At 37.8% G+C, this 72,089-nt stretch overlaps 1 protein-coding gene across 2 annotated transcripts; it reads right to left on the bottom strand.

Moving 5' to 3' along the window:
• Positions 1 to 50,618: 50,618 nt before the first annotated feature.
• LOC132616873 (amino acid transporter AVT1J-like) lies at positions 50,619 to 61,939 on the bottom strand. Of its 2 annotated transcripts, XM_060331628.1 has the most exons (4): positions 61,509 to 61,617; positions 53,354 to 53,385; positions 51,956 to 52,566; positions 50,619 to 51,244 (listed from the first exon to the last, which is right to left on the bottom strand). In XM_060331628.1, the coding sequence occupies exons 3-4, from the start codon at positions 52,448 to 52,450 to the stop codon at positions 50,729 to 50,731; spliced, it is 1,011 nt and encodes a 336-aa protein (XP_060187611.1). In that variant the 5' UTR covers positions 52,451 to 52,566; positions 53,354 to 53,385; positions 61,509 to 61,617; the 3' UTR covers positions 50,619 to 50,728. The 2 variants fall into 2 exon arrangements, with proteins under 2 accessions (XP_060187611.1, XP_060187610.1); XM_060331627.1 differs by lacking the exon at positions 53,354 to 53,385 and having other exon boundaries at positions 61,509 to 61,939.
• Positions 61,940 to 72,089: the final 10,150 nt, after the last annotated feature.

The following is a 72,089-nucleotide window of genomic DNA, read 5'->3' as shown; positions in this document are numbered from 1 at the left end:
CACGGTCGTATGAGAGAGGTATTATCATTTTAGTACAAATTAATGTTGCAAATTTTCTGGTGTGACAATTTCGAAAATACTGGTTATGTCCCTAATTTTGTCCATAAATTTCAAACTTCATTTAAAACTTCAAAACACCATATCTCTCTATTCTTAAGGAAAAATTGGGTGATTCAAAGGGCTATCTTGGGTGGAATCTCGCCAGGATTATGTTAGACTTGTTAAAGGTGAGTTTCGTGATCATCTACCATTTGTTTCGGTCTAGGACTGCTGCTGAATTTTGCGCTTTGTTCCAGGATTTAGTCATTTTTTCTTACAAGTTTGGGAGGTTGGATTGAGACGATTGCAAAGGCATTCTTCTCGTATTTTCTTGGGGATAAGAATCTAAATCTTATTTCATGGTACTTCATTGATTTCTTATATTATTTAGAGTTGTCATGGTTGGATGTTGGAAAAGGGGGAGGGGCAGGTTTACCATAGGTTGGATTCTTGGGAAAATACAAAATTGTAGGCCAAGTTGGAGTCTTTTAAATTTGGCTAGGTTAAGTCCCTCGAATTGAGGGCAAATTATTTTGAAAAGAAAATTCTGATTTGGTCGCCGGAGTTCATGCTCATTTTTTAGGGTTGGATTTCAACCCGAATTATTATATTCGAATATGGTTTTCTATGGACTCCTATGCTAACGTAGACCACATTCTTGATAGATCAATTTATCAAGCACTCACCATGGCAAAAGAGTTATCCATTAGAGCATCCACCGCTACATTATTTGCCACTAACCTGTTCACTGAGTCAAGTAACTGATAGAAAGTTTTGAGCAAGACATTATCACTCAACTCATGGTTTTGGAATTGTTTGAGCTTTGTCTTGAATCGAAGCCATGCTTCGTGTAGGGCCTCTTCCGAAAGTTGACAAAAATGCAAAACAAATTCTCAAAGGTGTAACACTCGAGCGGGAGGGAAGAACCTCTCGAGGAATGCTTCTACTAGCTCGACCCCTTTAGTGATGGACTCGGCCGGTAGATCGTCCAACCATATTCTTGCCTCCCCTATTAGAGAAAGGGGAATAGCCTTAGCTTGACCGCTTCTTCTGATACGTTGGATTTACGATAAGCATAGCAAACCTCCTTGAAATTCCTTAAATGCCTGTTCGTATCATCTGAACTCGATCCCCCAAACAAGCCTTTGTTGCTCAACATCTGGATCATAGTTGACGTGACGTGGAAACTTGCATTCCTCGTAATTTGAGGTGGGCAAATAACATTGGCAAAGTCTACTACGCGATATTTCCCTCATCATCTGATTCCGCCATGGTTCCTAAAGCAATACAAACAAAAAATTCACGTAATATGAGAAACAAAGAGTTAGCAAAGCTTTCACACTACAAATAGGAAATTTCAAAACCTATTCTCCGGCAACGCACCGAAATTTGATGTTGCCCAAATTACACCTTTTAATTGGCGTAAACTTGTCGTCGTCAATTATATAACCCAACTAGGTTCGGATCGAATCCCACAAGGAATACGATCAGAAACCTACCAAATTGGTTTATGTAATTACTTTACTATGGTCTCTATTACTAAGGTAACAAAGATTTCGGTTTTAAGATTTGATTGAAAATTGTGATTACTACCAATTAAGTATAATGATTAAGTTGAAAAGTATTTGATTTAAGAGTTAGGATTGTGGGGGTTATTCAGTGGGTCTTGCAACGGGTTAGTTAACTAAAGTAGGTGTTGGGAGGTGTGACGTAGGTAGTGGATGCTCATTTACAAGTAGGGATTTCTTAATACACCCACTTGATTTCACAAATCGGTTTTTTCAAGCCTAAAGTGTTGAATTCTTAATTGCCCACTAATACTCTTAGTTTTTTCAAGCCTAAAGTGTTGAATTCTTAATTGCCCACTAATACCCTTTTAAATATCTTTCATTTCTAGTTGGGATTTATTAAATGAGGTTTAAAGACTCAATTCCTAATTAATATATCCCTTTTCTAGACTCTATTTTCCTTTTTCAAGTTCAATTAGAGACAATAGAGATAAAAAGGGTGTTTGCAACCACCACTTAACAATAATAATGAGGGGTAATTAAATACCCACACCTACTACACCATCTTCACATTTTAAGACTTGACCCATACACAAATACACTATTAAAACCCACAACCCCAACTTTTAATTTAGATACTCAAAATAAATCAAAGACAAGACATGAAAATAAATAAGGTCATGGACTCTTACGATGATTGTATTCAAAAAGAGAAGATTCTTCAATTTCTATACTTGTAAATATCTTAAGGTCAAAAGCAAAAAAATCTTGACAGGACAACACAAGTGACTAAATGAACATTTTTTGACTTCCCCCTTTACATCAAACCCTAGAGAATACATTTATAGTGTCCCAAAATCGAGGAACAACCTATTACAAAAATGCCACCGCGTCCCACTCTACGACCACAAAAGGACCACAGTCCAGGTCTGTGGTCCGCACAAGGGACCTAGGGTTCACAAAGTAGGTATTCTATTTTCAGATCTGACTTTCTGTTCAGAAGTGCGGTTTAAAGTTGGATAGCAGAACAGGTCTGCGGTTCACTAAAGGTATTTAGTGCTCCACAGTTTCTATTGAAACTTGACTTGAATAGATCATTTTAGACTGGTATGCTGTCCACAAAACTGGAATGTAAACCGCAGTTGATCGGCGCATTTTTAGTCCCAAATTCTTGTTCTGTTGTCAACTTATGCGTTCTTCAGTCCCCATTTGTAGCCCACTGTCTTCTTTTCCGATGTGTGTAGCGGTTCGATATTTTTTTCAATTCGTATTTGCACTTGCCTTATTTAAAAGAAAAGTGTCCCGGAGAAGTATGGTTATCAATCGTACCGGAAAAAAGGAAAAATATACCTCTACGTGATGGTGCTGTAAATAGACTTTATTTTTAGAGTCACCACCTAATTTTTAGGAAATTAGGAAAAATCAATTCGAAAAGGGGTTCATTTAAAATGGCTAAATTTTAAAAGAAACCTAATCTGACCAAAGTATGGGTAAGAGTTCTGGTGATCCCCCGGGGAAGGTGTTAGGCGCCCCGGTATTAAAGATCCGTAAAATATTGTTGACCTACGGGTTCTAATAGTATGCCTTTGTAGATATAAATTGTTTATAGTGAAAAAATTGTTTCAGCTTATATTTCCACAACGAAAAAATTTGGTCATTCATGGGAGATATATCATGTTTCAAGAAATGAAAGTGGTAAAATTTTGCGCAAAATTAGGCGTTTAGGTGTCGGACTAGAACACTTAGGCTAATACCCAAAGGCTCTTAACCTAAGTAGGACTCTACGTAAGTCCACCAAAAATATTTTTTAAAGTACAGAAAATAAATTTTAGGAAAATAGTTTTAGGCATACTATTATAGTCCGTATATTAATCGTTTTATTTTAATATTATATATTTTTTAGTCCTTTTAGTCTAATATTTGTCCAAAGTCATTTTGAGTCCATTTGTCCAAATTGTCCATAGGTACGGTCCCAATTCGTCTCAATGTCCATAAATGACCAAGTCCTTTTAGTCCAAAAAATTATATTTTTGAGTTTGAGAAAATGTCCATTTTTTGCCCACAAGTCCGTTTCTGTCTCAAGAATCACTTTTACACGCCAATTATTTATCAAAAATCAATTTTTTTACTTCGACATGATTTTTAGCAACTCCAAATTTGTGACAATTATTAAAGGGTTCCAATAAGCATATAACAAATAGACAATTCAAAGTAAGGAGTTGGGTCTACCAAGCCCAACAGAGAAATAAAACAACACGATTGACTTAATCTGCTCCAAGTTATGCTCCAATGCATATGCTAATCCATGATTGAGGTTGACTCGATCTAAATGAGTTGGTGGGTCTCATTAGACCCACCAAAGGATAGGGAGGTTTACAAATAAAAGGTATACAATACATTAGTACTTAATCTTAGGGACATAAATTAAATTACAAAACAATTGGGCCAGGCCCATAATTACTAACTATCTAGGGAAGGGGACATTTATTCAAAAAGGGACAAATTTTAAAATGAATATCAGCTGAACCGGTGCCCCGGCCCAAACTGTGAAGCAAACATGAATTTTTTCTAAGTGTAGGACAGTGATATTCAAGATATACTAGGTGATATACCTATATATGGAGAGCAAAACCCCTTAGGGGGGGGGGGGGCATACCCTCCATATACACTATATGTTCCCCATATTTCTCCTTCAAAACAATTCATCAAAACTACTTATAAACAACATCAAACACCCAGAAAATACTCAAAACCCAGCAATAGAACAAACTAACAGGTAAGCATGTTTACCTTCTCAAATGACAAGTTTTAGGCAAGTAAATCAAGCAATATTTCAGTAAAACAAATAGCAAAAGATCTATAGTTTAAGCTAAGCAAATCAGCATCCAAAATTCAATACATCAAGCAGTTTTTTAAGTCAAGAAGGTCATGATTAACCTAGTCTAAAATGAGAGCAACTCTTAGTCAAATAGAGATTTTCAAAATTCCAGTTTGAGGGGATTAATACATAATTTTCATGAGCACAATTGCAAACAATATTTTCAGTTTACCTTGGCTTAATTCGAAAAATTTAGAGATGACAAGCACACAAGTCTTTATAATTTCAAACTAGATATTCCAACTTGTTTTCAAAGTTCAAATATGCATAGCCTCTTATTGTAAACTCATGCAAGTCAATTTTACCAATTAAGGCAGTTTTGCACAAATGTTATGTAGGAAAATTAACAACAACCCTTAGTTATGATGAATGCCCTACCAGTATAAAACAAAGAAAGAAACAGAGATATATTTGTGTTCTGCAGGTTTTCCTCCAACATGATCATGTCAAGTTCAAATAGAGTCTAAGAAATCCATAAGATCAAAAAGAGGCTCAAAACTAGCTGATCACACTAGGTAGAATGAGGTAGTGCCAAGCTAATTAACAAGACAAAGAAACAGTTTCTTATCTTCAAAATTTACAGTTTACCTTTTCAAAATTTCTAGTTCAAATACCAAGTCTTCATTCTTAGTTGTTTTGATCACAATGCAGGTTTTCAAACTCAAATGTGGCAAAGACATCCAAGTAGAAGTAATGACAAGCAGCACATAGACAGTTTAAGTAACTCATATGCACAAAATTCCTTTTTCTTTTTCCTAAAGGTCATGTTTGGCAAATAATAGGTTCAAATTTTAAGGACAAGTTCAAGGAAATGCCAAACTGCAAACTGGAATGAATAGCAACATCCAAGAGCAAGTTCTAAATTAAAGTGGATCATCATGACCCCCTATAACACTCAAGCAAGCAGTTTGGTTCAAATAATGAATTTCAAGGTAAATTTTCCATTTTAAATCACATAGTCACACAGTTCTTACAAGAAACTAATGCTAGTTTTCAGCAAATCTCAAGGAATGAAATTCAAGGGTACATGATCCCTATTCTAAGTCATAGAAACACACTAGGAGGTAAACACAAATAGGAGACTGTACCAAAATAGATTTGACAAGTTCATATTTTTTGGATCATTTTTAGGTAAAAAGGACACAGAATTGACTTTCAATAAAACTCCACACCGTTTGAAACCATTTTCTTATTCTTAAAAGTTCAACTAGATAGATTCAGAGAAAAGGAAACAAGTCATTTTTTGAAACAAGTGGTTAACTAAGTAGCTTTAAGACTAAATTATGGAAATAAAACAGATTGTTCACTCAAATCACACATAGGAAAGAAAGTCATCTTTTGAAAATTCTGAGATTGTATAATAATTATAATACTCAACCTAGCCTGTGTTGCTTATTTTCTATAAACTGGTTCATTTTAACCCTTACATGACTTAAGTGGTTCAAAAACTGGAGTAAGTGTCAAAATGAATGAACATTTTACTCTGTTTTACTACTTCAAACCCAAAAATTTCAAATACCACACATAAGCATATAAAGCTACGTTGACTCCATTATTTATAAAAAAAAATGATCTCAATATACTCATTAACTTCATATTGACAACTTTGATTTCAACATCCTTCAAACTATATATTAGAGCATTTACTGAACCACTTAGTCAAGTTTACAAGTTATAAAACTCATTTAGTTTCTACTTTTAAAAACAGTGATGATACTTAAGCAACTTTCAGAGCTTTACACTACAAATCCATTTCTAAGTATGACTTAAGACCATCTTCACACAAAATGTAAACATACCAGTCATAAACCAAGTTATAGAAGACACTTAGCAAGTTTCAGGTCATATTTTAACAGTTTAAATAGCAACAAGATGTTAAACTCTAAGTCTCAGACCCAAATATATTCAAGATATTAGACAGTGTTCACAAGAAATTCATTTAACCTTAACAAATAATTTCAGCATTCATTTTGAAGGCAAAATCTCATTAAGCTGAGATAGTTTTCACACATGGAGCAAATATATCACTAAAATGAATCAAGATGGTTAATAAATATCACATTTGGCTAAGTTAAGGCCAAGTGAAGTCCAATATCACAAAATCAATTTCATGGTATTAAAAATAACTTCAATCTAACTAAAATAGTTACTATTTGGTACTGTTTCATTGAAAAAGGTCTCAAACATCCGAATTTCAAAAAATACAACACATAACTGAGACTATACCCCCCTTTAAACCTATTTCTTCTCATTTTTAAACCTAACAAGTTACAACACCTATTTAGTTATAATAATCTCACTTTTAGTTCCTTCCTTGTATCTTAAATAATCAAAACATGGACAGAATCATCATTGTAAGTAAAAGATTGACAGTTTATAAAACTTTATATAATAAATAAGCTAGAATAGTAAATATTCAAAAAACTGAAAATAAAAGTAAAGGTTTAGAAAAGGATTTACCTTTTGTAGGAGCAACCTAAAGGTCAAAATAGGGATTGAGTCTTCAAACTTCAAACACCAACCACCAAGTACCCTTAAACAGCCCTAACTCTTAAATGTTTTCAAAAAAATAGTAGTATTTTTTGTATGGTTTTGTAGTATATTGATATGATTGTAGTATATATTAAGTTCTATTATATTTGTATAGGTATTTAGGGGGTAGTATAGGTGAAGCTAGTGTAGAAACTCAATGAGAATTTCAAACTTAGCCGTGAGAGGAGAAACAAATTGGAATCCTTTTTTCAGTCATGAACACTCTCCATTTATAGGACAGTAGTGTGAACCCTAAAGATCAAAATAGAAAGTTCTAGGTGCTCCCCCAAACAGATTTTCCCCCCAATTCCAAAAATATCCCAAATAATTTCAACATCGGATAGGACAAAGGAAATTTTCAAAAATTGTACCCGTTCGTACTATTTTCAATCACAATTTCAGATAAATCCCCTAATACAACTAAGAATCCAAATAATTATACCCAAAAAATTCCAATAAAATCAGAAAAATCTAAGGTAGTACACCTTGTCACAAATAAAACAAATTCACCTCATCCAAACGGTATAATAGTACCAAAATCGTACAAAACAAGTTAGAATCCCTAATGCATGGTACTCAAATTATGGGAAATTACCCTAGGTCCCTCATTTAGTGCACATAACGCACAAGTTGGCTAAGGGCCCGAGGCCCCACCCATGACAACTATGCACAATGAAAACCCAAGCAACATAAATATTAATTTGAGACCAACAAATGGAAAAATTACATGAATTGAACCTGGCAGTCATGATAAATCACGATTGGGCATGAATGCCCCATCAAATCTCGCCAAAAATGGCCTTAAATCACCGTGAAACACCACCAGGGGAGGCAAAACCCTAGCCCTAACAAAATCATCATTGACGAAGAGAGAAACGGGGTAAAACAAATGAAAAGGTGGGGGGGAAGGGGGTAAAGTTTATTTTATTAAACTTCCCCTCCCCTTTTTAACAACACCCCCCCCCCCCCCTTCAAGTTTTTAAAGCATTTAAATTGCCCTCTTCCCCAATTTAAAATAAATAAAGACTAAATATTATAAATACACATATAACTAAATAAAATAGTTATTTAGGCTAATTAAAATTTAGAACCCATAAATTTAAAATATTAGCTTCAAAACAAGCCTAATATTGATATAGTTCCGGGGAATATTTAAAAATGTGAAAATATTCGGTCAAAATGAGCCGTAATTTGATATGCTATCTTAATTAATATTTTTTTGAGTTAAGCGGAGCGGGATGTTTATTTCCTCTTGAATTATATTTATAAAAGTAAATAATTCGTAATTTTCTTGCAATTGTCAATTTTTACAAAAAAATAATAATTAAATGTCAATTTTTGCAATTTTCTCGGGATTTTGAAATTTTAATTTTTTGAGGGTGCATCCTTGCTCCGTCTTTGACTCGGGAATTTTGAAAATTAAAATACGCATCTTATGAGGTGAAAATTAGGTTTTAACAATTTCCTCTTCGGAGTTCGAGGATGGCAGGGCCATCCTTGAGCTACGAATTTTGACAAACCTAATTTTTATCGAATAATAGAAATTATGGCTCTCTTTACGCAAAATTTCGAAAGTATGGTCAGACCCCGGTTTATGAGCTTCCTACATATCTCAGGTTACATGAGAATTTAGGCCGTTTATAGTTCTGACTCTATGAGGACTATAAAGTAAGGAATTTTCATTAAGCTACCTCGAGGTATCCCGATATATTTATCGGAATATGGTCGATCCTCGAAACTTGAGTAACCTACATATCACTAGCTTTGGGAATCAGGCCAATAATAGTTTGACTCGATAGCCCGAAAAGGAATATCCTTTTATGTGGGAATCCCTTTGGCTATTTCCGGTTGAAAAATCCAAACCGGAGGCTTTTTTTTTTTGGAAGGATTTACTAGTGTTGATGCTTGAAGTGATCTTCAATCCCTGGTATAGAAATCTTGACTCTCGTACACAGTTTCTGACCGGTTGCCCAAGAAAGAGTTCCACATATGTTCCGCATTTTTTGAATCCGGATTTTGCTTCCATCTTCGGTAGCTTCTAGCTCGTTTCCAAATGCTGAGTGTTGTGTGTTAGTCTTGTTGAAAATTTAATTTTAATGTAGTCATACCTGAGTGGCATTTTTCCATTTTGTTGACATTGAAGTCATCCTCCGATATTTCATCAGTCTTTTCGCAAATGCTTGTCCGTTTTCTTTCTTTTCTCCTGTAAGTGTGTGGTTTTCGTGTAATTTTTGAAAAAAATGATCTTCTCCGGATAATAATCACGATACTTTGGCCGGCTCTTTTTCTTCATTTTCAGATGTTTTTATTATTCAATGGTAACTTCCGTTGGGATCTGGGTCGGGCTATACCGCATTTTTGCGAAACCTACACACCCCAGTCTGGTTGTCGTTTTTGTAAGCAAGATGCTACTAATGAAAACCATGTTATCAAGTGCCAGGTAATTTTTGTTTCTTATGACATCTGGCGCCCCTGAAAATTTGGACTCACATCATTTTCACATATTGTGGCGACTGTCGTAAATCTGGTGTCGACTGCATTGTTATCCTCATACGAAGTCTACGGTATACCAGTTCGGGACTACATCACTTATAGTCAAAAATACCCAATTGTAAACTGCACATCAGAGTGCAGTATCATATTCCTTTCATGATGTCTACTAACCTCTGTGTCCAGAATTACAACATTTAGTCAGGATATTCAAGTTAACTACTGCATATTCAAGTGCGGAGCCTTTTCTCATGACTACCACTATCCCTGAACCATGATTACGTTAACTTGAAATAAACTACAGTTGCGATCTCAAATCTTGATGTAGGAATCACATTCGTATTTCAACGATTGTGGACATCAACCTCGGAATTATGCTACCTATTTTTGGCTATATATATGGATGACGACTCAACCCCTTCGGTACGTAGTCATTTAATCCATATTGTCATCTTGAGGAATGAAGCTTACCTCGGTGTCAAGACTGATACCTTCCTTTTTTTACTCCGGGGAAGAATACCCGCCCGTCGACAGGGTTCACATCTTCCGAAAGGACTAGACTCAATTGTGAATATGGCCTTTCAATACCGATATCAACACATCGTCTACAAATTTAGATTTTTAAGACGTCTAATCAGTCAATGTATCAAGGCAAGTCATGCGACGTCTAGGCCGGGGTCTTAATACCTTGACACAATACTATTTAGTGGAGACCAAGCTTTCGGTAAACCGTGATTATATCTTTCAGTAGTCTTAAAATTTTCTTTTGTAAAAATCTTTGTGCTCTGCAAAACGAACAAACTTATCAACGTAAATCCAACTTTGCTTAGGGAGGACGTCGTTACCCTTTCATATACTCTTCTGTGCCACTATTCCTTGAAGCTTCCTCTTCCCTTGGCCTGTTTTCGTTATCATGTTTTAACATCTTAGCAAACAAGTTAATGTAAAACATCCATGCTTGCTTGTTCCTGCATCCACAGAAAAATTTGTCAGTTTCCTATATGGTCGACCGCTCTCCCTGCACATGGACTTCTTCCGTTCACAATTCGGTAGGAAAGGATGCTTATTTTTGGGCGATGATTTTGGAAAACACATGTATTTTTTAGTATATTATACATGTTTCGAAAATGATATATTTTATAGGTGCCCTTTTAATGTCATGACATTAGTTACTCAATAAAGGTCTCCCATCTCTTCTTTTTCTTCTTAATCTCGACTTGTGAACCCCAGTTTGTATACATCTTTATACCAACTCGAATTTCGTTATGTCGAAGGAATTTTTGAGAGGGTCTTAAAAATTCTGCCCTAGTGTAAGTGTGTACTTGTCGATTCTGAATTTTTACTGTGCTCGAGGAATTTTTGAGATCCTTTAAAAAATTTGTCCCCAGAGTAGAAGTTTTAATCAGTTCGTTCCTTTGAACTGATATATTTAAAGAATTTTTGAGATCTTCTCAAAAATTCTGCCCAATTTCCTTGTGGGGTTACCTTTATCTCTCTCTTGCTAAAGCATATCTGAGGTTTCCTAAGGTTATTGGGGATTTTGTTTGGAATGACCAAGCTCGGGAGAGCACCTACATATCCTGTTTTGGGAATTAGGTCGAAATGTAGTTCGGGGTAAATATATTGGAATTTTTCTAGTAAGACCGGACTCAAAAGAGTGCCTACGTATCCCAATATGGGGATCAGCTCATAGCGTAGTTTAAAATACATAATTTTGGATTTTTGGATTAAAGCGACTGAGCTGGGAAAAGTGCCTACGTATCCCCTTATAAGTATAGGGAATCAGGTCCTCGCATAGTTCGTACATATTTTTGGATTTCTTTTTTTCTAAGAAAAATGCAAAATTACAAGCAAAGGAAAGGCAATTAAAGTAACATAAACTATAAAAACTCTAAATCTTCGTAGTCATTTTCTTCTTCATATGTAGTATCTCTTGATGGCATCTGAATCGATTGCCCTTGGCCACTCTTGACCATCGATCTCAGCAAGTACCACAGCTCCTCCTGATAGTACTTTTCACACCATATAGGTCCCCTACCAGTTTGGTGCAAATTTTCCTTTGTATTATTCTTCATTTAGGAATATCCGTTTGAGCACCAATTGCCCAATTTGAAACACCCTGGTTCTCACATGCTTGTTGAAAGCTCGCGCCATACTTTGTTGGTATAGTTGATAATGGCAAACAGCAATCATCCTCTTTTCATCTATCAGAGCCATTTGCTCATACCTCTTGCGGATCCATTCTGCATCGTCCAACTCAGCTTTTGGTATTATTCGAAGTGAAGGGATTTCTACTTCGGCTGGAATTACTGCTTCGTGCCATACACCAATAGGTACGGGGTGGCTCCGATTGAAGTCCTAGCAGTAGCGTGATATCCCAGTAATGCATAAAGCAGTTGTTCATGCCAGTCTTTGTAGTTATCAATCATCTTTTTGAGGATCTTCTTGATTTTTTTTTGGCGGCTTCCACAGTTCCGTTCATTTGTGGCCGGTATGCAGTTGAATTCCGCTAAGTGATTTAAAACTGCACACACATTTCTTTCATCAAGTGGCTGTTCAAATTACCCCATTGTCTATTATGATTGATTCTGGGATGCCAAATCAGCATATAATGTTGTTGCGCACAAAATCCGTGACTACTTTCTTTGTTACCGATGCATAAGATGCTGCTTCCACCCACTTGGTGAATTGGCTATGGCGACCAAAATGAAACGGTGTTTATTTGATGCAGTTGGATCAATTGGTCCTACGACATCCATGCCCCATACGGCGAATGGCCAAGGCCACGTCATAGCTTTCAGTTCTGTCGGAGGGACCTTTATCAAGTCTCCATGAATTTGACACTTGTGGCATTTCTGGACGAATTTGCTACAATCGTTCTCCATGGTCATCCAGTAATAACCTATTCTTAAGATTTTCTTCGCTAGCAAGAACTCATTCATGTGAGGCCCGCAGGTTCCAGCATGCACTTCTTCAATCAATCTTGTAGCTTAGACAGGGTCAACACGTCTAAGCAATCCCAAATCGGGGTTCTTTTGTATAGGACATTTTTGTTGAGGAAGAAACCATTCGCCAACTTCTTGATAGTCTTTTTCTGATTTAAGGTGATTCCTTCTAAATATTCTCCTTTCTCCAAGTACATTTTAATGTCAACGTACCAAGGTTTTCCATCGGTCTCTGTCTTTACAAAAGCATAGTGAGCCAGTCGATCTCTGATTTCAACTTTGACAGGATCAATGTATCTACTGTCAGGATGCTGAATCATCGATGCTATTGTTTCCAATGCATCAGCAAACTCATTCTGGGTTCTTGGTATATGCTTGAACTTGACTTTTTGGAACCGATCTGCCAATCTTTGCACAAGTCCGACATACGGTATGATCTTTTCATTTTTGGTGGCCCACTCTCCTCGAACTTGATGAATCAACAAATCCGAATCACCAATTACTTGAAGGTTTTGCATATCCATGTCAAGGGCTAAACGTAGACCCAAAATACATGCTCCGTATTCAACCATGTTGGTGGTGCGACTGAAGCTCAACTTGGCTGCCACTGGATAATATTGTCCAGAGTCTGAGACCAAAACGGCTCCGATTCCTAGTCTTTTAAAATTGACCGCTCCATCAAAGTATACTTTCCATCCTAATTGATCTTCATTTTCTTCGCCCTCAATTGTCATTATTTATTTATCCGGGAAGTAAGTCCACAAAGGTACGGGACTGTCATCTACCGGGCTTCCTACCAGTAGATCTGTCAATGCTTGCCCTTTAACTGCTTTCTGTACGACGTACTGAATGTCGAACTCGCTTAATAGCATTTGCCATTTGGCCAATTTCCCGATCGGCATAGGCTGGCGAAAGATGTACCTTAGGGGGTCCATTCTTGAGATCAGATGAGTTGTACATGCAGCCATCTAATGTCTTAATTTCTGAGACACCCAGGTTAGAGCACGTCTTTTCCACCAAGAAATATCTGGATTCACAGGGTGTGAACTTATTACTGATGTAATAGATGGCTCTCTGTTTCTTGCCTGTTTCGTCATTTTGTGCCAACACGCACCCAAAAGAACTTTTTGATACTGACATGTACAGCAGCAAAAGACTTCCCGGCCTTGGCAGGACTAAAACGGGAGGATTTGACAGGTATCTTTTAATTGTGTCAAAGGCTTTCTGACAGTCTTTCATCCATTTAGTTGGAGCATCTTTCTTGAGGAGTTCGAGAATTGGTTCTATGATTACTGTGGACTAGGAGATAAAGCGTCCAATATAATTCAACTTTCCTAAGAAACCCATGACCTTTTTCTTTGTTCTTGGCGGTGGGAGTTCTTGAATTGCTTTGATCGTTGTGGGATCTAACTCAATACCACTACGACTGACTACAAATCCTAGTAATTTTCCGGCAGGCACTCCAAATGCGTATTTTGCAGGATTCAACTTCAAATCGTACTTGCGGAGTCTGTCAAAGAATCTTCTTAAGTGCTCAAGATGATCATCACCCACTCGAGACTTGATGACGACGTCGTCCATATACACCTCAATCTCTCTATGCATTATATCATGAAAAATGGCGGTCATCGCCCTCATGTAAGTAGCGCCGGCATTCTTGAGCCCAAAAGGCATTACCCGATAATGATATACTTCCCATGGTGTGATGAATGCCGTCTTCTAAGCATCTTCTTCATCCATTAGTATCTGATGATAGCCTGCGTAACAATCCACAACAGATTGCACCTCATGCTTGGCTAAATTATCCTTCGGGCTAGCGCCGTTAAGATCACGGTAGTCCACACAGATCCTTATTTTCTCATCCTTCTTTGGTACCGGGACTATATTCGCCAACCATGTCGGGTAGGGTGTTACCTCTACAACTCCCAACTGAATCTGTTTTTCTACTTCTTCTTTAATTCAGATGCTGACATCAGGCTTTGGCTGCCTAATATTTTGTTTTACCGGGGCAAATCCTTCAAGTATCAGCAACCTATGGGCAACAATTTTCGTACTCAAACCCGACATAACTGTCACGACCCAACCGGAGGGCCTCGACGGGCACCCGATGCTAACCCACCGGGGCACCTCTAATCATACTTTCACATTTACATCTAGGTGAGCCATATAGCTAAATCATACTTTCTATCCATCAATCATACTAATCCCATTGCGCAACAATACATTTATGTCATCATTAGCAACTATGCCCATATCAGTGTACATAAGCCGACGAGGCTAACAAAATGATATCCAAAATATAGGCCGACAAGGCCAAATACATCTAACCATATACACATGTCTACGAGCCTCTAAGGAGAGTATGTCATATCATATAGGCGGGACAGGACCCCTCCATGCCCATAAATATATACACAAAAGAATAAGTACCAAAAGTTGTAACTCTGAATGAAATGGAGCTCCGCTATGTAGTCCCTGAGTAATAAACCTATGGATCAAGTCTGTCTCCCTAGCCACCTGCGGGCATGACGCAGCGTTCACAAATAAAAGGATGTCAGTACGAAGAATGTACTGAGTATGTAAAGCATGATCAACATCATTATGAAAGCATAATAGACAGCATAAGAAATAGCATAGGATGGGAGATAGTAGAATCATCGTCATCAATACTTACTCGCTTTTCATAGGGACTTTCCATTTCTAATGCGTGATTGTGTACACACATCCATATCTGTATCCATATCCGTATTCATATTCGTACTCATTACATTCGTATCCATTTTCGTATTCATAGCATATTCGTATTCATATACATATTCATATTCATATACATATCATTTACATAGCATACCCGACCACGAAGGTTCACTGTTTCGCATACCCGACCATGGCTAGGCTCGGTGATCATACATACCTAGCCCTACCAAGGCTTAGGGTTACAAATACCTGGCCCTACCAAGGCTCAGGGTTATCCGTACCCAACTGCAGTGGTGCGCGTGCAATACATATATATATTCTACCCGGCCATATAAGCTCGGGATTTCATAATAGTAATACATAGACATATATACATAAAAGCTCATAAACATCTTTAGCATCATTACTATCATCGTTCATTACATCTATCCTTAGAGGATTACTCGTCATATGAGGAATTTAGTACAATCGTAACATATCGAGAATCATGAGCTTATAGCTTTTGAAGATAGCATCATTTAGAGGACATCATAGGCTCATAGAAGATTAGATATTTGGCCAAAGAATCATGCCTTATGAAAGAAGGGTTAGCCTTACATACCTTTCCATTCAACTATTCTATCACTTACACATTCTCCTTCAATGTTCACGTTTCTACCTTCATTAGAGTTATACTATCATTAGAAAATCGATAGCTAGCATACATGACTAAAGCTAGAGAAAATTGGACAGCATCTCATTTATTTATACGACTTCCTCCATATCATATATCAAATCCCAAACATCAATAATAACATTCACAATGTCATAACAATACTCTTTATTCACATACATTATCCATATTTCTCAATTCACTTCCAATCATCCATATCCATGGTCATAGCACACGATTAAATTCATTCATATAAAATGTATATCCAATGTTCTTAACATCATTTATAACATAACCATAATCACAACACATCAAGAATCATGACTCAATCCAAGCTACTACTCAAAAATGACACTAATCCACGTTCATGACCCATTTTCTATTTCCTTCTACAATCCAAGTGTTTCAACTTTTCAATACCTTAAAAAACAATGGAAATACCATAAAACTTACCTTAGATGTTGTAGGAATGAACCTTGGGTGATAACACTTCACTTGAGCAAAACCCTAGTTTCACCTTCACTTGGATTCCTTGTCATGGATGAACTTTAATGGGTTTCTTATACTTGATTCACTTAGTTTGATGTTGTTGATTACTAATATCCCTTGAATTCTTGTGGGAGAAGTGTAAAGAGATGTTCTAGAGAGAAGGGGAGTGAAGGGAAATGAAATGAAATGAAATAAGACTTGGACCCTTATTAATAATACTCAAATCTGTCCCGACCCATTTCTACGGACCAACATACGGTCCGTATAAATTATACTGACCGTATGTCTGGTCGCAGATTTGGTCCAGAGAGGCTGGCCATCTGGGCTGATTATACGGCCAAACACACGGCCAGGATAATTTATACGGCCAGTATGTTGGGCCGTATAATGCCCAGTTCTTCCGAACTCATTCTCGTCGACTCGTTTGATCTCCAATCCTTATGGAACCTTCTTAACACTTGTTTATCACCTCATTAACAATCTAAGGGACGTTATAACTCTTCTCCAAAGCATCATTAAATCATCATTAACTTGTTACTCGTAATTCCTTTCCGATACCTATCGTATACCTTTCCTTCTCTTGGCAAACTTTCTTCCCTTACCTCGAATGTCTTTGAAATCTTAATTAGGGTCATCCAATGTCATTCCTTACTTATTGAAATATCGTATACTCATTCCCTTCTTTAGTCTATTCACTGTGCATCAACGGGGAATTTTCCGAGGTGTAACAATAACGGCATATGACCAAGCGAAAAACATCTTCATATTCTTTCAACAAGTTCCGATACCCTTCTTTCTCAGTTTCTGTCAGATGCACACTTATTCGAGTTTTCCAGACCAACTCCTTATTTCTTAGATTAACTGCCTCTATTTCCTCTAGGTTTGGGGTTGGTCTATTCTCGTATTCTTCTTCGACATCTATCAACCCCTCTGGTTCAGTTATCTTCTACTTGATCGTTGTTTTGTTCGTCGTCATTTTTACTTGTTTCATAACATGTCATGACATTATTTGTAGCCTCTGTATTATTACTGTAAAACAAAATAACACGGTTATTAATCATGTAAAAGCAATTTTAATTATGTGTATATATATAGTAAAACGATTTCGTCTTATTGTAAACTTTAAGGCGTTTTCATTGAAATTTTAAAAGTCGCGATACAAACCGTGGTCCTGACTCAGAATGGAACATCGAGCCATTTCCGTTATTAAACAACACATAATAAGAAAACATGAAAAGGCAACAAGCCGGGCCACAAAGCTGACTTTTGCCATTTTTTCTGAAAATTAGCATTCTTTCTCCCGAAGAGTGAACATTGGGATATAAGTCCATCCACTTGTTATTTCCCCTGGCTCAGCACGACGAATACCTAATGCTTCAAAGCATTCTTCAATGATGGCTATGCATTCCTCTTCCCAAAACAACGTCCTTAAACCCTCTTCTGGATCTTTGTTGTTGTGACTCAACGGGCATGCTGTGAAGGACTGGTATAGATGAGGGAATGGCTTTCTCATTTCAACGGGACCTCTTGGTCCATATTCTTCTTCTTCCTATTGGGCCTCACACAGCTCGTATCCAACCCCAAATCGATATTTCCCATTTTTTATACTCACTGGTTCTTTGATTCCTTGTAAGTTCTTTCCCCGACCTTTCCCGGGCTTAAACCCACTCCTTATCACAGTTGTAGCAACCATTTTGTAGACCGGTGGCATAGGGATATCTTCATCACCTCTCTTATGATCTATCATAGCTAGTTCAAAAGTGTGAAAATCAACGCCAACTGGTGACTTTTGTATGACTGGTACATAGTTGTCCGGATAGTTGTGGATACTTCCTTTACCATGAATCATGACTTTCTGATCATCCTATATGAATTTGAGAGACTGGTGTAATTAAGATGCTACAACTCCAGCGTCGTGCGCATGGTCATCCCAATAATAAGTTGCAGCTTGTTTTGATATCTATCATGACGAACTCCACTACGAACTCTACGGGACCCAATTGTATGTGTAGATTTATTTCTCCAATTGGGTTGCAGGTTGCGCCATCGTAAGCTTTTACATTTGTTCGGCTCTGTCGGATTTTGCTGACATCATATCCAAGTTGTTTCAAAGTCGTCACGGGGCACACATTCAAACCAGCCCCTCCATCAATCAGCACTTGAGGGATAATCTTGTCACGGCATATGCATATTATGTGCAAGGCTTTATTGTGGGACTTACCTTCCCTTGGTAATTCATCATCAGAAAATGATAGCCTATGTGCTCGTACAACATACCTCACGATCTCAGCTAATGTTTCACTTGCAGTGCCGGTGGGCACTTGAAATTCATCCAAAGCTTTCATTAAGGCCAAGCGATGTTAAGACAAACTGAGTAATAATGACATTACTGATATCCTGGCAGGAGTCTTATGCAGGTGTTCAAAAATCGAATAATCCTTGGCTGGCATTTGCTTTCAAAAGTTTTCAGTTTCACCCTCAGTGATTGGTCTTTTCTGAGGGTTTTTGTGACGTGGCACTTCGAGGACAGGCTCTTCTAGAGCATAACACCTTCCTGACCTGGTCATACCCTGAACCACAGCCGTTATCTCTTTTCCTTTATTGACCATTGTCAGATGCGGTGGTTTGGTCACAAAGGGTACATTCTCAACTGGTCCTGATGTTTTGAGTATGAACGGCTCGTTCTGAATTCAAGAGATCGTTGAGGGATATTTTAGCACAAATGGCTCTTTTTTGGCTACATCAGATGTCTCAGATTTATTTTCCAAAGGGTTTAGCATTTCTTTTCATTCTTGTAAAGACAACGAGGCGACAGTGGTTTCGAACCCTTCAATATCTGGACGAATTATCGCAAGGCTCTCTTCCCATTCATTAGCCCTTTCTATCATGTGAATTTGATTTCCTCTATGCTTTGGGAGAGGGTTTGTGTCCACATTTGGAGGTGTTGGTTCCAGGATAAGCTCATGATTGTCAATCATATCTTGTAGTTTGTGCTTTACGTTTATGCAATATTCAGTGGTATGGCCAACTTGGTTAGAATGATAGGCGCAAGTGAAATCTGGCCTGTACCACCAATCCGTAGGGTTAGTAGGTTTTGGTGTAACAACATTCATTCGCCCGGCGTCTCTCATTTTGGCAAACAAATTAGCCCTTGATTCTGGTAAAGTAGTGAATACTCTCATAGGTTTCTTTTGGGGTGCCTCATAGTTTGCTGGGGGAGGCTAGTTTTGAAAAGTCTAGTTTTGTGGAGCTTGGTTATTGGGTGCTGACATTCGATAATTTGGTCGTGGAGCTCGGTTGCTAGGTGCTGGTATTTGATAATTTGGTTATAGATCTTGGCAGCTAGGTTGTGCGTAGCACACAGACATTCGGCTATATTGGGGCCAAGTGGTTATTTAGTTGGTTGGTGGAGGTGATTGGTAGTTATCTTGACTTTTGTTGGTTATCTCCTTTCCTCGGCTTTTTGGGCTAGTAGTCCTAGAAAAATAGGCTATATCTTCTATCTTCTTTTTGCCTCATGCGGCGCCAGACGCACCTGATCTGTTTAGTACACTAACAATCCTGCCGGTCTTGAGGCCATCTTCGATATCTTCCTAAACGGCGACTAAATCTGCAAAGGAACTCCATTTCATAGTTATTATTTTGTACAAACAGTCAGCTTCTTGGTACCGTATAAATGTGGCTACCAGCTCAGCTTCAGCCATAGGTGGTTGCACACGTGCCACCTCGCCTCTCCAGCGACTGGCATATTCTCTGTAGGTTTCAATCAATTTCTTACAAATTTTCTCCAATGAGAAGCGATCAGGTACATTTTCCACGTTGAAGCGGAATCCTTCCATGAATGAACTTGCCATCTCTTCCATTGATTGATGTCTTGTGAGATAAACCATTCCATGGCTGTTTCTAACAGACTTCGACTGAACAATCTCATGAGCAAAGCCTCGTTCTCGCCATTTCCAACCAACTGGTCGCAATAAGCCCTCAAGTGGGCTCTGGGTGTTACACCTTGAAACTTTTCACGTCGATTACATCGTAAGCAAACTAATGTAAGTACAGAAAGGCTATGACACCCCTATCAGGTTAAAGAAAGACTTTTGACATTTATTAAGTATGTATCCTAAAGGTTCTGAGGCTAAGATAATCGAAGAAATTATTTTTTCGTGAAAGTTTGTTGACTGGGCAGAGATACGGCCCAACATACGGACCGTAAAAGTGACATATGGACCGTATGTCATGTTTGAGAGGCGTAAGTCAACATCAGAGAGTTGTGCAAAATTTTGGCCAAATGTCCACCGTAAGTTGCTGTCGGTGGAAATAGTTCCAAGTTACATATATTTGGCCCACTTTGTTTTTTTCCCATTTTTCTTCACCAATAGACCCTAAATACTCCAAAAACCCCTCTCCACACCTCTAGAACCTTCTCCACTCTAGATCAACATAAATCCAAGGTATATCAAAGATCAAACACCAATAACCAAAGGAAATCAAGTATATGGGTGCCCATTAAGGTTGTTAGAAGCCAAGAATCTCTTTAGAATTGAAGTTGGGTTTTATCCAAGTGAAGTATCTTCATCCAAAGTTTGTTCCTACATAATCTAAGGTGAGTTTTATGATCATTACATGTTATTAAGAATATTGAATGGTTGAAAGGCTTGGATTGAGGAAGAAAGTGGAATATAGAGTTCAAATGTGGAAAAATGGTATGTTTGAATAGTAGTTGATATAAATCATGATTCTTGATAAGTTGTGATTATAATTATGTTATAAATGATACGAAAAACATGGGATAAACATTAGATAAGGATTAATGTAAGGTTGTATTATGACCATGGTTATGGATGAATTGAAATGGAATTGGGAGACATGAATAATGTAGGGTTGATGAAGATTGTTGAGTATGATATTGTGAATGTTGTTATAGACATTTGGGAGTTGATGTATGATATGGAAAAAGTTGTATAAACAAAGAAAATGCTGCCCAATTTTCTCTAGCTTTAGTCAAGTATACTTAAGTTATTGATTATCTAATGTTAATACGAACTCTCTTGAAGGTAGGAACAAGAACAATGAAGGAGAACATTCAAGTGATAGAGTAGCTAAACAAAAAGGTATGTAAGGCTAGTGCCTTCCTTTCTAAGGCATGAATCCGATGACGTGATTTTCTTTACCTTCCATGATCTTCCTATATTCCGGAAACTATGCGCCTATGTTATAAAGAGCTTCTCTAGAGATAAAGTTAAGATAAATGTGATGAACATGATAATGATGATGATGATTTTGAGTCTAGAGATGCTAAGGATCATGATATGATATTGTCACGAAACTAATGATCCTTCTATGATTCTTTGATGTTATTCATTGCTGCTAGACCCACCTGATGATGTTAGTCCCTTTTCTACCTAAGGCATGACCCCCATATTGTATCTCCTATGTATTCCATGATTAATAAGAGTTTTCCTATGAGCCAGAGATGAGATATGCTCAATGATAATGATGATGATTCCATAGTGGTCAGACTACATACGACACTCACAACGCTCCCAAAGCCAGCAACACTAGGGACCCACAACTTTCACGAATCTTGCGGTATAAATAATAGTGCTCTTTATAATGGTAATTCCTATGTTGTGACCCCACGCTTGTGTTCCACATTGTCCTTACTCCTAAAATGTTAGGCTTCCATGATTCTTAAGGCCATCATGATAATGTTGAGGAACGTTCTTCATGACAACGATTACGATGGTAATTCCCCTCCCAGTGATACCCAAATACTAAAGTTCAACATGTCCTCATGGGATGATTGAGCTTACCGTATGAGTCTCCGTCACATTCATGATAGTTGGCCTTGTCTTATGTTATCGTTTCCTTCAAAAGTGAGACATGACAGTAATGACGACCATGATAACAAAAATGATTATGCTTTCCAGGGAATATAGAAGCATAATTCCCTTATTACGAATTTAGTTAAAATGTCTGAAATGTCCTACTTCTAAGAAAAGCTAGAATTTGCGATTTCTAAGACTCTTAAGATGATATTGATAAGAGATTTCTGTAGTGATGGCAATGTTGATAATGAGATATACCGAGCCTTGTTATGGCGGGGTATGGATGACATGTATGTTGTCGAGCCACTATGTGGCCAAATACGGATACTATCGAGCCATTATGTGGCCGAATACGGATATTGTCGAGCCATTATGTGGCCAAATACGAATAATGTTTAATGTGTATGAGCAGATACGGTTCTATGATATGTATATGTATGTGCATTCCACGATTCTTGAGAAAAGGTAAAGTAAGCATGATTAACATCTCAAAAGGTATTTGGTCTTGTATTTTATGCTGCCCTTCACATTTTCCTTATGTTACTACTCATGCCTTACATACTCAGTACATATTTCGTACTGACGTCCTTTTATTTTGGACGCTATGTCCATGCCCATAGGTAGACAGAGAGGTGACCCAGATTCCTAGGAGCTACTCAGCAGGCTTACAGTATCACTCCATTACTTCGGAGGTGCTATGTTGAATTATTATTTGGTGTATATATTTGGGCACGACGGGGTCCTATGCCGTCTTTTTGTTAGTACTCCAGTAGAGGCTCGTAGATACGTATGTGTGGGTAATATGGTCTCACGGTTTCCCATTGTACAAATATGTATTATTTTGATAGCCGAAGGGCTTATGTATATAAAGGTAATTATGTTTCAAATGGAAATGGTTTTCCTATGATTATAAGCATGAGAATAACAAATGAATGCAGGATGAGTATGATAAGTAGTACTATGAGCGGTGCTCGGTGGTCAGCCTCGGGTACCCGTCATGGCCCTAGTCGGGTCGTGACAAAAGTGATATCAGAGCAGTTCAGTCCTAGGAAGTGTCTACGAGCCGTGTCTAGTAGAGTCTTGTTTATGGTGTATTGCACGCCACACTTATAAACAGGAGGCTACAGGGCATTTAGGCAAAATGGCCATTCTTCATCTTATGAGATCGTGCGATAGAGCCGTGTTATAAGATTTCTCCTCCCTAATAGTGTGTTATGATTTCAGAGATGTTGCCAAAGAGAAAAGCTACAACTGCCCAGAAGGGCAAGCATACGATAGAAAGACGGATAAAAAGGGAGCCGCCAATGAATGTAGAAGAGGGTGAATCACATAACGAGGCTCCATCTAATACTTCTCCACTCCGCCTAATCTAGAAGAACAATTGGGGGCTTCGGTTTCAGCTCCTATGCCTACAGTTCCTCCACCAGTTGCTTCGGATCAACAAATGACCGAAGCTATCCATTTATTAACACAAATAGTTGCCGCCCGGGCACAGCGGCAGAGTTCGGGTCCAAGTGACCAGGCAGTTAGTGCTAGAGCCCGTGACTTCATGAGTTTGAATCCTCTGGAGTTTTTCTGGTCAAAACCGGATGAACACCCGCTAGGTTTTATTGATGAAATATTGAGAACATTGAAGATTATACATGCCTCTGAAACTGAATCCGTGGAGTTAGCATCCTATAGACTCCGAGATGTGACGATCTTATGGTATAATAATTGGATGTCCTTAAGAAAGGAGAATGCGCCTCCTCCAGTTTGGGAAGAATTTGTAGATGCTTTCATCCCCCACTATTTGCCACCCGAGGTCCGTCGAGCTAGAGTGCATAGATTCTTAAATTTGAAACAAGGAAATATGAGTGCCCGGGAATATAGCCTTCAATTTAATTCATTGGCTAGATATGCTCCGACTATGGTGGCCGACATGGGAGATAGAGTGCACAGATTTGTGAGTGGCCTAGGGCCACAATTATTCAAAGATTGTTTAACGACTTCTTTCCAAGAAGGGATGGACATTTCTCGCATTCAGGCCCATGCCCAGAATTTAGAAGAGCAACAGCATCTGCAAAAGGGCGAGCGTGATATTGATAGAGGGCAAAGTAAGAGGGTGAGATCCATGGGTGCTGGTAGCGACTGTAGAGGAGGATCGAGGCAGTCATATTCTAGACGCTCAGGCCAGTCAGCGACTAGTGCACCTCCACGATTTGCAGGCCAGAGGTCCGATTGCTCTGTTCAGTCTGGACCGGATCAGAGTTTCAGAGAGTTGGGCTCTCGGTATAGAAGTGATTCAGGCCAGATGAGATCATCTATACCACAATGTACCCAGTGCGGTAAGCTACATTGGGGACCATGCCGATTGGGTTTGGATGTTTGCTATGTTTGCGGCCAGTCAGGCCATATTATGAGAGAGTTCCCATTTCGAGGTGGTAGGCGTGTGGTTCAGCCCACAGGATCCGCAACTGGTTCTTCATCGTCCATGCGCCCTCCGGGGCAAGGCTCCCAGACATTATTAGGTCAGGGTAGAGGCACGGGGAAAGCACTCAGTTCGAGTGGTCCTCAGCATCGTACGTATGCATTAGCTGAGCAACAGGATCTAGAGTCCCTCCCCGATGCTGTCACAGGTATATCTGCACCTTTGATAACGTGTTAAAAGAAGAACACATTTATTATCAAGCAAGTATGGACTGAAAGGTTTTATGCTATGAAGTGATGATAATTAGAAAAGCATGATATGTTGTAGTAATAATGTTTATACATCTTCGAGGATAGTATTGATCCATCACCTGCAATTTTCATGTGATACCTTTTAAAGTACTACTGATGAGACTTAGAAAAAAAACAAAAAAAAAGGGTTGTAAGGATGATGGTACTCAAGTTTTGGAGAATCAAGGTATGGAGAGTAGAACTTCCAAGATAGTAGTTGTTTGAATGTTAGAAAAGAGATGAGGTCAGTTAGAAAAAGTAAGAGAATGATATACGCTACTGAGTAAGTTTGTTATTAACGAAAGCGTCCTTATCGTGTAGACTATATTGTCAATATGTTTTATAAAGATATGAACGTAAAGAAAAGAAAAATATACGAGACATGAGATATAACACTTTAGAAGTTTACCGTTACAGGATTATTGAGCTAGTAGTACAGGGCTGCATAATCAACGAAGGAAATGAGAGATATTCTAGAGGAATTAACTGTATGGTGGAAAGGGAATGGGAAAGGTATAGGTGGATATAAAACGCGTCCTCAATCGACGAGATGAATTTGTATTCTAAGAGAGACCTGTCTAAAGAAAGAGTGTTCATGTAATGAAGAAGGGAGAGTATATTAATAATCAGGCAAATTGTTTTGGAAAATAGAGTTGGGTACTAAATATTACTATGGTGATGAAATGGGAATACAAATGATAGGAGGAAGGCGTAGCAGGAAGGTTAATGATGAAGTAGTAAAGAAGGATTGAATAAGAAGGTACTCAAAGAAAATAATGGACTAAGACGGGAAGTTAAGTGGAATAGCCGCCACGAGTTAATTGAAATGAGGATAAACTGTTCGAAAGCATACGAGATTTTGACGATAGTGATCCTCGGTATCTCATTGTTGAGGTGCGGAAATTTCTCTTTGAAAGAATTATGAAAATTATTAAGAGATTTCCCGAGAATAGACGCGGGATAATTTAGAGAGCTTAATTAACTTATCTCCAGAACTGGAATTGGTAAATTCGGACTTTCATATGTCTATGCTTTGCAAGTGCATTGATAATTTCCCATAGTGGTACCGAGTAATGATAAATGGATTATGGAACCGTTATTATACGAGAAGTTCCTATGGCCCTCCCGAATAGCTCCAGGTTGTGAATTAAGAGCTAGAAATGTAAGCTTGATGAAGGCATTATGAAAGGATGCGAAGATGAAAGAGATCACCTGGAAAACAAAAGAAGATATGCAGCTAGCTACCCAAATGTTTTCTGCTCTCAAGGAGGGTACAGATAGAGACGCCATTGTCCTCAGGTATATGATACTTCTGTAAATAATTTATTGGTCGCGTGTGGCTAATATCGTTATTGTTGTTGTAGCCCTGTCAAGCGATATATTTTGGGTTGTTGTGACAGGATGGTGATGCCATATTACAGGGGAAACTCTGGAAAACATTTTGTAGAATCCTCGAGAGTTTAACATTCGAGGACGAATGTTCTTAAGGGGGGAGGAATGTTACACCTTGAAAATTTTCGCGTCGATTACGTCGTAATCAAACTAATGTAAGTCCAGAGAGGCTATGACACCCCTATCAGGTTAAAGAAAACTTTTTACAATTATTAAGTATCTATCCTAAAGGTTCCGAGGCTAAGATAATCGCAGAAAGTACTTTTCGTGAAAGTTGGTTGACTGGGCAGAGATATGGCCCAACATACGGACCGTAAAAGTGACATACGGATTGTATGTCATGTCTGAGAGGCGTAAGTCAACATCAAAGAGTTGTGCAAAATTTTAGCCAACATACGGTCAGACATACGGACCATAAAAATGGCATACGAACCGTATGTCCACCGTAAGTTGTTGTCGGTGGAAAAAGTTCCAAGTTACATAAATTTGGCCCACTTCATTTTTTTCCCATTTTTCTTCACCAACAGACCCTAAATACTCCTAAAAACCCTCTCCACAGCTCTAAAACCTTCTCCACACTAGATCAACATAAATCCAAGGTATATCAAAGATCAAACACCAATAACCAAAGGAAATCAAGTATATGGGTGCCCATTAAGGTTGTTAGAAGCCAAGAATCTCTTTAGAATTGAAGTTGGGTTTTATCCAAGTGAAGTATCTTCATCCAAAGATTGTTCCTACATAATCTAAGGTGATTTTTATGATCATTACATGTTATTAAGAATATTGAATGGTTGAAAGGCTTGGATTGAGGAAGAAAGTGGAATATACAGTTCAAATGTGGAAACAATGGTATGTTTGAATAGTAGTTGATATAAATCATGATTCTTGACAAGTTGTGATTATAATTATGTTATAAATGATATGAAAAACATGGGAGAAACATTAGATAAGGATTAATGTAAGGTTGTATTACAACCACTGTTATGGATGAATTGAAATGGAATTGGGAGACTTGAATAATTTATGGTTGATGAAGATTGTTGAGTATGATATTGTGAATGTTGTTATAGACATTTGGGAGTTGATGTATGATATGGAAAAAGTTGTATAAACAAAGGAAATGCTTCCCAATTTTCTCTAGCTTTAGTCAAGTATACTTAAGTTATCGATTATCTAATGTTAATACGAACTCTCTTGAAGGTAGGAACGAGAACATTGAAGGAGAACGTTCAAGTGATAGAGTAGCTAAACGAAAAGGTATGTAAGGATAGTCCCTTCCTTTCTAAGGCATGAATCCTATGATGTGATTTTCTTTACCTTCCATGATCTTCCTATATTCCGGAAACTATGCGCCTATGTTATAAAGAGATTCTCTAGAGATAAAGTTAAGAGACATATGATGAATATGATAATGATAATGATGAGTTTGAGTCTAGAGATGCTAATGCTCATTTTATGATATTGTCACGAAACTAATGATCCTTATATGATTCTTTGACGTTATTCATTGTTGCTAGACCTACCTGATGATGTTAGTCCCTTTTCTTCCTAAGGCATGACCCCCGTATTGTATCTCTTATGTATTCCATGAATACTAAGAGTTTTCCTATGAGCCAGATATGAGATATGCTCAATGATGATGATGATGATGATGATTCCATAGTGGTCAGACTACATACGACACTCACAACGCTCCCAAACCCAGCAACACTAGGGACCCACAACTTCCACGAATCTTGCGGTATAAATAATAGTGCTCTTTATAATGGTAATTCCTATGTTGTGACCCCACGCTTGTGTTCCACATTGTCCTTACTCCTAAAATGCTTGGCTTCCATGATTCTTAATGCCATCATGATAATGTTGAGGAATGTTCTTTACGGCAACGATTACGATGGTAATTCCCCTCCCAGTGATACCCAAAGACTAAAGTTCAACATGTCCTCATGGGATTATTGAGCTTACCGTATGAGTCTCCATCATATTCATGATAGTTGGCCTTGTCTTATGTTATCGTTTCCTTCAAAAGTGAGACATGACAGTAATGACGACCATGATAGCAAAAATGATTATGCTTTCCAGGGAATATAGAAGCATAATTCCCTTATTACGAATTTAGTTAAAACGTCTGAAATGTCCTACTCCTAAGAAAAGCTAGAATTTGCGATTTCTAAGACTCTTAAGATGATATTGATAAAAGATTTATGTAGTGATGGCAATGATGATAATGAGATATACCGAGCCTTGTTATGGCCGGGTACGGATGACATGTATGTTGTCGAGCCACTATGTGGCCGAATATGGCTACTATCGAGCCACTATGTGGGCGAATACGGATATTGTCGAGCCACTATGTGACCGAATACGGATAACGTTTAATGTGTATGAGCAGATACGGTTCTATGATATGTATATGTATGTGCATTCCACAATTCTTGAGAAAAGGTAAAGTAAGCATGATGAACATCTCAAAAGGTATTTGGTCTTGTATTTTATGCTGGCCTTCACGTTTTACTTATGTTACTACTCATGCCTTACATACTCAGTACATATTTCGTACTGACGTATTTTTCTTTTGGACACTGTGTTCATGCACACAGGTAGACAAGGAGGTGACCCATATTCCTAGAAGCTACTCAGCAGGCTTACTGAAGCACTCCATTACTTCGGAGGTGCTATGTTGAATTATTATTTTGTGTATATATTTGGGCACGACGGGGTCCTGTCCCGTCTTTATGTTAGTACTCCAGTTGAGGCTCGTATATACGTATGTGTGGGTAGTATGGTCTCACGGTTTCCCATTGTACAAATATGTATTATTTTGATAGCCGAAGGGCTTATGTATATAAAGGTAATTATGTTTCAAATGGAAATGGTATTCCTATGATTATAAGCATGAGAATAACTAATGAATGCAGGATAAGTATGATAAGTAGTAGTATGAGCGGTGCTCGGTGGTTAGCCTCGGGTACCCGTCATGGCCCTAGTCGGGTCGTGACACTGGGATTGCCCGACCCATTAAAGTGATCAAATTTTGGAATTTTGAAGCCTTCTGGTTAACCCAGGTCTGGGTGTATGCACAAATTAGAGTACCTTAGCCCTTCTTTCTTTTTAGATCCATATTCTAGTTCAACAATTTTCTTCCCCATTTCCTTCTCGATTTTGTCTATTCTTGCTTCAAAGAACATTTCCATGTTCTCCAGTTCTGGCGAAGATTCGATATGGTAAATTTTCAAGACCATGGGTGACATGGTCTTGAAAAGTGACATTTGGTTGTACGGGATGGATCACAGAAGCTCCTGTTGCCCGAGGGGCTTGATAAGCATTTGTGTTTGTAGCGTGAGCGGGAATTTGAAAAGCTGGTGTTTGGTCGGAGGAATTCCCCACATGGGTGGTGTTTCAGCGCAGTGGAGTTTGAAAAATATCCCTAGTCAGGGTTTGTGGGAAATGGTCAAGGATTGGTAAGTCCAGGTCTGGGTATATGCACAAATCAGAGTACCTTAGCCCTTCTTTCTTTTTAGAGCCATATTCTAGTTCCACAATTTTCTTCCCCATTTCCTTCTCGATTTTGTCTATTCTTGCTTCAAAGAAAATTTCCATGTTCTCCAGTTCTGGCGAAGAGTCGATATAGGTGACATGGTCTTGAAAAGTGACATTTGGTTGTACGGGATGAATCACAGAAGCTCCTGTTGCCCGAGGGGATTGATAAGCATTTGTGTTTGTAGCGTGAGCGGGCATTTGAAAAGCTGGTGTTTGGTGGGAGGAATTCCCCACATGGGTGGTGTTTCAGCGCAGTGGAGTTTCAAAAATAGCCCTAGTCTGGGTTTTTGGGAAATGGTCAAGGATTGGTAAGTCCGGATTTGGGAAAATGGGTGGAGGTCTTCGAGCCTCAGCATTAGCAGCATTTTTCTTTTCGGCCCTCAGGCGGGCTGCTTCTTCTCTAGCCTCAGACAATTGCCTCATTAGCAGGCTAATAGCCTCTTCGAAAGGCATTCCAGCTATGTCAGCTGTTGGGGTACCCTCGACTAAAGCAGTTCTGTTTGGTGGCGGAGTCTCAGGCATGTTTTCTTCTTGAGGGTTTAAGGACGTTGCGGCAGCCTTTGACCGAGTAACCGGTGCCAGCGAATCGACCCCTGTCTTTAAGAGAAAACAACTTAAAAGCTCCCAAGTTAGCGTTAGGTTTAAGCATGAAACATAAGATATCACGTTGTTTTGCAGTTTATAGCACATAGATTCATATATTTTATTTCAACTCTTGACTGATTCACATTCCAAGGGTATCTTGGTGTTTTTGTGTTTTTTGGGAATATTGATTTTTGGTAAGTGGTCTTTAAGGTTGATTTGTTTCTACCTATCTTGTACTAGGGGGATTTAGGTTTTTATTATAAAAGGACCGAGTCTTAAATAGATTGCCTATGTATCCCACCAAAGGGAAATCAGGTCCATCCGTAGTTCAGGCATACATAGAAAAGGTTCTTTCCTATGCTACCCGAAACTTAGTTTTCTACCCTGACTAGGACTTAAGTAGGCATCCCACGTATCCCCAATGAGACATCAGGTCGGCATGGTTCCGTTTACATAAAAAGGGAAAGGGATATTCTATCTTATTGAAAGCAATAAAGGGATACTTATGTTTTTCTACCCGACCATATTAAGCAAGTCTTCATTGTCTTCTTCATCTCTATCTTCTATCCGTGTCTTCCCGTGACAATCCAAACATACCCTTCATTCACGAGGCATTCTAGTTCAAGCTTGAAATCTATGCATTCCTCAATATTGTGGTCAGGGCGGCCATGGTGACACACACAAACCCTTTCTCTTGGAGATCCTGGGCGACCCTAAAAGGTTTGTGGCACTGCTCTTATCTTCTTCACACTACACAGTAAAGAGTGAATCCTGGCATGTAGTGACTCCCAAATCATCCTCTCTCAGGGCCGGATCTCGGCGGGGTAGATAAACCGCTCTTACCTAAATGCTTAAGTATCTACCATTGGACTAAGAGGTTGCAACCCTGGAAATAATAATAACAGTTGCGACACTTTCCCAAAGCTCAGTATATATCTGATAAGATAATAGGGATGATGTCAAAATATTTGGTAAGCCCATACATTGTAACTCCCCTAAGAATAGCATACACAACAAAAACTACTCGGGTGTCAATAGCTAAGGAGGATTTTAGTGGAAATACCATGGTTCCCAATAGACATGTGATAAAGGCTAATGTTTGGTTGGCTTCCCAGGACTGGAGTGAGGAAAACTCAAGGATATGGTTTTCGTAACCCTGTTTGGATGAATACCTACCATATAAATCTCTAAAGGCTATAGTGGGTCCCTGTGCCCAATCGGCTTTGTGGACAGTAAACATATCTTTGATTTCTTTTGGGGTAGGTTTGTGAGGGATAAGGATATTTTGAGCTAACTTATTTTTGGATCTGTTAGCACTTCCTACGCTTTTCAAGACATCTTTAATCTCTTCTAAAGTGGGAGTCATCTCTATTTCTCCAAATCTGAACACCATTCTGTCATTGTCCCAATAACTAGTAATAATCTCTAGCAGACTCGGATCCCCAGTCATATCCATCAACGAAGGTAGATGCCCTATACAACCCTTTATCTCTTTCTTCTGATCATTAGTCAAACCTTCCCACCACATCACTAAACCTGGTGGTGGACCCACGACCATATCAAACTGCACATTAGGTGACATCTGCAAGACAGAACACTGTTAGTTCCCCGCCCTCAGGAACAGTAATTTATTTCACACATGGCACAATAATGTTTCCAAATAGCAAATGGTAAGATGTAGTGCCTTCAGGTTTTTACACCATCTGAACACAGTAAAGAGTCTTTCCTGTCCGATTCAGGTAGGTCTGAGATACCCAACCCGATCTATGGTCAGCATGCGCTATATCAGTAAGGATTTGGCTTCGCTCTATACTAGTTATTCTAGAGTGGTCTTTCAAGCAAATGACACAGGTTACCCAAGCGGACAAGCTGGGGGTGGGCTCTTTAAGGCTGTGGGATGACCGCATGCCCACTCGACCTTAGAGACCTCCAAAGAATATAGATAAAAGGTTTTTTTAGTGAAGCTATGACCGCAGCTCATCCCGCGTCGTAACATCCTTAGAAAAAATGTAAAATAAATGCCAGGAGTGGCGGATTATGCATGCATGAATGACAGTTATATTTTGCGGAAATTTAAACACATAAATAATTTATAACACGTAAACAATTTATATCGTACAAACACACAAATTATTGGAACCCTTATGGTTAAAAACCTTAAATTGTCCCCAGCAGAGTTGTCATCTGTAGCGGTTCAATATTTTTTTCGATTCGTATTTGCACTTGCCTCATTTAAAAGGAAAGTTTCCCGGAGAAGTACGGTTGTTAATCGTACCGGGAAAAAGAAAAAATATACCTCTACGTGATGGTGCTCTAAATGGACTTTATTTTTAGAGTCGCCACCTAATTTTTAGGAAATTAGGAAAAACCAATTTGAAAAAGGTTCATTTAAAACGACTAAATTTTAAAAGAAACCTGATTTGAACAAAGTATGGGTAAGGGTTCTGCTGATCCCCCGGGGAAGGTGTTAGGCACCCCGATATGAAAGATCCGTAAAATACGGTGACCTACGGGTTCTAATAGTATGCCTTTGTAGATATAAATTGTTTATTGTGAAAAAATTGTTTCGGCTTATATTTCCACAACGGAAAAATTTCGTCATTCATGCGAGATATATCATGTTTAAAGAAACAAAAGTGGTAAAATTTTGTCCAAAATTGGGCGTTTGGGTGTCCGACTAGAACACTTAGGCTAATAGTCAAAGGCTCTTAACCTAAGTAGGACTCTACGTAAGTCCATCCAAAATAATTTTGAAAAAATATTTTTTAAAGTATAGAAAATAATTTTTAGGAAAATAGTTTTAGGCATACTATTATAGTCCGTATATTAATCGTTTTTTTTATATTATAGATTTTTTAGTCCTTTTAGTCTAATATTTGTACAAAGTCATTTTGAGTCCATTTGTCCAAATTATCCATATGTACGGTCCCAATTCGTCTCAATGTCCATAAATGGCCAAGTCCTTTTATCCAAAAAATTATATTTTTGAGTTTGAGAAAATGTCCATTTTTTGCCCACAAGTCCGTTTCTGTCTCAAGAATCACTTTTACATGCCAATTATTTATCAAAAATCAATTTTTTTACTTGGAAATGATTTTTAGCAACTCTAAATTTGTGACAAATATTAAAGGGTTCCAATAAGAATATAATAACAAATAGACAATGCAAAGTAAGGAGTTGGGCCTACCAAGCCCAACAGAGAAATAAAATAACACGATTGATTTAATCCGCTCCAAGTTATGCTCCAATGCATATGCTTATCCACGGTTGAGGTTGACTCGATCTAAATGAGCTAGTGGGTCTCATTGGACCCACCAACGGATAGGGAGGTTTACAAATAAAGGTATATAATACATTAGTACTCAATCTTAGGGACATAAATTAAATTACAAAACAATTGGACCAGGCCCATAATTACTAACTATATAGGAAAGGGGACATTTATTCAAAAAGGGACAAATTTTAAAATGAATCTCAGCTGAACCGATGCCCAGGCCAAAACTGTGAAGCAAACATGAATTTTGTCTAAGTGTAGGACAGTGATATTCAAGATATACTAGGTGATATACCTATATATGGAGAGCAAAACCCATTGCTGGGGGGTGGGGGGGATACCCTTCATATACACTATATGTTCCCCATATTTCTCCTTCAAAACAACTCATCAAAACTACTCAGAAACAACGTCAAACTCCTAGAAAATACTCAAAACCCAGCAATGGAATAAACTAACAGGTAAGCAAGTTTACCTTCTCAAATGAAAAGTTTTAGGCAAGTAAAACAAGCAATTTTTCAGTAAAACAAATAGCAAAAGATCCATAGTTTAAGCCAAGCAAATCAGCATCCAAAACTCAATACATCAAGCAGTTTTTTAAGTCAAGAAGCTCAAGATTAACCTAGTCTAAAATGAGAGCAACTCTTAGTCAAATAGAGATTTTCAAAATTCCAGTTTGAGGGGATTAATACACAGTTTTCATGAGCACAGTTGCAAACAATATTTTCAGTTTACCTTGGCTTAATTTGAAAGCTTCATAGATGACAAGCACACAAGTCTTTATAATTTCAAACCAGAGATTCCAACTTGTTTTCAAAGTTCAAATATGCATAGCCTCTTATTGTAAACTCATGCAAGTCAATTTTACCAATTAAGGTAGTTTTGCACAAATGTTATGTAGGAAAATTAACAACAACCCTCAGTTATGATGAATGCCCTACCAGTATACAACAAAGAAAGAAACAGAGATATATTTGTGTTCTGTAGGTTTTCCTTCAACATGATCATGTCAAGTTCAAATAGAGTCCAAGAAATGCATAAGATCACAAAGAGGCTTAAAACTAGTTGATCACACTAGGTAGAATGAGACAGTGCCAAGCTAATTAACAAGACAAAGAAACAGTTTCTTATCTTCAAAATTTACAGTTTACCTTTTCAAAATTTCTAGTTCAAATACCAAGTCTTCATTCTTAGTTGTTTTGATCACAATGCAGGTTTTCAAACTCAAATGTGGCAAAGACATCCAAGTAGAAGTAATGACAAGCAGCACATAGACAGTTTAAGTAACTCATATGCACAAAATTCCTTTTTCTTTTTCCTAAAGGTCATGTTTGGCAAATAATAGGTTCAAATTTTAAGGACAAGTTCAAGGAAATGCCAAACTGCAAACTGGAATGAATAGCAACATCCAAGAGCAAGTTCTAAATTAAAGTGGATCATCATGACCCCCTATAACACTCAAGCAAGCAGTTTGGTTCAAATAATGAATTTCAAGGTAAATTTTCCACTTTAAATCACATAGTCACACAGTTCTTACAAGAAACTAATGCCAATTTTCAGCAAATCTCAAGGAAATAAATTCAAGGGTACATGATCCCTATTCTAAGTCATAGAAACACACTAGGAGGTAAACACACATAGGAGACTGTACCAAAATAGATTTGACAAGTTTATAATTTTTGAATCATTTTTAGATAAAAAGGACACAAAATTGACTTTCAATAAAACTTCACACCTTTTGAAACCATTTTATTATTCTTAAAAGTTCAACTAGACAGACTCAAAGAAAAGGAAACAAGTCATTTTTTGAAACAAGTGGTTAACTAAGCAGCTTTAAGACTAAACTACGGAAATAAAATAGATTGTTCACTCAAATCACACATAGGAAAGAAAGTCATCTTTTGGAAATTCTGAGAATGTATAACAATTATAGTACTCAACCTAGCCTGTGTTGCTTATTTTCTATAAACTGGTTCATTTTAACCTGTAAGTGTCAAAATGAAAGAACATTTTTACTCTGTTTTACTACTTCAAACCCAAAAATTTCAAATACCACACATAAGCATATAAAGCTACGTAGACTCCATTTTTTTATATAAAAACAAAGGTCTCAATATACTCATTAACTTCATATTGACAACTTTTGATTTTAACATCCTTCAAACTATATATCAGAGCATTTACTGAACCACTTAGTCAAGTTAACAAGTTATAAAACCCATTTGGTTTCTACTTTTCAAAACAGCGATGATACTTAAGCAACTTTCAAAGCTTTACACTACAAATCCATTTCTAAGTATGACTTAAGACCATCTTCACACAAAATGTAAACACACCAGTCATAAACCAAGTTATAGAAGACACTTAGCAAGTTTCAGGTCATATTTTAACAGTTTAAATAGCAACAAGATGTTAAACTCTAAGTCTTAGACCCAAATATATTCAAGATATTAGAAAGTGTTCATAAGAAATTCATTTAACCTTAACAAATAATTCCAGCATTCATTTTGAAGGCAGAATCTCATTAAGCCGAGATAGTTTTCACACATGGAGCAAATATATCACTAAAATGAATCAAGCTGGCTAATAAATATCACATTTGGCTAAGTTAAGGCCAAGTGAAGTCCAATATCACAAAATCCATTTCATGGTATTAAAAATAACTTCAATCTAACTAAAATATTTACTATTCGGTACTGTTTCATTGAAAAAGGTCTCAAATATCGAAATTTCAAAAAACACAACACATAACTGAGACTATACCCCCCTTTTAAACCTATTTCCTCTCATTTTTAAACCAAACAAGTTATAACACCTATTTAGTTATAATAATCTCACTTTTAATTCCTTCCTTGTATCTTAAATAATCAAAACATGGGCAGAATCATCATTGTAAGTAAGAAATTGACAGTTTATAAAACTTTACATAATAAATAAGCTAGAATAGTAAATATTCAAAAAACTGGAAAAAAAAAAAAAAAGTAAAGGTTTAGAAAAGGATTTACCTTTTGTAGGAGCAACCTAAAGATCAAAATGGGGATTGAGTCTTCAAACTTCAAACACCAACCACCAAGTACCCTTAAACAGCCCTTGCTATAACCTAGTCTTACTCGCTCTTATCTCCCTGCCTGTTTTCCTTTCTTTCTTTTTTGAGAATATCTGCCCTGCTGCCTCTGCTCTCGTTCGGGCCCCAGGAATCCCTTGCTTTTGGCTAAGGTCTTTATTTACCTTTTTTCATTCCCCCCTCAAAACTACAAATTCACTTTTGTATGGTCTTGTAGTATATTGATATGATTGTAGTATATATTAAGTTCTATTATATTTGTATAGGTATTTAGGGGGTAGTATACGTGAAGCTAGTGTAGAAACTCAATGAGAATTTCAAACTTAGCCGTGAGAGGAGAAAAAAATTGGAATCCTTTTTTCAGTCATGAACACTCTCTATTTATAGGATAGTAGTGGGAACCCTACATATCAAAATAGAAAGTTCTAGGTGCTCCCCCAAACAGATTTTTCCCCCAATTTCAAAAATATCCCAAATAATTTCAAAATCAGATAGGACAAAGGAAATTTTCAAAAATTGTACCAATTCGTACAATTTTCAAAAATTGTACCATTTCAGATAAATCACCTAATACAACTAAGAATCCAACTAATTATACCCAATAAATTCAGAAAAATCTAAGGTAGTACACTTTGTCACAAATAAAACAAATTCACCTCATCCTAACGGTATAATAGTACCAAAATCGTACAAAACAAGATAGAATCCCTAATGCATGGTACTCCAATTATGGGAAATTACCCTAGGTCCCTCATTTAGTGCATATAGCACACAAGTTGGCTAAGGGCTCGAGGCCCCGCCCGTGGCAACTATGCACAATGAAAAACCCAAGCAACATCCCTAAACAAATTAATTCGAGACCAACAAATGAAAAAACCAAATGAAAACATTACATGAAATTGAACCTGGCAATCATGATAAATCACGATTGGGCATGAAAGCCCCGTCAAATCTGGTAAAAAATGTCCATAAATCACCGTGAAACACCACCAGGGGCGGCAAAACCCTAGCCCTAACAAAATCGTCATTGATGAAGAGAGAGACGGGGTAAAACAAATGAAAGGTTGGGGGTGGGGGGGGGGGGGGGGAGTTAAAGTTTATTTTATAAAACTTCCCCTCCTCTTTTTAATAACCCACCCCCCATAAAGTTTTTAAAGCATTTAAATTCCCCCCCCCCCCCCCTCTTCCCCCAATTTATATATAAAGACTAAATATTATAAATACACATATAACTAAATAAAATAGTTATTTAGGATAATTAAAATTTAGAACCCATAAATTTAAAATATTAGCTTCAAAACAAGCCTAATATTGATATAGTTCCGGGGAATATTTAAAAATGTGAAAAACTGCGGTCAAAATGAACCGTAATTCATACGCTATCTTAATTAATAATTTTTCGCGTTAGGCAGAGCGGGATGTGTATTTCCTCTTGAATTATATTTATGAAAATAAATACTTCGTAATTTTCTTGCAATTGTCAATTTTTACAAAAAAAAATAATAATTAAATGTCAATTTTTACAACTTTCTCGGGATTTTAAAATTTTAATTTTTTGAGGGTGCATCGTTGCTCCGTCTTTGACTCGAGAATTTTGAAAATTAAAATACGCGTCTTATGAGGTTAAAATTAGGCGTCAACAGTGTGCGGAAAGGATTTTTTTTAATACTTCTTACGTTTTCGCCACTTTTATCCACTTTTCCCAATATCTAGTGCCCCAATACAAAAATCCTACAAAAAGTGAAATAACATAAGATATGCACACTACACTAGCATTAAGGACACGAAAACGCTATGCAATTGGTACCAAATGTGCCATAGATTCATGGAACATCAACCTTCCGTAGTGAAGCGTAGTTGAATAAGGTCCTTAAAAAAGGAGAGAATTTCTATATTAAAGTTAAATAAACTTACAGGTGGGTTAACCAGGATGTTCAATAAACTTACAGGTGGGTTAACCAGGATGTGCTCATGGAATTTCTGCAAAACAATGAATTCTTAAAGAAATGAACGTGTCCTTGCTATGGTTTCTTCACAGCATTTTATTGGCGCAGGACAAGTGCAAACAAATTGAGAAGAAATGGATAACCATGGGTGATTCGTTGGTGCGCTTTAAGAAATATTCTTGGGGAAAGATATGCTTTGATCTGACATTGGATTACTTGATGAACATGAGGACATGTTCAAATTGTTTAAACAATACAAAAGTAACCCCACGAAAAGACAAAGTTACTATCTTTTCGGGTTCTCCTAGGAATTGTTTTTTTTTTTTTTTTTTCCCTGCTATTTTAGGAGGATTTATAGTGTTTCCACACTTCCCCTCCAGTGTGACTCGAACTCAGGACCTACCGGTCGTGGGTGGAGGTACTTAACCACTGAGTCATCCCTCACTTGTCTCCTAGAAATTGTTAGTAAGTTATCCTTACCAATATTTTTTTAATTATAAATCATAGGTATTCAGTTGATGGTACTGGCACCTTTTGTTGGACATAATTGTACCAAATCATGGATGTTCTGCTTCCAACTCCAAGGATGATGAGATAACGCATTTCCAGCCAAGATGAACCTGATCCATTCAAACAGAAAATATCTAGAGACAGGGGCGGAGGCAGGATTTTTATTAAGGGTGTTCATATTTTAGGACAGGGGATGTGTGAGGGGGAAAAAAAAACAACGCATGAAAAAAACACAATGCCTCTGCCAACTATCAATATGGCCCAGTATTGCGTCAAAATAGTTGCAACAGTGAATTATTCATTTAAGCTCCCACAGACACTCTACCCCTTCATAGAATTTATTACGAAATAAGTTCTACCATAGAACACTTTATCTAATGCAAGCTAAAGAATAAATAAGTAACTTACACGTTCAATGGCCTCACTCTCTTCAGGTGTAATGGTCACAGCTGACGCCGAGTCTTCGGGTGTAAGCTGTCCAAGCAATTTATCTGCAGTGTATTTCAACCGAAGATCATGAAATTCAACTTTGATAGGAAGGAAAAACAAAAGAGTTGTAACATCAAGTTAGAATATGAAAAACTAGAATGGAGTCGGGAAGATACTTGTACAAAATAAAATTAACATAAAGAAGTCAACAACAAAATATGCTATTACAAACTAATAAATTACAATTGCACTCGACGAGTTTTCATCCCTTGAAATGTTTTTATAATACACTTATTAGAAACATCTTTAAAAACTTTTTTTTCCACATAAGGTACTATGCAACCATCTAAGAATTCATCGTCCATTCGATTCCGCAAGTCATTCTTAATAAACTTCATCGCAGAAAAAACTCTTTCAACTATTGCAGTGGCAACTGGTAGAAGCAAAGCAAACTTCACCAAAAGGAATACAAGAGAATAATTTAAATGCTTCTTTGTCTCAACTAACTTTCTTGAAAGTTCCCCAAGTCCACCTAAATTGGAGAACCTTTTGTCAATATCACGAACATCAATAATGTAATTAGTAAGTTGATTCTCAAGGGCCCTCATGCTAAATCCATCAAAGTCATCAGGATATAATTCAGCCATTCTCACTATTTTTGTTATGTCAAAACTAGAAAATGAATCAATTGGATTCAAGCAAGCTACTCCATTAAGCAAATCACTAGTTATGATCCTTAGGTTGGCAAGGACCTTTTTTAATGTATGCCCTCCTTACCTCATCACGAATGTTTGGATGATAATCCAAAATTCGAGTTCTTTCGGTCGGGTCAGCCTTTAGATCATTTACATCAAATTCTTGTCTCTGAGAAGAGTGAGACGATGGTATTTCTGCTTGGTTGGCATTTTCATCTCGGCCTAGTTGATTTTGATTCTGAGAAGAGTGAGACACCAAACTTTTTTTTGGTACTTTCTGAAAATATTTCTCCATTCAAACTGAAATAACAGTCAAATGCGATGCACTTATTAGAAATCAGTCATACAAATTACTCGCTGAATATGTAAAGAAATTAAAAAAACACAAAAATTGCAGTTGGTACATCTAACACAGTACACTTCTACAATTGAAGATAGGTCCTAACTACATAATTTTTCTTGCCATCAGCCCATCACCTAGAAATAAAAAAAAAAATCTACTGAAAAAGTAGCAATATATGAAAATCCCTAATTTTTCTTCCCATCACCTAGAAATAAAAAAAAAAAAAAGATAGATCCTAATACTTTGCACTTACTCTCATCCTCGCCATCTCTGTTACTGGAAGTTGATATTAGACAATTCAAGAGACAAAAGTACAACAAAATTTACATGCTCTCAATGATGTTATTTACTTACATCTATTAACTGGCGTTATGGTTGCGGACCTTGCGGTGATAGTTGATAGCGGTGGTCGGTGGTGCAGGCGGTTTTTTGATGGAGTAAGAGAAGGCAGAGCCGCAGAGGGGCTGGCAGTGGTGGGAAAGAGAAGCAAAGGGGGGTTTTTAGTTTATGAGGAAAAGAGGTGTTTTGGGTAGAAAATAGAATTTTGACTATGTTAATACAAAATAAGATGACTTCTGTTGAAAGATAAAAAGTTTGATGAGTAACTTTTTTTTATTTTAAAAGAAAAAGTCACCACTTTTTAAAAGTTGTAAGAAAAAGTCACCACTTTTTAAAAGTTGTGGACTTGTGGCCATACGGAGCAGTAAAAATAGACTACTAGTTTCTCTAATGCAAAAATAAAAAAAGCTGTGTCACAACCGGGATTCGAACTCGTGTCCTCAGCGATAATTTGCACACCCTTAACCATTAGGCTATCCTTCATTTTTATGTCAAGGTTGTTCATTACTAGTATATATCCACAAAGTTCAATATTTAACATAGGCACTCGACAATTTTTTCCGACGAAGGGTGTTCATATGACCACCCTTCGTCGGCTTTGGCTCCGCCCCTGCCTAGAGAAGAGGTGACAACTTGAACTGAAGTCAATTAGAATTTCAATATTGGTACATTTTAAACTACTTATTATATGAAATGATCTTGTTGGTATTTTTTGTCAAAATTAAGAGGGTGTGCCCTTTTTTTTACTCAGCTGTTAGCGAGATGGAGAAGGACAATAAAAGAAATCTTGTACCTTATGATGACGAGGAGTGAATGAGGAGATAGATGCATTAAAAAGGGAGGAGATTACAGATGCGAAATGGATCAATAGGCTAGGAGAGGCCCGCCACGACGTCTCGCCAGAGAAGCAGAGAATGAACTTGTGACTTCTGAAGATATTGGATCACATCCTATAGGTGGAAGACCATATGGGGAAAGTTGAAGTAGAGGTAGTGAATTTTGCATGGAGTGTGATCGGGGCTGAGTGACATTCTAGATAGATTGAAAACAACTGAGAAATCAACTTCTAAGTTTAAAAAATCCATAAAGCCACAAGGTGATAGCACTCATGCCTCTCTAAATTCTGATCCTGACAATGCTCCTGTGGCCGCTGATCCTGTTGAGGTTCGAGATGAGGCAACTGATGAGAACTGGGATGGAGTTGATTAGTTATTATGGGTTCATCAGTTATTGTTTTTGGTTGAGGACAACTTGAACTAATAGCTTTGTAGTTGCTTTTTTGTTAAGTGTCATTTCAAGAGTATTAATTAAATTAAAGCATTTGTAGTACATGTTCAAATCAATGTGCATATTTGGTTAAACTTTTTTGCGTCAATTAAGAATTAAGTATAGACATGATAAATATTATAATGGACAGGAAAGCACAACTTAAACATTAAACCAAAATATAGACGTAAAATATATTATTATTTACTTGGAAAATTCATCGACATTGTTTATTTCGTCTCTTGGCTTGTCTAGGTCCCTCCTAGACACCTTCTTCCGCTTAATACTCTTTCGACCCCTTTTAGGAACGTATTTTGGTAGGGGAATTTGTACGCCCTACAACTCTGGAGGAATCATCCACTAACAATATCACCTTCATATGCTTTGTAATTGTAGTATGCATATGTGGTGTAATATTGAGAAGAGTGGTTATAAATATTGTCTCCAAATTCATCTGGATGCTTCTTATTCAGACCTATCATGGCATGTGGGCACATGATCTTGTCAACGTCGAAAACTCTACTAGAACATGACATAGTCGACAGGTTGACAGTTGCATGGTTGCCATATTCACATGGTGTACTCGTTTTGGGTTACCCAATGGCCACTATCCTGCTGCTCTCATTCACTCTCTTCCTTATCTTTCTTTCAGTATAAGGCATGAAGCGGGTGTTTGAATTCTTTATAACGTACGCTTTCATAAAATTTGGTAGCAAACCTCGTATTAATGGTGTTGAAAAGGGTAATCAACAGGTATTCTCTCTCTATGTTAAACATTGCGTTAAACAATTCAGCAATGTTTGACGTCAACACTTCAAATTCGTTCCCCAAGAAATATGCCCTGCTCCATGTATGAAACTCATCTTCATCCCTAAGCAAGCTGCTACACACGGTGCTATGCACTCAATTTGACCAAAGTGATCAGCGAACTCTTTCACACAATCATTTTTGCTGCGTTCTAAAAGATTTTTTCGAAGGATCTATTATGGAACCTCCCACACATTCTTTTAACAAGATGCATTGTGCAAACATCGTGTAGAGCATTAGTGTAAACCTCTTGTATTGCCTTTACAATGTTGTGGTGACGATCAGATATTATACACAAACCAACTGTGTTAGGCACAATCTAAAGGAAACGTTGGAAAAAGTAATTTCAAGAGGCATCGCACTCCGAGTCAACCGCATAGCAGGCCACTGGAAAACATAGTTCTCCACATCTTGTGCCACAACAGTCAACAAAACACACACATTACTTGTTGTTTAAGTGTGCGCCATCAACTTCTATGACTTATCTCATACACTTAAATTCGCTTATTCAAGCGTCAAAAGCCAAGAAGAAATATAAGAACCTCCCCTCCTCATTGGGTCGTAAGTCTGTCTTGCTTCCGGAGTTTGTCCTTTGCACCATAAACCTATAAGGAACTAAATACCCTTCAGTTGCAAACCCCATTATCATTTCATTAGCAACTACACCTTCACACCAGGACTTCTAGTTGCTAATTTACAGCCCAAACATTCATAAATATCCTTCTGGATTTGTCTGGGAGAGGGCCCTTTGCCTTCAACATATTTATTCATCACATGCCACGTTATTACTTGAGTTGTTGCCTTTTGATGATTGCTAACGTGTTGTATGCTGCATCTGTGCAAGTTATTGTACATGCTTATCATAAATATAGACAGCCCTTGTACTTATTGGCCCACGGTCACCACTTGCAAGTGTCATCAACACATGAACCACATATTCTTTTCTTTGTTCTTCAAGGTTGTGAAATTGAAGTGTTCCTAAATGGAAGCTAGCTCAAGTGCAATAGCTAGCGACTTCTTGTCCCTGAAAGTATTGCTACTCTTAAAACCTATTCAATCAACAAAGCTAAGGCCGTTGGAGGACTCTGCTGCAACAGGATTCTCCAAATCAGGACAATCATTGTTTATTGGACATTTCTCAATATGTCCATGTCCATTGGAATGTTCATTGATGATTTGTGAGGCTGCCCCTAGTGAATTTGGACTGCCGACGGAGCTCTCGTTCAACTTACATAGTATAACACAGGCCTGGAACCTTTCTTATCAAAATTCATAAGGTATGGACGGACTTGCCAATCACTCGTGATGTAGGTAGGAGCTATTTTTTTCCTTAGGAGTATCACTACCAATTATGTAGCTAATGGACACGTCGTACAACTCGGAGTTCACATTACCAGGAAGAATCACGCTGCGCACCAAATCTTTATAGGTGTAATCATTGTCCAATTCAACAGGTTGGATGGTTTGTGGAGAAGTCGACTTCTAGTCGTTTTTACTACGAACCCAGTGACCAGCAAAATCAGCAGTTGCTATCTTTTTACACTCCATAAATTTAATGTGGTCTATAATAATATCATAGACCCAAGATGCAGATTACCAGAAATTAAATTGCGGGTAAAACAAGAATTAAAGTTTACATATCAAAATATCACCAAAAAGAGCTCGAGCGAATAAGGTTCAAGCCAAAAAAAAACCCAGAAATCACCATCCAAGTCTGAAGTTGTTTTCAAAAACATCAAAGGTTTAATAATGGCAGCTTCAACAATTGCAGCTGAGAGAGAGAGAAAGAGAGCAGAAAAAGGGAAGGAAATTAAAGCTGCTGGGGTTAAGATCGAAAGAGAGAATAAGCGCTTGATAAGGGAGAGCTTGAGGATCGATGGGGAGAAAAGGGAAAATATTGGAAGAGATGATGGGAAAAAATCGTTTATTCTCGTTATTATCTATATATTATTAAAAAGAGGATAGTTTTAAGACAAAAGTTAATTAGTTAGGTAATAATTAGTTACTTTAGTTATTATTTTGAATTTGAATTTAAAAATAATTGGGAAGTAACCAAGTGAATAAAGTTAATAACTGCAAAAAGAAAATAAAAAATGACAAACGCAGGGAAAATTGGTTCCACCAGATCAGGATAATGGTCTGGAACTTCCAAACAGTTACTTAATTAGGATTTTATAATTTTGCATTTTATTTTTATTTGTATTTGGTTTAAGAAAAGGAAGAAAAAAAGGTAAAGAAAAGAGAAAGGAAAAAAGACAAAAAAGCAAGGGGGAAAAAAAAAAAAAAACTAACCTTAGTGCACGTCTTTCACAAACACACATGCACGGTTAAAAATTTTAACTAACCGACGTCTATAACTTCAATATCTTTGCAAATAAATAAATAAATAATTGAAATAATATTGTACAATTATCGTAGATAGACTGCCCAGAACCTCCACTACCCAACCAATAGCCTTCCTCAAATAACGTGGACCCTCCTCACTTTCATCACATACTAATAAACCAACGAATTAAACTTACCTTCAATCTCATGTAATACAACCATCTACTTTTATCTACTCATCATGGCTTCTTCAACAATGTCTTTCACAGCAAATGTTATTTTCTATCCTCTCTTTCTCTTTTGTTTCCGAGTTTTCACGTCTTTATTTTATATCCTAGATCACTTTTATATACCTTAAGGATCTGCATGTTAAAATTTGCATAATTTTTCTCTTTCATATTGGTTTTCGCGGTGATCCTCCATCACCGTCCTCTTTGGTTTCAATTTTCATTGATGATTTAGAAGTTAATGAGAAAGGTATTACCACATCATATTAGTGAAACAAAAAAACCTGGGGAATTTAGTACAAGTTAATTTTAAAAGTAGTGGAAGAGGAGTACTGATCATTCACTCTGTGCTAGGTTTTTGTTTGTGGAGTATAGCACATATTGTATGCAACTACGTACTAATTGGAGAAAAAGGAGAATGCAAAAAGAGCCTTCAATTATGTGACCTTTGGTATTTAAAGTGCTGTTTTGTGTCTTTTTAAATGTGACAATTTAGTCCATTTATTTCCTTTGCAGGTAATCAAGAAAGAGTCTCTTTATTAGCAACACAAGTGAGCACATTTTTTGTCCCAACTTCATTCTTTTTCAATTTGTTATTAGTGTCTGAGATGTGAATCATTTCTATACAGAATGAGTTGTTTCAATCATTTCTACAATTCTTTTATGTATATTAGATATCACATAAAGTGTCTGTTATTTAAATCAAGATTTTGGGAAAATTATTACCTAGAAAATAAATACTTATGAAGATATTGTCTATTATTTGCAAGATATAGAAGTAATTTGATTTGATTTAAATTCATCCAAATAATATCTCCAACATAATTTGCATAATTGAATAAATTCATTAATATTCATATATACTTCTAGAATTATGGTTTATTACTAGATGAATGTAGATAAAAAAAAGTAAGATATTATCTTAAGTCAAAATATATCAAGTGTTCTATGTATATAAATTGCGATAAATCCGGCAGCACTCCTTGGTTGTTAATAAATTTACAATTTGAATTTGAATAGTCAAATATGAAATATTTATTAGAATTATCATGTTTATTCTATTTGCTAAAACATATCTGCTATCTAAATTTGAGTTGTGAATCATTAGTGTTTGTACTTAGCTGCAATTTGAATTTGATTTAAAAGTAAAACTTTCTTCTTTTTAAAATTGAAGATAAATGTATTTTCTTAATTCTTTATCGTACTAATTTGCAATTTAGATTTGAGTTGGAAAATGTATCTTTTATGAATTTAAATTCAAGATGATTATCTTTTAATTTTTTTTTATCATTATCGTACTTATTTGTAATTTGAATTTGAATTTGAATTTGAATTTGAATTTTGAATTGAAAAGTAAATCTTTTATGGATAAACCTACTCTTTCTTCAGTCCACTATTTAATATGGAATTACATCATCAATTTTGAATAATTTTTCCTTTTTGAAGACTTGCTGGAAATCTCATTTAGCCAAATTCATGCTTGCTTTTGTGATTATACAGTATGTTTTGGCAAAATGAGTTTAACATGTCGTCATCCTCCATTCTTTTATTTGTTGACTTCTCAGGTGGTTACTCAACTAATACTGACTATCACAAAGAGTCACCTTTCTCTTTTATTTCAATTTTCTATAATAAAGAAAGTGATTTATTAAGAAATTAAGTATCAGTTGAGTGACCATCTGAGAAATCAACTCATTCTTTTGTTGATATTTGTCTATCATTTGATTTAGTTCAGTTCGTTTTGTGAATAGCCTACAATCTGCTTCCTTTCGAAATCTCCATTTCTGATGCAAAGTTTAATATAGTGCGTGAATTGTAACACACTATTTGTAACAGTTACAATAAATTATATGAATTGTGTTTGGTTGCAGGAATAGTAAGATTATGATGACTGCTCTAATGTGGCTGTTATGCAAAGTTATATATTACAGTATGCCACATAATTTTAAATATTCTTTTTTTCTTCATCCAGAAATTGTGTTTGTATAATTCAACCGCTTAGCATGAAAGTGTAAAATTAAAGAACAAGGGTCCAATAAGGATCTCTAATTACCTTTCCTTTTATTTTTTGCTTTAAATCTCTAATTACCTAATGATGCGGGAACAAGCGCTAACAAGGTGTTTATGAAGAGAAGAGCGTTGAAGAAGCCTTTTACAAATTATAAAGTAAGCAACTTCCTGTTGGTTGTCTTTAATCTTTATTTTCTAATGTACTGAATTAATGCCAATATTAAAAAACAAATGTTATCATCAATAGAAAATATTTAATATCGACAAATACTATTAGTTTGCTCATATGCAACTTAAATGGGACCCTAATTTTTGCTTTAATATTTATTTGTGCCCTTAATTAGACTTAGCTGGTTTTATTTGGGTAGTGATTTCAACAACCAACTTAACTTGAGTCTCTTATTTATTGAAGAGAAGAATCAATATTAGAAAGTTAAGAAAATATCGATGGGAAAAAACAAATTTAAATGCTACAGATTAATTCTCAAAGTCTATTTGTGGGTTCATCAGGAATTTGTTTGATGTTTTGTGATTGAATACTAACATATTTATGAGTACAAACTACTCAAACGGTTAATATAATTTTGGTATATTAATAATTACTTCTTATAAAATATGAATATTTTAAAAAATATACAACTTTTGAAAATATATATATCATAAAAAATACTGATATTATAGGAGAGGTTGTGAGCCGTGGTGATGTTCAATTGCATAAATATAAAGACACTCTTTTTGAATCTATAGATAATGTCTTCAAATTGAAATATAATTTTTTCTTAATTTAAATTAAAAAGTTAAATATTTATAACTACATCCACATATCTCCATTATATTATAAAAAAGGTATAATGATATAAAAATGACCAGCCAGCTTGCATTTTGCTTATCACATCTATGTGTTTTGCTAGCAATCATTGTGAAGATAATTATCAAATTGGAATATAAAGTTAAAATTTGAATTGGAATGCACTTTTAAGGATAACAATATGCTACTATTAATGTGGATAAGGATGTTGAGATAAATAAGCATATCAAAATTTTCAATTTGAATTTGAATTTGTTATCATGTAATTTTATAAATTGAAGATCACACAAGGTATTTTAATAATGAAAATTTAAGATCAAAAGTTACTTTTAGCTGTTGATTCTTTTTTCCTTCCGTAACATATAATCAATAATGAGTTTTGGCACCATATAAAATTTCTTTAGAGATTATTCTTTTAATATCTTCATTCTGCCTCTACAATTCTCTTTGTAGTTGTGCTTTATTTTTCTTTTGTAATTTTTAAAATAGTGTTGATGATATTAAATATTTACATATGATTTTTTCTTCATCCTTTCTCGGTGGATTTTGTGGGATGATTTACTCAAAGTCTTCGTAATTTTTTTGTTTTTGTTTTTCATAATGTATGGTATCACTTGACTTTAAGTTGCATATGCATGTAGAAGGACTGGTATTGACATGAAACAAGTTTGCCTTATACTTTTGCTTATATTGATCACGTGAAGTATCAATATAATCATACGAACAATATGATGCTTTTATCCATTGCCTCAAATCTGTGTATATTACATAATGTTACAAGGCTAATTGATAAGATTTACCATTATTAATTCTCTTTATAATGCTTCTATTGTTTACCAATATATGTTTTTTGTTTTGTTATAGTGCATTCATGTTAAAGAAATAGTAAACAAGCAACTTCTATAACTTGAATATAAGTAAATGGATAAGCTTTGACCCTTATATTTGCATTTGCATGTTGAGAATTGCAGAAATGGAGCATTATTAACAAAGTAGATATATAATCGTAGAAGTCAAATTAAGATGTGCTGAACCTAAATGTCTAGAAATAAGGTGGAGATGTTACATTAAGCTAAAAAAATTGAGGTGATGAAAAATATATAGAATAACGGGAAACTATGAAATATCATAGTCATACACCGCATTAATATTCTTTGATTATTTAAGCACTTGAATGAAAAATATGTTAACAGCACTACAAAAGAGCACAAAAATTACATGAATTTAAGAGGTGGGGGGGGGGGGGGGGGTGACGTGACTTATAAAAACTCTACAAGAACAATTTGTTTTCATATTTCACTTAATATTTGACCTATTTTCTCTCTAAATTAGTTGCAAGATGGCTTCTATTTCTTAAATTTTACATTTAACAGTAGTTCTCATAATGTGCGTATTTGCTTAAATTTTATTTTTCATTATATGCGCAAGTATAGATTTATATATCTCTTCAAACCATTATATCGGTTACAGTAATGAATGAGTGATTTTCTTAAAAAAAAAATAGTAATACAAAAAACGTGGCACTACTTATAGATTCTAGGTAAAAATGTTAAATATAGAAAATTAATTAAAATAAAATAGAAAAGAATGTACAACCAGAGTGGAAGTGGAGGAGTGCGGGTAGAGATAGATGATTTTATTTATCTTTTAAATTAATTTTCAGAATGCAATACAATAATTAAACAATACACAAAATGTTATTCATAAATATAAAAATTTAATATTTGTAAACAATAGAATACAAATTCAAAATTAAAATTCATGAGTAAGAAAAATTATATTATTAAGCGTAACGCTCGATAAGTATACTTAGCCACATGATAAGCTAATACAAATTCATATTAATAATTTAAATAAGAACAATGTAATAAAGTAAAATATGAAACATAAAAGTTATCTAATAATTATATAATTCGTTGTCTTCATTGTCATGTAGGTTTGGTTCCAGCGATGGGGGGGGGGGGGGGGGGGGGGTTGTGTTGGAAATTGTTGAACTTTTTTAAGGCAATATGATTCATTATACGCAAACAAAACATATCAAATTGTGATATGATATCTCAATTTGAAATGATTAGAATTTTTTATTTTTTTAAATATTGTCCGCGCATCGCGCGGGTACGGATACTAGTTGTATTTAATTTTTATAACGTTGGACCAAACTGTAATTTTTAAGACTTGAGGACTGATTTTGAAGGTCAGACCATTTCTAAACACTTAATTAGTGCTAATAATAAAAGGGTCCCCTACACCTAATAAAAAAAGCTAGTGTCCTTCTTCCCTAATCAAAGACTTACCCAATGTACTAATTAATCTTTAAGTAATCCGATATTACAGAATGAAAAATCAAGTACATGAGAACCACAATTATACAAAACTCGTACTAAGAAAAGAAAATATGTAAAATGTTCACTTACAAATGACTGATAATTTCTAACACAGAAGTATAAGTACCTACAATCATAATGGCTATGCCCAAAATCACAATCCCCACTATAACTACTTGTTCAAATCCCACTGTATAATAAATCCCAGAAATCTTTAAGAAGCACAAGCATGGGAGTACTATGGAAGCCGTAATGCTCAAAAATGCTCCAACAAGTGACATGAGATATCCAAAAAAGGGGATAGCTAATGCTACGATGACAGTACTAAGTACTAAAGTTGTTCTAATAAGTAGGTTGTAGACCCTTTTGTTGTAATGAATTGGAAGTTGATTTTCAATAGTATTCGCCACTGGTTTTATCATCAAGCTATACTTTGCAATTGGGTTGACTAGTGTGGTGTAAATTGCAACTTTTGTGCTGAGTTTATTGGTGGGGAGGTTTAAGGTTATTTGGGAAAGTACATTTGGACCAAACATGAGATATCCCACAATAGCCATTGATGCATAGCTGATGGTGCAAAGTAGAAAGCAAACAAACATGACCTGCAAGAAAGATTAGATTTATCAACAAAATTATTCTTCAGTCTAAAAGAGAAAAGAACAAAGTAAAAGTTCGATACACCATCACCTAATTGTGTAAATATATTTTACATCAACTATGGCAGAAGCATAAACTCTTTCGATAATAAGTAGAACTAGTTATTCAATTTCTATTTATACTTTTTTAGACTATCAAATCACCTAAAAGATAATTACATATTACTTTCTATACTTAGTGAAATTAGCAACATGAAAAATAAATCAGACAACTTGCTACAACATGTCAAATTACATGATGGTACGTATAAAATTCATTTACACGGTTAGGGTACGAAAGTATACTCCCTTTAAAAAGTAAAACAACGGCATGCTAAAACTTGTCAATTAAACTAATACTCCCTCTGTTCCAAAAAGATTGTCCTTCTTTTCTTTTTGGTCTGTCACAAAAAGATTGTCCCCTTTCTATATTTAGAAGTAATTTAACTTTATGAGATGATTTACAACCACACAAATATTTAAGGCTTGTTTTGGACCACACATTTCAAAAGTCTTCCTTTATTTCTTAAATTTGTATCAAGTCAAAAGAGGACAATTTTTTTGGGACGGAGGGAGTAGCTTTAAAAAGATTCTAGTTTTTTTAATAATGTCAGTTTATATAGGCTGAATCAGATGTAATAAGATATGCAGAAGTAATAGGTCCATTGATATTCTTACCTTGGAGAACTTTTTTGGATTTATCATGGAAGTATATAAGGTTGGGAAAACTGGATGAGCACAATAACAGAAGGCATAGAGGCTAATAGCAGTTGGCATCCCTTTCCAGTTTAGAAACTGTGTTTCATTTGGTTGAAATCCAATCCCATCAAATACAGCAGCCCACAAGATAGATCCAAGTAGTACAATAGATGCCATTACTCCACTGGCAGATATATAAGAAAGAATCCTCATATTGTTCAGCCAAACAGTGGGCAAGATAATAAGGGTTATGAGAATCACAAAACTTTGTTTTCCACCAATTGTAAGCCCAAATATTTGAACTTCTATGTCTCCGAATAAGTTTTGTAAATTATCGCCCTCTAAAATCAAGAAACCTGTTACGACCATGTAAAGTTCCACGTTCATTGTCGTGGAGACAAGCATTCGTCCGAAAAATCCAAACGCGCGTTCCCCTATGTCGGGGTAACTTCTGATGGTTGGATCGATGTCCATGCATCTTTGAATTAATAAGCCAGTGTAATAAGTCGAGATGGCAATAATAAAGAGAAATATCAAACTTAACCATCCTCCTGATGCTAATGCGTAAGGTACTGAAAGTATGCCAACTCCTGAAAAAGAAAAAAGGAACTAACAATTACTCCCTCGGTCCTTTTTATTTGTCACTTTAGTAAAACAATTTAGCCCGAGATATTTGTTAATTTAGAGAATTAATATAATTACTTCAGAAAGACATATAGTCATTAGTATTCGTACCAAATTTTAAAATAGGAGTTCTTCGTTTAAATAGAAAATCAAATTTGTATTTAGTTTCATTTTAAACATGTAAAATTAATTTAATAATTTGAACTAATGTAAGTTTTATTTAATTTTAAAATTATCCAAATCAAATTTTGACAAAAATAATAAGCATTCTTTGGGTCCAATTTACGTACATTAGGAATGAATAGGGATAACTTTTAATCAAATACCCCTTATAAATATTGTTATTAAATAATTTTCTTAGTAAATGTGGAGTGCAGTACTATTCAGCCAAAACCTCCCGTTGATACATAAGGTACTGAAAGTGTGCCAACTCTTAAGGAAAAAGAAACAATAATAGTAATATACTACCAAGACATGTCTCAATCAGCCTATAATCTCTATGTTTCAGATATACTTTTCTTTTTATTTTGTTTAAATAAAATGATAATTTTTTTATTTGGCAATAAATTAACTTTAAATTTTTACCTTTTACGCTTAACAAGGTGATTTATAACTACACAAATATTTTTGGCTTATTTTAGACCGCAAGAGTCAAAAGTCTTCCTTTATTTTTTAAATTCCGTGCCTAGTTAAATTATATCACATAAATTGACAAGGAAGAAGTAATTGTTTATCTCGAAAATATAAATTTACCTCTAGTAATTGTCAAATCATGTACACGTGTCCTGCAATAAACCAAACAACAAACGAACAAAAAGGCACAGAGCATCTTATTTTGGCTGCAGTATCATTTTTGGAATGAATAGAATTTTCTTTTGTACCAAAAATAGATATGACAAATTGTTCCAATATCGTTTGGACAGCCGAAATCGTAATTACTCAAATAAAAAAGGTATGTACAGGCGGCTCTATCTCTAAGCAATTTTACATTACTTTAGGTCCCAAAGATTATTTTATATCGTATAAGTGCGAATAATACATCATCCCAGTTGTGTGTTTGACTGACACAAGATTGAAGAAATAAATTACTTTAAAACTTGTGATCTAAAATTATAGATATTATGTATTTGAAAATTATCTTATTGATAAAATGGATATATTAAAGATAAATTATTATGAAATATAAAAAGTGTCATTTTTTTTTCGGAACTGACTGAAAAAGAAAATAATGTCACATAACATGGGACAGAGGGAGTACATAATTTAAATAACTTATTATTTATGATATTTTAAGTGCCTATGTTTACTTATCAAATAATTTTAACTATTGAAATAACAATTGTTAACTAAGAAAAGTTTTTCAAAATTAAAATTTATAAAATTTTATATAAGATACATAATATCTCAAGAATGATTAGATAGGTTGATTTTATTGTTAATGAAAAATAAATATATGAAGAAATTGGTTGTAAAAATAATAATTTTCAACATTGAATTTCAAAAACTAGAAGAATAAACTTGAAATTGGAATATTATTTTTTACTAATTAAAAGTTGGCTTTTTGGCTACACTTTGTGAAAGATTTTATTTTTCTCTATATAATAAGCATCGATTTCAACATGTTTGTTTTCGGTCATTTAAAATTAAGTTGAGGGCAGTTTCCGTCTTTTGCGTATAAGCTGGGTATCGGAGGATGATCACGTGGTTATTATTCCAATAGTGACAACGTGTGCCGCCCCGCCACAGTTGGCACCAACCAGCCCACAATTAGCGGCATGAGAGAATTCAAGTCGACCAGGCACCAGTCAAAATCCGCGGCCGAAGGGACCACACACATGGGAGGCCAGCTTGCAATGTTGGCTGCTAGAGAGTCAACAAGCGAGAGAGACCAGCCGCGCGTCTGGGCCCACTATCCAGCAAAGGCAAGCACCAATCAAGATCTGCCAGCCTGTTTTCGCATACCTGTCTCCTATCAGAATCTGCCAGCCTGTTGCCCAGCTTTGCCAGCCTGTGGCCCAGGACAACAAGTTGTCCAGCAAAGACAGCCACATGCCCACTGTCCAGCAAAGGCATACTTTTACCTATAAAACGTGTAAGCCATTAGGGCAGATGATAGACTCCTAAATTCATCAATTCACCCTTGTATACTTGTAAAGATACATTTAAGAGATATATCAAAAAGGGCACTTGCCTCCCAAAACTGTGTTCCTCTTACTTTCAGTTCTTGTGTGTGTTGTGCCTTAGTAGTATTCACTGTTTTCCGCCAGTGACTGAGAGTTAGGCTGAAGCATTGAGTCGTAGTTGAGACCATCAAGGCTGCCCCACGACGCCCTAGATTTTAGGCCCGTGACAAGTGGTATCAGAGCGAGCAACGAACATGGCTAACAACAACGAAGAAGCTGTCTACGACGAACACCATGGTGGAGACAAGTCCCCTACCAAGAAGACGACCAAAACAAAGAAACAACGGGACAAGAGCCAAGTTAGAGGGCTGCCCGCTGTTACATCTGAAGGGCTGACCTTCCAGCCGCCTCCCATGGGTGAGGCGAGCGAAAGTTCGGTGTCGAACACACTGGTGGAGAAAATCGTCCACACAGAAGCTGGACTATTTACCTTGAACCAGCAGTTTGACACCTTGCAAGGTAATGTTAATACTCTCGAGTCAATAGCTCTTGTTGGATTAGAGGAAGTCCAAAACGAGCTTAAAACAGAGAGCAACGAGCACAAGGAGGCGCTGACCAGCCTTGAGCTCAGGCTCATGGAGGCACTGTCCAGTTTGCAAGAAAAGGTGGAGGCCTTAGAGACGCAAATAGAAGCGGCCAAGCTCACAAACGGTGCTGGTCCAGTCAACGTTCGGGAAACCCGCATAGAAGTTCCTAAGCCCAAAGAATTCAAGGGTGAAAGGAACGCTCAAGATGTGGAGAATTTCATTTGGCAAATGGATGCATATTTCGAGCACGTAACATTGTTAACGAAGCTGCTCGTATCCGGACAGCAGCCATGTACTTGGGCGACACAACCGCATTGTGGTGGCGTAGAAAGAAGGTGGACATGGAGAAAGGAACGTGTTCCATCGAAGATTGGGAGCAGTTCAAGAGGGAGTTAAAGCGGTAGTTTTACCCCCAAAATGTTGTGCACGAGGCCCGTCGAAAGTTGAGGGAGCTCAAGCAAACATCCTCCATCCGCGAGTACGTGAAGGAGTTCACAAAGCTCACTCTTCAAATCCTGAATCTAACCAGCGAGGATTTGTTGTTTTAATTCTTGGATGGCCTTCAAAACTGGGCCAAACAAGAGTTACAAAGGCGTCAAGTTGAAAACCTTGACGATGCCATTGTGGTGGCAGAATCTTTAAATGATTTTCGCACCGACAATACCAAGGCGAAAGATAACCGAGGGAAGAAAGTTGCTGCCAAGGTTGATCATGGCAACGGGGATAAAAACAGATTTGTTCCCTACAAGGGTCGTGATTTCAGAGGAGATCGGGATCGCAACCGAGGTTCCAATTCCAATTTTCGTAAGAACTACGAAGAAAAGAAGAAGAACTTCACCCTAAACGATGGCTGTTATTTGTGTGGACAAGCAGGCTATCTCTACAGAAATTGCCCCTCATTGGGCAAGTTAGGCGCAATGCTTGCTGCCAATAAACAAGTAGGTGCGCAAGCCGGGACTCAGACCGGTGAGCAAGGTGCAAAGGCGGAGGCTGCGGAGCAAGCGAAGGCTAAGGTGGCAGGCTTGTTTAATCACATGACGCTTGCCGCCATCTCAGCCAAGCCACCTCAAATCAGACCAAGGGAGTCACTGTTCGTGGAGGCGACATTAAAGGGCAAACCAGTCCGCATCATGGTGGACACCGGTGCAACCCACTATTTTATCATAGAGGAGAAAGCAAAAGAACTGAGCCTTTCCTATGTTTCCAGTGGATCGCTGTTAAAAACAGTCAACTGCCTTCCCACGGACGTAAATGGATTTGCCCCTAAAGTCCATCTTGTCTTGGGTGATTGGCAAGGGTTCACTGATTTCACCGTTGCCCCGATGGATGTCTTTGATATCGTATTGGGTCTAGATTTCTGGTATGAGATCAACGCGTTCATTTCGCCGCGTCTCAACCAACTGTTGATTAGAGATCCAAGCTGTTCTTGCGACGTGCCGTTGGTTCGTGTACATCAATCGGGCGTGCGCTTGTCCGCGATGCAGTTGATGAAAGGGTTCAAGAAAAGAGAACCAACCTTTCTTGCGACTCTTGTGGTAGTTGAGAATGGAAGCAGTTCCAAAGAAGGGGAAGCAATACCCCTATGCGTGCAATAGGTCATTGAGGAGAACAGGGACGTAATGCCCGATGAGTTGCCCAAGCGGTTACCCCCGCGTAGGGAGGTTGACCATCAGATCGAGTTGGTTCCAAGAGCCAAGCCACCTGCCATGTCCCCTTATCGCATGGCACCACCCGAGCTAGAGGAGCTGAGGAAGCAGCTCAAAGAATTGCTTGAAGCTGGGCACATCCGCCCATCTAAAGCACCATTTGGAGCACCTGTTTTGTTCCAAAAGAAGAAAGAAGGAACGCTAAGGCTGTGCATTGATTATCGTGCCCTTAACAAGGTCACGGTGAAAAACAAGTACCACATTCCCTTAATTGCCGATTTGTTTGATCGGTTAGGACAGGCCAAGGTGTTCACCAAGATGGATTCGAGGAAGGGATACTATCAAGTGCGCATTGTCGAGGGCGACGAGTCGAAGACTACTTGTGTGACTCGATATGGGGCGTTTGAGTGGCTAGTCATGCCATTCGGCTTGACCAATGCCCCTGCTACTTTTTGCACGCTGATGAACAAACTTTTCCATCCATTTTTTGGATCAGTTTGTTGTGATTTACCTCGACGACATCGTGGTATATAGCAACAGTCTCGAGGAGCACTTAGAGCATCTTCGCAAGGTTTTCCAAGTGTTGAGGGAGAACGACCTGTGCGTCAAGAGGGAGAAATGCACTTTTTCCCAGCCCCAAGTGCAATTCCTTAGGCATACAATCAGCCAAGGAGAAATTCGGATGGATAGCGGCAAGATCAGTGCTATTCAAGATTGGGAGGTCCCAACAAAAGTAACCAAACTTCGGTCCTCTCTTGGCCTTGCCAATTACTATAGGCGGTTTATCCTTGGGTATTCAGCCATTGCAGCACCACTTACAGACTTGTTGAAGAAAAGTCGTGAGTGGAAGTGGACAACTTTGTGCCAAGAGGCATTCGAGGGCCTCAAGGAGGCAATTGTGAAGGAGCCTATCTTGGCTCTACCCGACTTCACCAAGGTGTTTGAAGTTCATACCGACGCATCATATTTTGCCATTGGTGGTGTCCTGATGCAAAAGGGCCACCCTATAGCCTTTGAAAGCCGAAAGTTGAACGATGCGGAGCGGAGATACACTGTCCAAGAGAAGGAGATGACAGCCGTGGTCCACTGCCTAAGGACATGGCGTCATTACTTGCTAGGGGCGCATTTTGTTGTCAAAATGGATAACGTGGCGACAAGCTATTTCCAGTCCCAAAAGAAACTGTCACCCAAGGCAAGCTCGGTGGCAAGACTTTTTGGCCGAATTTGACTACACCTTGGAGTATAAGCCGGGGAAGGCCAATGTTGTGGCCGACGCGTTAAGTTGCAAGGCAGTGTTGGCAGCTATGGTCAGCACGACCAGCAGTGACATCATAGATGCCATCAAGTAGGGCATGCAGCACGATCCAATAGCACAACAGCTTCTTGTCTTAGCCAGTCAAGGCAAGACGAAGAAATTTTGGGTCGATAACGGTGTTCTCTACACCACAGGCAGGCACATCTATGTGCCAAAATGGGGCAATCTGAGGCGCACCATGATCAAGGAGGGGCACGACACGGCCTGGGCAGGCCATCCAGGGCAAAAGCGGACCATGGCGTTGCTGGAGTCATCGTACTACTGGCCACGCATGAGGGATGACATTGAGGTCTATGTCCGCACATGTCTTGTGTGCCAACAAGACAAGACAGAGAACAAGGCACCTGGGGGCCTACTTGAGCCACTGCCAGTAACTGAGAGACCATGGGACAGCGTCACCATGGATTTTATCACATGCCTGCCCAATTCTGAGGGTTTTGGCACGATTATGGTGGTGGTTGATCGATTCTCGGAGTATGCAACTTTCAGCCCCACCACGGCTAGTTGCAAAGCTAATGAAGCTGCAAGGTTGTTCTTAAGGGACGTTGTCAAACACTGGGGCGTGCCAAGGCACATCATTAGCGATCGAGACCCACGGTTCACCGGAGCATTTTGGAAGGAGCTGTTCAGTTTGCTGGGGTCTGAGTTACATTTCTCGACCAGTTTTCACCCACAAACCGATGGCCAAACGGAAAGGGTCAACACGCTACTGGAGTGTTATTTGCGACACTTTGTTAGCGCCAATCAGAAGGATTGGGCTAAGTTGCTTGACACTGCCCAGTTTTCGTACAACTTGCAACGTAGCGAGGCGACGGGGAGGAGCCCATTCGAGTTGGCTACTGGGCAGCAGCCTAACACACCGCAATCACTGCCTGCTCGGGCTGAATTGCGGAACCCAGGGGCATATCACATGGCCAAGGCCTGGGAGGAACAAATTGATATGGCAAGGTCATATCTTGACAAGGCTGCTCGAAAAATGAAGAAGTTCGCTGATCGCAAACGTCGTCCGACGAATTACAGAATTGGCGACAAAGTTATGGTCAAGCTCAATCCGAGGTAGTTCAAGTCACTAAGGAGCTTGAATCAGAGTTTGATTCGACGATACGAGGGTCCCTTTGAAATCGTTGCCAAGGTGGGCAAGATTTCTTATTGGTTGGACATGCCACATCATTTGAAAATCTACCCCGTTTTCCATGCGAGTCAATTAAAACCATAGTTTAAAGACAAGGAAGACGAGGGTCGGGCTTAAGCCAGCCGTGCTAGGATCTTTGAGACACCTGTTGCCAAGGATAAAGAAATCGAGGCAATCATTGACCATCAATTGGTCCGAGGAAAAGGTTGGGGAAATTCGCGTGCCCAATTTCTTGTCCATTGGAAGGGACAACCACCTGAGGAAGCAACATGGGAAGCATACGAGGATTTGTGGCAATTCAAGGATAAGGTCCACGAGTTTTTGCAGCTATGTGGCGCCGCGGTCGTCGCCAAAACAGTTGAGGGAAAGTGTGCCGCCCCGCCACAGTTGGCACCAAACAGCCCACAATTAGCGGCATGGGAGAATTCAAGTCGGCCAGGCACCAGTCAAAATCCGCGGGCCGAAGGGACCACACACATGGGAGGCCAGCTTGCAATGTTGGCTGCCAGAGAGTCAACAAGCGTGGGAGACCAGCCGCGCGTCTGGGCCCACTATCCAGCAAAGGCAAGCACTAATCAAGATCTGCCAGCCTGTTTTCGCATGCCTGTCTCCTATCAGAATCTGCCAGCCTGTTGCCCAGCTTTGCCAGCCTGTGGCCCAGGACAACAAGTTATCCAACAAAGACAGCCACATGCCCACTGTCCAGCAAAGGCATACTTTCACCTATAAAATGTGTAAGCCATTAGGGCAGATGATAGACTCCTCAATTCACCCTTGTATACTTGTAAAGATACATTTAGGAGATATATCAAAAAGGGCACTTGCTTCCCAAAACCGTGTTCCTCTTACTTTCAGTTCTTGTGTGTGTTGTGCCTTAGTAGTATTCACTGTTTTCCGCCAGTGACTGAGAGTTGGGCTGAAGCATTGAGTGGTAGTTGAGACCATCAAGGCTGCCCCACGACGCCTTAGATTTTAGGCCCGTGACACAACGGACCTATAAAACGATATTTCTGTCATCTTCTGTTCTTTTCTAATTTGTTCATTCTCTTTTAATTGGACTCATCATTAGTTTTCTTCCGGAGGAATATAGGATCTTGGATAAAATATCTTTGGTATGTTATCGTTACATCCTGTTAATTTCTATAAAGTTAATGGTTCTTGCGGCTTGAATTTTCTATGATTTTAAGGGTCAAATAGAGATCATGACCTTGAGAAAACACTTTTACATTCTCTGTTTCAATCTCTGTTTTAAAAAATTTAACTTCGACTTGGATCGATGTAATTTAAATATTTTTCTATCTAATAAATTGAAAAAACATAGTGTTTGAGATATCATATACTAATTCTCATTTTACTTCCTCCTTCGTTTTGCTCTCTATATTTTTAGAGGTAATCCTTTTTTATTATATGCAACTTCATACCAAAATAGAAGCTAAATAAAAAATAACGGTTCCAACATTCACAATAGCCAGCATGGGCCATACTCACCTAGTTCTTCTTAATAAGGGAAAGAAACATCAAGAAGACAACCACTAATTTAAAAAGACCGAAAAGGGATAGAGCCGTTTTGGTTGAGAAAACAAATCCAGAATTAACATTATGAAAAGAAAAAAATTACTCTTGTAAACTCTTGTTTATTTGGTGCTGTTTTGTAATTAAAAAAATTAGAAGTTTGAAACTCATTTGTTTAGAAGTAAACAAACGAGCTTCAACATTATTATTAAGCTCATTGTACTGGAAATTTCCTATGGGAGGGGGGGTGGAGGGGCAATGAAGCCTAAACTAGCAAATATCTATAGGGGGGCTGATGTCCAAAAAAAAAAAAAAAAAAGGTAAGAACAAGTAAAAGATAAGAACAAGTAAAAGATAAGGCACCAAAGCGCAGCTATTAGAAAGAAGAAAAAGAAAAGTTTGATTTCCCTAAGGAGTGATTGTCAAAAATGACTTAATAGTCCTTGCTTTAGGTTTTGACTGGTTCGAAAGGATCATAAAGCAGATGTCTATGTCTATTCAATAGATTTGTTCGACCTTCCTTTATTTGGTTTGAATAACCCGAAATAAAATAAAAAATCAGGCTAGGAGATGACTTGTATAGTAAAGAGAACCTGACAAAGCATTGAGTCCATTGAAACAAGTTCTTGCAAAAGATGTAGGTCCATAAACAGACTGTTGAATACTATCTTCCTCTAGCAGCCGCACTCTTATATTTGAGGAGCCATCGTTTGATTTAGGCTCCATGATTATTCACTCTTCTTCTTTGTTATAATCAAATAGAAAAAGAGGAAGAGAGGTAGGAGACTACTTGTGATAAAAAGCAAACCAGAATTGCTCTCAAGGGATGAGGCTTGCTTCTTTTAGGGTACGTGTACCTGACCTGTCAATTTAAGCAATTCACCAAAGAATAAAAGTAAATAAGAACTACTATTACTATTACCGTTGGAATAGCCAGATTATAAGAATCATTACTGTTGTTTAGATGGTTGTTACATATCATTTTATAATGTATCGTACACATAGTATTGTATTGTATTGGATAAATTATATCGTTTGCTGTTGTTACATAATGCCATACATCAATAGTTTCAAGATAAATCTGTGAAATAATAGGGTACGGGATAGAGCTATTATTATAGGGCAAAAGATAAAATAAAATTATAGATATAAGCAAAGACAAAATGAGAAAAAAAAAAAAAAAAGGTAACGAAGCGATCACACCAAATCGGTCGTTATATAAAATGAAACTTTTCGTCATTACATAACGATGAATTTAATGATATGATACAATTAAATAAACTTTAAGTAACAATCAATACAAATATTGTATTTGAACCAACACAATACAATATATATAACAACCATCCAAACAAATCGTTATCTCATATCAAACCAAATCCTACAGTACAAAATAAAACAACTAGAGAAATAAAACCATTAGAATTTTTTTATATTTTCTACTGATTATAAATAAAATGCCCCTAAAAGGTATAAGACCTATGATAAATGTGTTCAATACGAATAAATGTATTCCCAATTATGTGTAGATCTTTTTCTTCAATTAAAAAGAAAGCAAAAAAAAAAAAAAAACTACGACTGCCTTGTTTCTTTTGCTTGTATTTTTCCATGATCTTGCATAATATATAGTACCTACAAAAGACTAGCAGGCTGACATGATAGACCTCGCTGATTCAAATTTCCAGAGGTCCCCTACTCAACGTGTCTTAGACATCTGTATTAATTCGTGATTTTATCGAAGACGCAATTGGACTATCTCTATCACCATTGATTATCCTTAGTAGCATTCGAATTCAATTTGCTCATTATTCTGTCTACTCTTCTTAATCGATATTCCTTACCTAAACACTTGTCCCTATATGATAAGAACGGATGCAATCAACAAAAAATTGATTAAAAAAAAAGGGGCATCCCAATGCACAAAGCATCCCGCAGTAGCAGGGCTCAGGAAAGAGATGTACCCCAAAAGGTGTGATATACACAGTCTAACCTAAATAACTAGAATCTGACTATGAATTAGGTAAACTCCTTGATATTCCTACTATAAACGCTAATCAAGGATAACGAAAAAGAAAAGATAACTTTAAATAGCCTTAATTCAGAGATAGCCCCCTAAAGTTGTCTACTACCACACAAGATCAATATATTCAATCCACTACCACAGAATTCACGACAAGTGTAGAAACTGTATACGGTAAAAATCAGATATATGCTAAACCGGTGAGACCAGAGACTGATGGAAGAAAGGAACAAGCACGAGCACGAAGGCTTTCTTTCGGGACTGGAGGAGTGCTTGAACCGAAGAAAGCGAAGAAAATCGATTGGTCCGGTTTCTCCATAGCCGATGTGTTCGTGGCCGTTGGCCCGTGTTGTCATGGCCGTTGGTCCGGGTTGTCGTGGCCGTTGGTCAGGGTGATCCGTTATACAAATGCCACGCGTCGATAACGTCCTGCCATATTCAACTGCCAATCGTACGGGTGTCAGATCGTACGGTCTACCTAATCCAACCTAACCCAACTCAGAGTTTTTTCATTATTATTTTATTATCCATGTTGTGTGAAGCCCATGGGGGACTACTATAAATAAGAGGCATTGTCCTCCTCTTAAGGGGTTTGCTCCTTCATATCAAGAAATCCTTGTAATAGCAATATATATACAAAATCCTCCTCTCAACATCTGATTTCGATCAACATTTGTGGTGTTTATCTCTTATATTTCCTCAATTAAGCGGCATTCATACATCAACAACATACAACTACTTATCATATCACCGATTATTAGTTGCTCCTTCATAGTATACTCATACGTCTCCTTTTTCCATCAAATAGATTCAAGTCACAATCACATATCCTATACCTCACCCACAAATTTAATTGATTATCCAAATTCGGGGTAAACAGTTTGGCGCCCACCGTGGGGCTAGGATAATAGTGGTCTTTGATCTTGGTTACTCATCTCTTACCCTCCAGAATCGAAAAAATCTGTTCTCTGTGAAAACGGACCAAATGGCTAACAATGGACAATCTGGACACGTCAACAACAACGAAGTCGTGGCCGAAAATGAGGGCAGTGGGCCACGAGGATTACCAAATCCTGCTGACCCGAACCCCGTTAATTCGAGGGAGGTCCTTAACCGGCAAAACACTGTGAATCAGGAGAATGTGGCCCCTCCGGCATCCGATCCTTTAGATACTCGCAATTCAATTACTTTGTCCCGGACTCAGGGCCGGAAAGTACCGGATACCCGGGGTTATAATATTGACTTACGTTTAATTTTTGAAATGTTGCAGGAATAGAGAGCAGCGATTGCCGAGCAAGGAATCGCAATAGCCCAGTTGCAAAACAGTAGTGGTAAAACGACCCCGGAGAATACGAAGGATGTTGCTGAACCCAGAAGGGAGAAGGCACGGATGGTTGAGAGCAATGGATCCGGAGCTGGTTCATCCACCGAGGTACAGAGAATGCTCGAAACGCTCGCGAAGAGAGTAGACTCGACCGAAAAGAGGGTGGAAACATATAACTCTCGGGTGGACCAAATACCGGGGGCTCCACCTATTCTGAAAGGGCCAGATTCGAGGAGGTACATCCAAAGGCCTTTTCCTCCGAGTGCAGCTCCGAAATTGATCCCGAAGAGGTTCAAAATGCCGGATATCCAGAAATATGACGGCACAACGGACCCTCAGGAACACGTGACTTTATACACCTGCGCTATAAAAGGCAATGATGTGGAAGAGGACGAAATTGAGTCCGTGTTGCTAAAAAAGTTCGGGGAAACTCTGTCAAAGGGAGCGTTGACTTGGTACGACCATCTGCCTGAGCATTCGATCACTTCTTTCGAAATGCTCGCCGATGCTTTCACAAAAGCTCACACCGGTGCCAAAAAGGTGCAGGCCCGTAAGACAGATATTTTTCGTATAGCCCAAAGAGACGACAAGTTGCTGCGTGAATTTTTCAACCGATTCCAAAGGGAACGAATGGAGCTCCCTTTGGTTCCGGAGGGATGGGCCGCACAGGCTTTCACAAAGGGGCTCAATCCTCGGAGCTCGACGACTTCGTTCAAATTAAAGGAAAACTTGCTGGAATACGAAGCTGTGACCTAGGCGGATGTCCATAACCGATACGAGTCAAATATTCGGGTGGAGGATGACCAACTCGAGCTTCCCCCGAGGCCCGTAAATATGAACAAAAGTTTGGAGAGACCAAGGAAGAATTACGAACCGGAGGCCAGATCATCGAGGGAAAGGTATCGACCATATTCTCATTCGGAGAAACCAAGCTTCAAGTCGGACTAAGGTATGGACTCCTCGTGTTTTTCTATTGACCTCTTTCTTTTTTGCAGGAAGTCAAGTACCGGATAAAGTTAGAATCTAGGTCTGAAAACACGTGTTGCACTCTTTTCCTTAGTACGGTTTTGTCCCAAAATGGGTTTTCCGACAAGGTTTTAATGAGGCAACAAGTACAACGTGTTACTCAACAAAGACAAGGACAAACGCCCGGAAACTCGGGGTCACACCCTACGAGCGGGGACTTAATAGGGCTTACCCGATCTTGCAGCTCGGATAAGCGCTGGGGGATTATTATACCCACATCGAAGTTTACCTCGGTTAGTGGAAATCGGAGGAGCTCAACAAATCAAAATCGGACCTTCTGCGTTAGGTTTCGATGTAAAGACCAAACAATCAGAATGAATCGTGTCCACTCAGTATTTGCTACGGCAAAACCAAGACCGGACCTTCTGCATTAGGTTTTGATGTAAGGACCGAATGATCAGAATGAATCGTGTCCTCTCAGTATTTGCTACGGCAAAAGCAGAAGGAAACAAAATTCTCATATCATGTATATACAAATACTTGCAATACAAAAATTATCGAAAGAATCGGATTACGGTATTTCAGATGTCTTCTTGCTGAAACACCTTACCCCGATGATTATCGCCGTGTTTCGGCATTGCTTCATTCGTATACTCTATTCCGGGCACTACAGTCGAAATTCGACAAAGGCGACAAGGTCATAGTGAACCGAGCCAAAATCTTTAAACTCCCTCGAACGGGGACTGTTACATCAAATTCAGCTAAGGCTGGGATTCAGACGTCCTAAAAAATAGCCGAAAAATACCGGCCCTAAAAATGCCTATCGTGATTCGGAGACGTCTGAATTCACAAAGCATTAGATAAGTCCCACGGGCAAAAAACCCCATCAAATTCCCGGACAAAATGTACCGGATGAAGAGAAAAGCCGATATTCAGGCACAGTTCGAAATAACAACTCCTGAAAACGGACCCACAATTTGGGCAAAAGTCATAACAAACATTCAGGAAAAATAAAGAATCAAGAAAAATGCATGTTCCATTTATACAAAGGTTTTTAGACCGGAAACCCCTACAAGGGCAAAAAATAAAAGGCTAATTACAGGCCCTGATCTATCTGGTATGGCTGGATCCGGAGTGTTCGGACACTGTCCGCTCGGAGTCAGCATCAAGGGTTCTTTTAGCTTGTTCCTCGACCCGTTAACCTCAAACACCCTCATCCGCTCTCTGTACCGGGCACTCTCAGATTCGAGCAACCGATACCTTTCGGCCATGCTCGTAGCATCGGACTTGACCGAATCCAGCTCCCCCGAAATTGAGAGGTGGTGGTTTCGAGCTCACCAAGCCTAGAGGAAAAACGAGCATTGTCCTGGCTATGGCCGACTTTGTCCGCTTCCAGAAGACGGTTCTTTTCGACCATCTCGGCCAGCTCATCCTTTGACTGAAGGTTTTCGGCCTTCGTCGCGTCAAGCTCGGGTTGAAGGTTGGAGAGAGTGACTGCTCGGTTCAGCTCAAGTGGAACCACCGGTTTCTAGATTCACCCACTTCCCGTTACTCCGATAAAACTATGGTCCGGGAAGTGTGGGGACTATCTGTATACGGTAAAAACCGGATATATGCTAAAGCGGTGAGACTAGAGACCGATGGAAGAAAGGAACAAGCACGAGCACGAAGGCTTTCTTTCGGGACTGGAGGAGTGCTTGAACCGAAGAAAGCGAAGAAAATCGATTGGTCCGGTTTCTCCATAGCCGATGTGTTCGCGGCCGTTGGTCCGTGTTGTCATGGCCGTTAGTCCTGGTTGTCATGGCCGTTTGTCAGGGTGATCCGTTATACAAATGCCACGCGTCGATAACGTCCTGCCATATTCAACTGCCAATCGTACGGGTGTCAGATCGTACGGTCTACCTAATCCAACCTAACCCAACTCAGAGTTTTTTCATTATTATTTTATTATTCATGTTGTGTGAAGCCCATGGGGGACTACTATAAATAAGAGGCATTGTCCTCCTCTTAAGGGGTTGTCTTCTTCATATCAAGAAATCCTTGTAATAGCAATATATATACAAAATCCTCCTCTCAACATCTGATTTCGATCAACATTTGTGGTGTTTATCTCTTATATTTCCTCAATTAAGCAGCATTCATACATCAATAACATACAACTACTTATCATATCACCGATTATTAGTTGATCCTTCATAGTATACTCATACGTCTCATTTTCCCATCAAATAGATTCAAGTCACAACCACATATCCTATACCTCACCCATAAATTTAATTGATTATCCAAATTCGGGGTAAACAGAAACATTATAGGTAAAGCAAGTGAATCATAAAACTTATCCGGGCTTGAAGCAAATTAAGCAAACACATAAGAATAAGTGGGGCCTGGATCGAATAATTATGTACCCGCTTGGTAGAAAACCAGAACAACACCTGCATTAAATGCATTTGAAACCTCTGCCTGATTAGGTCTAGTTGGAAATGCATAGCAATGAGCCCAACTACCCTGGCCTGAGCATCTCCATGTGAGCCTCCTCTGTCGGTTGAAGTACCACCTCGGCCACCACCTTTATGGCTCTACCTACCTGTGTATCGCCTCTAGCCAACTGTGTTGTTGTTTTGGGCATGGAAGCCTGAAGCATGGCCTAAGTACCTATCGTGAAACACTATTTCGATGTCTGGGGAAGTCCTTCAAGAAATACGCTAGGGTGCCGCACTAAAAAAACCCTCTACGTGAGAGTGGTTGTTGGTATTGCTGAGAAGGAGTAGAATAACCTAAATGACTACCACGATCAGAAGGCCTAGAAGAAAAGTCATGGAAGGCCTGTCACAAACTGTTAAAATTGTGTCCATATTGACCACCTTGAGAAGTCTGCTATGCTAAGTGTACGAGTCCACTGGGCTGATGATAACCTTTGTCTTGATAACCCCTACATCCAGACGATGCACCACTTGCAACTACCTGAGTCTGCTTCATGCCATCAATACAGTGAGGAATTGTCCACCACAGATAAGAGGGAAAACCATGCCATTGCCACACAAACCAAAACTATATGGATGGAATAATGAAGCCCTCTGCTGATCTTCCTCACCCTTTCAACATTAGCGAGAAGTATCGCGATAGCATGTCGAGACACCTCAAGGAATCTCATCTCATACTTGGTGACTGACATACGATGTCTCAAGGTCTCAAATCAGTTCCTCGTCTCCTCCTTCACACTGGGTAGAAGGAACTTCTTCAAAATTGTTTCCAAGTGAGAGAAGGTGACCCAGATAGTCTACCCTCAGCAAAGTGTCTCCACAACTGCCTAGCTGGTCCAACCAAATTAAAAGCTATGAAATCAAATCGATTGAAGTCCACCAGGCCCAAATTGCAAAACCTCTAACTAACAAAAAACTCATAAGCATCAGCTGTGGGATCCCTATTAAACTGTGTGGGATCCATCATCTTAAACCACTTGAACCTCTTCATTAGGTGTGGATCAATGTCGGGTAGTGGAACACCAAAAGGCTGGGGAACTGTAGTGGTAGCTGGCTGAACTCCTGGAGTCTTATAGCGTGGAGCAACCTACTGATCGGAGGTCTAAATTCTCACCCTAATCTAGGAACCATCCAGTGAGATAGGTAAGATACCAACTTGTGCCATGGTCTCTTAAAAATCCAATATCCAAACTAAAGTATCCTAAATCACAAGAGTAGCTATGAATCCTGCTGGTACCTGGTTGACTGAACCTAAAATGCTGAAATTAGCTAATCCTCTTGACCAACCTCTGGCTCAAATTATACAGATCTAGCATGACCCTAAGTAACTGCTTGTGCTTGGCCTCAGCTTTTAGTAGGTGATGCTGACGTGAGCTCCAGCCTTACCTCTACCCTTGCCTCTACCATGCATAGTGGCTTTAGAAGTGGGTGCAGTCTCTTGCTCTCCTATCGTGGATGTGCGTGTCCTCACCATCAGTGAGAGAGTAAAACTAAGATATTTAGAATCCATGATGAATCAAGTACGCACGATAAGAAATGTAAGAATAAAATTTTCTTAAGTGTCCCATAGCTTCTAGAAGAAAAGACTAGATGTCTCTGTACCGATCCTCAAGACTCTACTTGGCGTTTCTCTTGACTCATATGAACGGTGAACTTCGAGCTCTAATACCGCCGTGTCAAGACCCAAAATTACCTTAAGTCGTGATGGCACCTACACCTCACTCGGTAGGCAAACTATTTCAGTTTGAACCGATTTCCATTATTTACTATCATGAGATAAGCATGAAAGACAATTATAAGTAATAAAAGGCGTCTCGAATAACCAAAAGTGTTAAATATATAAATAGAACCTTAAAACCCAGTGATACGAGTACAAGAGCGTCTAATAGCAATAAATACAATTCTGAATATCTAATACACTGTTTGAGAAAAGAAAAGACAAAATGATAAAGATAGAGGGAGTCTAGTGTTGCCGATCAGCCAAGAAGCTCACCTTGAAATCTCCAAATCACTACTACTAGATGCACTCACGGACTCCGCTATAATACTAGATCAAGGTCTACACAAAAAAGTGTAGGAAGTGTCTCGTGAGTATGAATGATTATATGTGTACCCAACAGGTATTGATACTCTCAAATTACACCTATTAAATGATGTAAAAGGGATAATGTCAAATATAGTAACCCAACTAAGTTAGGGTTGAATCCCACATGGAATATGGTGTGAAAAGGTTACTAAAGTCGTAGAGTACTTCGTTAAGGTCTAAGTTCGTATTCCGTTGAGTTTGTAGAAGTTTGGTTGTTTATAACTAATTGCTTCAGATTGTAATTTATGGTAAAAGAAACCAAGGTTGTGTACCCTTTTAGATAAAGTGTATGCTATGGTGATTGATCATGATATACTTCTAATGGATCATTATTAGAATACACTTAACCTCTACTTGAATCCCCAATGTTTCCCAACAGTTAAAGATTATTTTTCTTTATGATTTTCCCAAATATAAAAGAGTGTATATGAAGAACGGTTAATTCATGCCAAGTAAATTCTTCTTATTCCTAAGTGAATTTATTAAACAAGGGTTAACGCCTTGAGTTCTTGTTATTTATTCCTACCAAAGCCTGCTCACTTTCTCAAGTTAAGCAAAGTTTATGGCTTTAATCAATGTTTGCAATCATCAATTATGAATGAAAAACAAAGATTAAATAAACCCTAACAATCCATTATACGTATATCAATCCCAATCCCCAATCAAAAAACACCCATTCTAGGGTTCACAGCCTTAGTAGAGAAATTAGCTACTCATAGTGTAAGAAGAACAAGAAGAAATAATAGAAATCATAATGCTTACTTTCGATTGATTGGAATTGAAGTAAAGTAATTGCAATTGTTTGTTCTCCAAGAAGCTTCAAAAACTATGAGTATTCAATGCTAAAGAATAATAGTTAAACTGACAACTGATAATAAATAAAACCCTACAAGGAACTATTTATAAGGTCTCAAAAATATAAAATTACAAAATTGCACTTAAGTTCCCGTCGGCACATGTTACAGTCCGTATCATAAAATACGGACCGTATAATGTTATACGGTTGAAGTTCTTCAAGTCTTCACTGAATATTCACGATCATGTTATACAGCCCATAATTTGAGATACGGTCTGTAGCACCTGTGCTTATTTCTTCATCTTCAAAACTTGACTTTTTGCCTCACTTGACACATGCTAAAATATGTTTTGAAATACGGCCCGTATCATAAGATACGGTCCGTACAATTTGTCCATATTTCACTATCTTTCTTCTTCAACATTTTGTCTCACTTCTTCTTATTTACGGTTGGAAATACGGTCCGTATAATAATATACGACCCATATAACTTCATATCAGTGCCAGATCATGTAATTTCTGTGCTCTTGTCCTTTAACTCCTCGATTTACCTAAAACACAACAAAACACATCAAAACGACACATGATAGCTTAAAAACAAGTAAAACTTCTCGTAAAAAGATATCGAATGTGCCATAATTTCACGGCACATCAACACCCCCAACTTAAAGTCTTTGCTTGTCCTCAAGAAAGTAATACACAAAAATGACTCAACTAAACCTAGATACAATAGAATAACAATATCTACAATGGTTTTGACTCCGAACTATCGGCATGCAAGTATTCCACAGATAACCACCTCATTTTCACAATCAACAGTACAACACAAAGTCGAGAATGCTAAGACTAACAATGGCGCTTCGATCAATGACATCACATTACAAGAACTATTAATGGAGCCACAAATGTCGCCTCAGATGGTTGTTTAACATTTCACATGCCAGTCCTTATGCCCTCACATAGACAAAAGAAAGTCCCGCACACATAGATACAACGAACGGGGACGAAGACTAAAGAGAAGAGAAAACACTCACACTCACAAAGACGTTCATACATTACAAATGCAAATACCATATGCTTGCCCTTATTTTTGATGCCTTTACCTTTGGACGGTTCGGTTGTGATCAGACTAGGACTTTTTCTCGGTTTGTAATGTAGGCTTAGGGACGGGTAGGTTAAACATTTAGGTATTAGTGACTCACTCTCTTTGAACACTACACTTTTCTTCACTTTACTAGCCTTTTCTTTTCTCCCTCTTTTCACTTCTTCAACCTCGTTGTGGTTTGCACCTAATCTAACCTGACTTTCTTTTTGTGCCACGATTTTCTGATTTTTTTTTTCACAAACTTTTTTTTTTTGAGGATTATTTACAGCAACCACATCGATACTTAACTAGATAACTCATGCCACCCCCAACTTAGGCTTTTAGCCTTTACTTCACACTTGTATCACTCCCAACTTAGGCGTTTAGCCTCTTTTCTCTAACAGTGTCAAGGAGT

This window comes from Lycium barbarum, chromosome 11 (assembly GCF_019175385.1).
Source record: "Lycium barbarum isolate Lr01 chromosome 11, ASM1917538v2, whole genome shotgun sequence".
NCBI classification, from domain to species: domain Eukaryota; kingdom Viridiplantae; phylum Streptophyta; class Magnoliopsida; order Solanales; family Solanaceae; genus Lycium; species Lycium barbarum.
Note: the sequence above shows the minus strand (reverse complement) of the source record. Positions and strands in the feature narration are given on the sequence as shown.

Excerpts from the sequence above, each read along its gene's own strand:
- LOC132616873 (XM_060331627.1), bottom strand. The coding sequence starts at position 61,641 with ATGGAGCCTAAATCAAACGATGGCTCCTCAAATATAAGAGTGCGGCTG. Across the intron at positions 52,567-61,508 it reads TGGACTCAATGCTTTGTCAG|GAGTTGGCATACTTTCAGTA; the intron begins GTTCTCTTTACT and ends TTTCTTTTTCAG. Across the intron at positions 51,245-51,955 it reads ATCCAAAAAAGTTCTCCAAG|GTCATGTTTGTTTGCTTTCT; the intron begins GTAAGAATATCA and ends TCTTTCTTGCAG.